This window comes from Nicotiana sylvestris, chromosome 11 (assembly GCF_000393655.2).
Source record: "Nicotiana sylvestris chromosome 11, ASM39365v2, whole genome shotgun sequence".
In the NCBI taxonomy this organism is placed as follows: Eukaryota; Viridiplantae; Streptophyta; class Magnoliopsida; order Solanales; family Solanaceae; genus Nicotiana; species Nicotiana sylvestris.
The window spans coordinates 44,883,474-44,955,562 of NC_091067.1; the positions used below are offsets into that span (position 1 = coordinate 44,883,474).

At 38.9% G+C, this 72,089-nt stretch overlaps 1 protein-coding gene and 1 pseudogene across 1 annotated transcript; one reads left to right on the forward strand and one right to left on the reverse strand.

Annotated features, from left to right (window-relative positions):
* The first annotated feature begins 38,739 nt into the window (after window positions 1–38,739).
* On the forward strand, window positions 38,740–45,048 carry LOC104243917 (uncharacterized). Its single transcript, XM_009799196.2, has 8 exons — window positions 38,740–38,802; window positions 39,035–39,369; window positions 39,464–39,702; window positions 39,779–39,982; window positions 40,143–40,235; window positions 40,317–40,432; window positions 40,534–40,964; window positions 44,976–45,048. The coding sequence occupies exons 3-8, from the start codon at window positions 39,667–39,669 to the stop codon at window positions 45,023–45,025; spliced, it is 930 nt and encodes a 309-aa protein (XP_009797498.1). The 5' UTR covers window positions 38,740–38,802; window positions 39,035–39,369; window positions 39,464–39,666; the 3' UTR covers window positions 45,026–45,048.
* Window positions 45,049–65,239: 20,191 nt separating this feature from the next.
* Window positions 65,240–70,251, reverse strand: LOC104217139 (tRNAse Z TRZ4, mitochondrial-like; annotated as a pseudogene).
* Between the last annotated feature and the right edge of the window lie 1,838 nt (window positions 70,252–72,089).

Below are 72,089 nucleotides of genomic sequence, written 5' to 3' on the forward strand. Positions count from 1 at the left end.
TTTAACATCATATGCATTTACAAAAGCCCTTGAAAGGAACTCAGAAATGCTATTGGGAAGCTATTGAGTTTTATATTTTAAATAGGCAAACAAAAGGATTGTAAAGTAGTCCTCAGATGTTACATTGTCCAGCTTAACACACCAAGCTTTTTCCCTTTTTTCTCAATTCTATTAATCAAACATCAAACAATTAAAATGTAGTTAGAAGGCAACCAAAAGGTTGTACTACAACATGAAAAGGAGCTCCTACTACAAAAAACAGAAAGTTCTAACTTGTTATGAACAACAAAACTTGATTGAAGTGCAATATTCTTATCAGCTGTGAGCGATGGTACTTGGTGTGTATTGTTGAATCTATAAAGAGCATGTATCAAACATTTATTGATCATAAATTATGCCTTCGTTGTTGGTTCCAAGTTCTCATTTTTATCAATCTCGAAAACTGATGCACCCTAAGCAAAAGCAACTACGCGTGACCATGAATTTATCATACCAACTATATGTAACCCAACCTAATGATAGAGAACCCTTTACCAAGTCATTCGCCTTTTCACGAATGAGAACAACTATAACATTTATATTTTCAATTTTGAATCCAAAGTTTTTTGCGCATTTGGGAATTCTTCAATTTAATCTAATTTGGCTTCCACAATGCCTGGACTATGTAAAACCCCTTAAGAATCTTGTTTCCCATTGTATAAAGATATATAGGTAAAAATGAAAATGAAAGAAAGAAAAATTCTAAGCATTAGAGAAAAAAAGAGAAGCTGTAACACATGAATAACACAAAAATTTGGTCAAATCTAAAGGCGAGTTACGTCTACAATAAAATAATTAAGTTTATTCAGGAAAAGTACTTCAAGTCATAAAATTTGTCAGACTTCTTCCATAGCATCACAATCTGACCAGATTTAGCAAAGAAAAAAAATAATAGCAAGACAACCAAAGTTAAAGTCATGAATCATTTTTCTTTTCCTATTCTCCCTATATAGAGGACAAACTCGAAACAAATGATAGGGTCCGCCAAGAGATGGTGGAATATTTTTGTATTGACCAGACCAACTGGGTCGCCTGCTTTTACTTGGGACAAGTTCTCTCAGATATTTTTTGAGAAGTTCCTTCCTGTTATACTGAGGGAGGACTATCGCAGGCAGTTCGAGCATCTCCAGCAGGGCAGTATGACCGTCACTCAGTATGAGACCCGTTTTGTGGATTTGGCCCGTCATGCTCTTCTTCTACTTCCTACAGAGAGAGAGAGAGAGAGAGAGAGAGAGAGAGAGAGAGATAGGAAGAGAGGGTGAGGAGGTTTATTGAGAGACCTGCTCAGCCTATCAGATTGCATATGGCTAAGGAGACTGGGAGTGAGATCTCTTTTCAGACGGTTGCCAATTTTGCCAGGAGAGTCGAGATGGTTCTAGCTCATGGGAGTGGTCAGGGGTCTGACAAGAGGACCCATCACTCCGGTGGATTCAGTGGAGCCTCATCTAGAGGTCGAGGTACTTTTGGTAGAGGCCATCCTCCCATGACGTTTCATTCAACACTCCAGACATCCCATTGTCCCTCAGGTGGTCGTGGCCCTCATATGCATTATTCCGACCAGCTAGCCTATAGTGCACCACCAGTTCCTACTAGTTCACCTCCACTCCAGAGTTTTCAGGGTGTTTACTCAGGTCGACAGGGTCAATTTTAGGTTCAGCAGTCACAACAGTCGAGATCTTGTTATACTTGTGGTGATCCGAGGCACATTGCTAGATTTTGCCCTCGTGCATAGAGAAGTTCTCAACATCTGGGTTCTCGTGCCAGGTCCCGACACTAGGTGTTTCACTGCCCGCTCAGCCAGCTATAGGTAGAGGTCAGGCAGCTAGAAGTGGTGGTCAGGCCATTAGAGTTGGAAGTCAGTCTCCTAGAGGTGGAGGCCAACTAGCTAGGGCCCGTCCTAGAGATGCAGTTCAGAGTGGTGGGCCTAGCCCCGATGTTATGCTTTTCCAGCTAGGCCTGAGGCTGAGTCTTCTGATACCCTCATCACAGGTACTATTTCAGTTTACAGTAGAGATGCTTTAGTTCTATTTGATCCGAGTTATACTTATTAGTATGTGTCATCCTATGTTGCTTCATATTTGGTTGTGCTCCGTGATTCTTTTAGTTCCCCTGTGTATGTGTCCGCACCTGTGGGAGATACTATTATAGTAGACCGCGTTTATCGTTCATGTGTGGTCACTATCAGGAGTCTTGAGACTAGTGTGGACCTCTACTTCTTGATATGGTAGACTTTGATGTTATCTTGGGTATGGATTGGCTATCACTTTATCACGCTATATTGGATTGTCACGCCAAGACGATGACTTTAGCCTTGCCGGGGTTGCCTTGATTAGAGTGGAGAGGGACTCCTGGCCATTCTACCAGCAGGGTTATATCTTATATAAAGGCTCGGCGTATCGTCGAGAAAATGGTATCTAGATTATTTTGCTTATGTCCACGATTCTAGCGCGGAGGTTCCTTCCATGGATTCTGTACCAGTTTTCCGAGAGTTTCCAGAGGTATTTCCTGCAGACCTGCCAGGGATGCCACCCGACAGGGATATCGATTTCTGTATTGACTTGGTTTCGAAAACTCATCCCATTTCTATTCCGCCATACCGTATAGTCTAGCCGGAGTTGAAAGAATTAGAAAAACAGTTGCAAGATTTTCTTGATAAGGGCTTCATTAGACCTAGTGTCTCGCCCTAGGGTGCGCCCGTGTTATTTGTGAAGTAGAAAGATGTATCGATGAGGATGTGCATTGATTACCGGTAGTTGAACAAAGTTACTATCAAGAACAAGTATCCATTGCCGAGGATTGATGACTTATTTGATCAGCTTCAGGGTGCCAAGGAGTTTTCAAAGATGGATTTGAGGTCTGGCTACCATCAGTTGAGGATTAGGGCATCTGATGTCCCTAAGACAACTTTTCGGACTCGATATGGGCATTATAAGTTTTTGGTGATGTCATTTGGGCTGACAAATGCCCCAACATCATTTATGGACTTGATGAACCGGGTTTTCAAGCCATATTTGGATTCTTTTGTGATTGCATTTATTGATGATATCTTGATCTACTCCCCGCAGTTGAGAGGAGCACGAACAACATCTTCGGATCATACTTCAGACACTAAGAGACATCCAGTTATATTTTAAGTTTTCAAAGTGCGAGTTTTGGTTGGATTTAGTCACTTTCTTGGGGCATGTTATATCAGTAGAGGGTATTCTGGTAAACTCTAAGAAGATTGAGGCAGTTCAAAACTGGCCTAGACCTACTTCAACCATGAAGATCTGGAGTTTCTTGGGTTTTGTGGGTTATTACCTCGGTTTGTGGAGGGGTTCTCATCTATAGCAGCCTCGTGGACCCAATTGACCCAAAAGAGTGCCCCGTTCAGATGGTCAGACGATTTTGAGGCGAGCTTTTAGAAGCTCAAGACTACTTTGACTATGACGTAGGTGTTGGTGTTGCCCATAGGTTCAGGATCTTATACGGTATATTGTGATGCATCTCATATTGGACTTGGTGCAGTATTGATGCAGGATGGCAAAGTAATTGCATATGCTTTGCGGCAGTTGAAGGTTCACGAGAAGAATTACCTTGTTCATGATCTTGAGCTGGCAGCCATTATTCACGCGCTGAAGATTTGGAGGCATTATCTTTACGGTGTGTCATTCGAGTTATTCACAGATCATCGGAGTTTGCAGTATTTGTTCAAGCAGAAGAAGCTCAATTTGAGGCAGATGAGGTGGTTGGAGCTATTGAAATACTATGATATCACCATCTTGTATCATCCCGAGAAGGCCAATGTGGTAGCCGATGCTTTGAGTAGAAAGTCAGCAAGTATGGGTAGCCTTGCATACATTCCAATCAGTGAGAGACCGCTTGCATTAGATGTTCAGGCTTTGGCCAATCAGTTTATGAGGTTGGATGTTTCTGAGCCCAGCCCTATCCAAAACTCACTCGTAGCCTATCCAAAACTCACCCAAGCCCTCGGGGCTCCAAACCAACTATGCTCGCAAGTCTTAAAATATCATACGAACTTTATCGCACGATCAAATCGCCAAAATAATATCTAGAACTACGAATTAAACACCAAATCGAATGACATTTTCAAGAAAGTATTAAAACTTTTTTTTCACAACCGGACGTCCGAATCACGTCAAACCAACTCCGTTTCTCACCAAATTTTACAGACAAGTCATAAATATTATATTGGACATGTACCGGGCTCCGAATGAACCCGATAACAACAAGACCAAACATCACCCAAATTCTTAAAATCATTAAATTTTAGTCTTATAATTTTCAACAAAAATTCATATCTCGAGCTAGGAACCTCAGAACTCGATTCCAAGCATAGGCCCAGGTCCCATATTTCAATACGGACCCACTATAATTGTCAAAACACGGGTCCGGGTATGTTTACTCAAAACGTTGATCGAAATCAACTAAAATTAACTTTTAAGGCAAAAATTCTTGTTTTATCAGTTTTTAGCATATAAGCCTTCCAGAAAAACACCTGGACCGCGCATGTAAATTGAGGAAGACTAAATTAAGATATTTAAGTCTTCAGAACACATAATTTAGTTCTAAAATATGAGATCGCCTATCGGGTCACCACATTCTACACCTCTAAAATAACAGTTCGTCCTCGAACACACATAGAAAAGTACCTGGACTGGTGGAAAGGTGGGGATATCTACTCTGCATATCTGACTCGGACTCCCAAGTAGTTGCCTGAACGGGCTGACCTCTCTACTGCACTCGAATTGAAGGATAATCTGTGATCTCAACTGACGAGCCTGTCGGGCTAGAGTAGCCACCGACTCCTCCTCATAAGTCAAATCCTTGTCAAACTGGAAAGTGCTGAAATCTAACACTTGGGATGGATCACCGTGATACTTTCAAAGTATGAATACATGGAACACCGGGTGAGCTGCTAATAATCCAGGTGGCAACGCAAGTCTGTAGGCCACATCTCCCGCTTGCTCAATAATCTCAAAAGGTCCGATATACCTAGGGCTCAACTTGCCCTTCTTTCTGAATCTCATCAGACCCTTCATGAGTGATATCCGGAGCAAAACTCTCTCTCCGGCCATGAATGCAAAATCACAAACTCTACGGTCGGCATAACTCTTCTGCCTGGACTAAGCTATGCGAAGTCGATCCTGAATAATCTTGACCTTATCCAAGGCATCCTATACTAAATATGTACCCAACAACCGAGCCTCCCCCAACTCAAACCATCTGACTGGCGATCGACACCGCCTACCATATAATGCCTCATAGGGAGCCATCTAAATGCTCGACTAATAACTATTGTTGTAGGCAAACTCTACTAGCCGCTAGCAGCAAGAACTGATCTCAAGAACCTCCGAAGTCTATAACACAAGCGCAGAGCATATCCTCTAATATCTGAATAGTGCGCTCGGACTGTCCGTCCGTCTGGGGATAAAATATTGTGCTCAACTCAACCTGCGTGCCCAACTCACGTTCTACTACCCTCCAGGCTCCAGAAGTGCAAGGTGAACTGCATACCTCGATCAGAAATGATAGACACGGGAACACCATGAAGATAGACGATCTCACGGATGTAAATCTCTATCAATCACTCTGAAGAATAAGTAACTGCAACTGGAATGAAATGCACTGACACAGTCAGTCTATCTACAATGACCCAAACTGCATCGAACTTCCTTTGAGTCCGTGGGATTCCAACAACGAAATTCATAGTGATACGCTCCCACTTCCACTCAGGAATCTCTAACTTCTGAAGCAAACCACCAGGTCTCCGATGTTCACACTTTACCTGCTGACAATTTAGACACCGAGACACATATACAACTATATCTTTCTTCATTCTCCTCCACCAATAATATTGTTGCAAGTCCTGATACATCTTGGCGGTGCTCGGATGAATAGAATACCGAGAATTGTAGGCCTTCTCAAGAATTAACTCATGAAGTCCATCCACATTAGGCACACAAATACGACCCTGCATCCTTAAAACTCCATCATCTCCAACAATAACCTATTTGACACCACCATGCCGCATTGCATCTCTAAGGACAAACAAATGTGGGTCGTCCTACTGTCGATCTCTAATGCGCTCAAACAAGGAAGATCGAGCAACTGTACAAGCTAAAACACGGCTAGGCTCAGAAACATCCAACCTCACGAGCTGATTGGCCAAGGCCTGATCATCTAATGCAATGGGTCTCACCAACTGGAATGTACGCAAGGTTGCCCATACTAGCTGACTTTCTACTCAAAGCGTCTGCCACCACATTTGCCTTCCCTGGATGATATAGTATGGTAATATTATAATCTTTTAATAGCTCCAACCATCTCCTCGACCTCAAATTGATATCCTTCTACTTGAACAAATACTGCAAACTCCAATGTGTTGTGAATACCTTACACGGCTCACTATAAAGTTAATGGCTCCAAATCTTCAGCGTGTGAACAATGACTGCCAACTCTAGATCATGAACAAGGTAATTCTTCTCGTGAATCTTCAGCTACCGCGAAGCATATACAATTACCTTGCCATACTGCATCAACACCGCACCAAGTCCAACCCGAGATGTATCACAATATACTGTATAAGATCCTGAACTTGTGGGCAATACCAACACCAACACCGGTGCCGTAGTCAAAACAGTCTTGAGCTTCCAGAATATCGCCTCACACTCATCTGACCATCTGAACGGGGCACCCTTCTAGGTTAACCTGGTCAACGGGGTTGCTATAGATGATAACCCCTCCACAAACTAACGTTAATAACCCGCCAAACCTAAGAAACTACTGATCTCCGTGGCTGAACTGCCTCAATCTTCTTAGGATCTACCTGAATACCCTCTACTGATACCACATGCCCAAAGAAAGTGACTGAATCCAACCAAAACTTGCACTTTGAAAATTTAGCATATAACTAGCTATCTCTCAGAGTCTAAAGTACAATCCAAAGATGCTGCTCGTGCTCCTCTCCACTACGGGAGTAGATCAAGATATCATCAACAAACACAATCACAAATGAATCCAATTAAGGCTTGAACACCCAGTTCATCAAGTCCATAAATACTGTCGGGGCATTTGTAAGCCCAAATGACATCACCAAAAACTCATAATGCCCATATCGAGTCCGAAAAACTGTCTTAGGGATACTAGATGCCCTAATCCTCAATTGATGGTAGCTCGACCTCAATTCGATCTTTGAAAACACTTTGGAACCCTAAAACTGATCAAATAAGTCATCAATCCTCGGCAATGGATACTTGTTCTTGATAGTGGCTTTGTTCAACTGCTGGTAATCAATGCACATCCTCATCAACCCATCCTTCTTTTTCACAAATAACATGGCGCACCCCAAGTCAAGACACTAGGTATAATGAAGCCCTTATCAAGCAAATCTTGCAACTGTTCTTTCAATTCTTTCAACTCTGGTGGGGCCATACGGTATGGCAGAATAGAAATGGGCTGAGTGCCCGGAACCAAATCAATACAGAAGTCGAAATCCATGTCGGGTGGCATCCCTGGTAGGTCTGCAGGAAATACCTTTGAAAACTCTCGGACAATTGGTACAAAATCCATGGAAGGAAACTCCACACTATAATTGCGGACATAATCCAAATAAGCTAGACACCCCTTCTCGACCATGCGTCGAGCCTTCATATAAGAGATAACCCTGCTGGTAGAATGGCCAAGAGTCCCTATCCACTCTAATCTAGGAAACCACGACAAGGCTAAAGTCACCATCTTAGCGTGACGATCCAATATAGCGTGATAAGGTGACAACCAATCCATACCCAAGATAACATCAAAGTCTACCATATCAAGAAGCAACGAGTCCATACTAGTCTCAAGACTCCCGATGATGACTACACACGAGCGATAGACGTTGTCTATAATAATAGCATCCCCCACAAGTGGGGACACATATACATGTGCACTCAAAGAATCACGAGGCACATCCAAATATGAAGCAAAATAAGATGACACATAGGAGTAAGTAGATCCGGGATCAAACAGAACTGAAGCATCTCTACTTTAAACTGAAATAATACGTGTGATGACGGCGTTAGAAGACTCAACCTCAGGCCTAGCTGGAAAAGCATAATATCGGGGCTGGGCCCCACTACTCTGAACTGCATCTCTAGGACGGGCCCTAATTGGATGGCCTCCACCTCTAGGAGACTGACCTCCAACTCTAATGGCCTAACCACCACCTATGTCTGCAAGACCTCTACCTCTAGCTGGCTAAGCGGGCGATGAAGCACCCGGTGCCAGGACCATGGCACAAGAACCCTAATGCTGAGAACTGCTCGATGCACGAGGGCAAAATCAAGCAATATGCCTCGGATCACCACAACTATAACAAGATCTTGACTGTTGTGACTGCTGGACCTGAAATTGACCCTGTCGACCTGAGTAACCACCCTGAAAACTCTGGAGCGGAGGTGCACTAATAGGAGATAGTGGTGTACTGTAGGCTAGCTGGTCGGAATAATGCATCTGAGGGCCACAGCCATCTGAGGCACCGTGGGATGCCTGGAGTGTTGAATGGAAATGCCTGGGAGAATGGCCTCTACCAAAAGTACCTCGGTCTCCATATGAGGCTCCATTGAATCCACCAGAGTGACGTGGCCTCTTGTCAGACCCCTGACAACTCCCCTGAGCTAAAACCATCTCGACTCGCCTAGCAACAATGACAGTCGTCTGAAAAGAAATCTCACTCCCGGTTTCCTTAGCCATCTGCAATCTGATAGGCTGAGAAAGTCCCTCAATAAACCTCCTCACCCTCTATCTCTCGATAGGAAGTAGAAGAAGAGCATGACGGGCCAAATCCACAAAATGGGTCTCGTACTAAGTAACTGTCATACTGCCCTATTGGAGACGCTCGAATTGCCTGCAATAGTCCTCACTCAGCGTAACAGGAAGGAACTTCGCAATAAATATCTTAGAGAACTGGTCACAAGTGAAAGCAGGCGATCCAACTGGTCAGGTAAACACAAAATCATTCCACCATCTCTTGGCAGACCCTGTCATCTAAAACATAGCAAAATCGACCCCATTAGTCTCTATTATCCCTATGTTCTGCATCACCTCATGGCAGCGGTCAAGATAATCCTATCGGTCCTCAGAAGGTGCCCTACTGTAATGAACTGGGAAGAGCTTGGTGAACCTTTTCAATCTCAATAAGCTCCCAGAAGACATAGTTGATCCACCATGGGCCTGTGCCACAACAACCGACTGAACCACTCTAACTGGTAAAGTTGTTGGAGTCTGGTACTGGGGAGCCATCTGCTCTGAAGTGTGAGTAGAAGGAGTATTTGATCCTCCTCCAACCTGAGAGACGGCGGGTGCTATGGGAAAGGTGCCAGTTTGGGCTACACTCTCTATGAGGCCCACCAAATGGACCAAAGCATCCTGAAATACCGAGGTGGCGATGAATCCCTTTGGGACATGAGCTGGTTCTGCTGGAACGGTCTGGGTTGGAGCCTCCTCATAAAACTCTACCTGAGGATCCACCACTGGTGGTGCTGCTCAAGCTCTAGGTTGAGCCCTGCCCCTGCCTCGGCCTCTGGCACGGCCTCGGCCTTGACCTCTGCCCCTCGTGGGAGCTTCCACTGGGCTCTGGCTACCACTCAGTTGAAGATGCGGTATATGTTCTTGCCATATGTGAGAGAACAAGAGTAGACGAGTTTGATTTGCACTGAGAGAACAAAATCGCACGAAAGAGAAGAATAAAAGTGTAATTGTTCCAAAACTCTGTAGCCTCAGGGAGATAAGTACAAACGTCTCTGTACCAATTCTCCAGATTCTACTTAGCCTGTTCGTAAATTGTGAGACTTAGGCAACCTAGTGCTCTGATACCAACTTGTCACGACTCGGAATTCCTACCGTCGGGACCATGATGGCACCTAACATTTCACTTGCTAGGGAAGCCAACGTTAGAGAATCATTAAGACAATCCTTAAACATTTTAGTGATTAATAGCAAATAAACTATATCGAGTTAAATGAAAGCGGAAATTCATAACAATCTCAATATAGTTACTACCCGGATCTGGATTCAAATTCACGAACTTCTAAGATTTAAGTACAAGTAAAGGTCTGAAAGGAAATACAACCGTTTTTGAAATGAAAGAAATAGTAAAATCAAATGTCTAGAAGGGGACTCCAAGGTCTGCGGACTCCGGCAGATCTACCTTGGGTCTCCTATCGGATGAAGCCAGCAACTAACTTTAGGATCAGCTTGGACCGGTACCAAAATCTGCACAGAAAGTACAGAGTGCAGTATCAATATAACCGACCCCATGTACTGGTAAGTGTCGAGTCTAACCTCGACGAAGTAGTGACGAGGCTAAGACAGGACACCTACAATTAAACCTGTGCAGTATAACTATATATAGACCAATAACAGCCATAAAAGAGACAAGACAAGTAATATTTGGAGGGGAACATGCTGAGGAGATCACAAGATAAAAGAACACAACAATAATAAGAACTTTGATCAACCGATATACTTTGAACAAGTAGGGACAAATAATCAAAGTAAAATAAAATGCACGGCATCACCCTTCGTGCTTTTACTCTCAACCTCACCATATGAATCAACAAAAATGGCATGGCATCACCCTTCGTGCATTAACTCTCTCATAACATGGCACGACATCACCCTTCGTGTATTAACACTCACAATATGGCACGGAATCACCCTTCGTACATTAACACTCACAAAATATGGCATGACATCACCCTTCGTGCATTAACACTCACAAAATATGGTACAACATTGCCCTTCATGCATTAACACTCACAAAATATGGCACGACATCATCCTTCGTGCACTAAAACTCACAAAGTATGGCACAACATCACCCTTCATGCATTAACACTCTCTCTCGCCAAAATAATGAACAATAACAACATGGAGATAGAAATAACAAGAACAAGTCTTACTTCAACATTTGGTTCCACAATACCAACCTCAACTTTGATTCAATACTCAATCAATACCATAATCCGTACACATGATAAGAATGATAAATGTAAGGATTAACTAGTCTAAGAATAGATAATATGATCAATGAAAGCAACAATTGCAAGAATAAGACCCACTCGCATGCTATAACCCGACAACAATGCATAGGTACTCGTCACATCACCTATATGTTGTACCCAACATCTAAACATGTAGCAAATAGACAAATAGGTCCTAATCCCTCAAGCCAAGGTTAACCATGACACTTACCTTGCTAAAATGGCCAAACTCAAAGCTCAAGCACAACGTTTTCCCTTTAAACAAGCCTCTGGACCAATAGAATCTAGCAAATTACCAATAAAACTATTCAATTAAGCATTAGGAACTACCCACGATTGCAAAGAATTCAATTTAGGCCATTTTTGAAAAAGTTAACACCCGAGTCTGCTTGGTCCAAAACCCGAAATTCGGACAAAAAATCGATTAAACATTCACCCCTAAGACCGATTATATAATTGGTTTTGGAATCCGACCTCAATTTGAGGACTAAATCCCTGATTTATCAAATCCCTAGTTTCTACCCAAAAAACCCCAATTCCACCATGAGAACCTTACATTTTAGGTTGAAATCCATCAAAATGTAGAGAAACTAGTTTAGAATCACTTACCAATGATTTGGGAAAGAAACGTTCTTTGGAAAATTGCCTTTTGTGTTTCTAGGTTTGAAAATTTAAAGAATGAATAAAAAATCCCATCTAAATCATCTTTAGTTCAGCTGCAGATATCGCATTTGCGACCCAAAGTTCGCAAATGTGAACCTGCAAATGCGACATTATCTTCACAAATGCGAAAGGGGTCCTAAGCCTGCAGTCATCGCAAATGCGAACAGGAGAGGTCGCAAATGCGACTAAAACTTTGCAATTGCAAAAGGTCCACCCCCAGCCCACTGCTAGCAATTGCGAGTCTCGCATTTGCGAGGCAGATCTCGCAAATGCGAAATTTGCAGACCTGATGCATACCAGCTATGATTTGAAGAGAAAGTGGGAGTTTTGGCGTAAAGTTCCATAATATAAATATTTGAGTTTTGAACATCAATTTTGAGTTAGAATTGAGTGAAATTAGTATGGTTGGACTAGTAATTGAATGGGTTGTCGGATTTTGTGAGTTTTGTTGGGTTCCGAGGTACGGTCCCAGGTTGGTCGTTTTGGTTAATTTCGGACTTTGATTCAAGATTTGATCTTTTATGATCGAGATTGGTTCCTTTAGCATTGTATGATGTATTTGAATTGTTATTGGTCCGTTTCGAGCTGTTTGGAAGTCGGAACGCACAAGATGGCATCTTTGGAGCATCGCTTGGCTTGCTCGGCATTGGTATTGGCTCGTTCGAGGTAAGTAACTCTTCTAAACTTAGTGCTGAGAGTATGAAACCCTGCATTACATGTTATGTGATTGGTATTGAGGTGATGCACATGCTAGGTGACGGGCATGTGCGTGCACCATGTGAATTAGGATGTTGTTGCTTCCACGTTACTGTATAGTGGCCCTAGTTTGTTGATATTTACGTTTTGACCATGTGATAAAGTAATTGAGCTGTCAATTATGCTAAATATCATGTTTAGGCTTTTGGCTGATGTTATTGGGACCCATAATGGTCGTTTCTTACTATCATCTCACTAATTTTATTGATATATCGTACTCAGTCATATTCATGCATTCATATCATATGTCAGTTTCAGTTGTTGTTATTGATACATCATATCATTGTTGTTAGGCTAGATTCATGATATTGTGAGCCCGTGAGTGAGACTGGAGAGATTGATGACTGAGTGAGGCCGAGGGCCTGAGCAAGAGTGACATTTTAGGATCGGGCTGCACGCCGCAACATATTATATCTATTATACTTTTGGGATCTGGCTGCACGTCGCAGTGATATATTGATTGTATTTATGCAAATGGATCGGGTTGCACGCCATAACAAGCCTTAGGGCTATATATATATATATATATTATGGATCAGGTTGCATGCCGTAACAATATTGGATCGGGATGCTTGCCGTAGCGATATAGCGCTTGGGCTGAAGGAGCCCCTCCGTAGTCTGCATAACCCCAGTGAGCGCAATCGACTATATATATGTGGATCAGACTGCATGGCGTAACGGTTATTGTACATCGTTGAGTGTTTGAGTGTGCTGAGCATTGAGCATAGTGAGAGAGGATGCGACGCAGTGAGATTGAATACCCTGAGAGTGTGAGTACATGATTCATCTCTGAGGTATATGGCATTTGCATGCACACATGTCATACATGCATATGGATGCATTTTTCCTCATACTATATAGCATCATGTCATTCATGACCTTTTTACACACATTGATATGGGGGCATAGAGAGGTATCTTTCACTTGTTATCTGGAAAGAAAATGAAACATCTTACTTATTGTTGAAAGGATTTTGGGAAAAATCACAGTTTTTAAACTTACTTGTATTTTGGCATTTTCGGTAAAAGATTTGAGTTTTTACTAAGATACTTGAAAACATGCCTATTTTCTGGAATTGTGAATGAGCTGAGCATTTTACTTCTGAGATACCTCTTTTATTACTTGTCTTATGTTGTTATGAACTGTCTTGGAATATTAGTATTGGACCCGACCTTGTGTTAGCTCGTCACTACTTTCAACCTAAGGTTAGACCAGTTACTTACTCAGTACATGGGGTCGGTTGTACTGATACTACACTTATGCACAATGAATGCAGATGTTGGCTGCTGAGGTTGCTGTGTTCAATGGGAGCTGAATTTGAAGATGTACATGCATTCCTGTTGTAGCTGCTGCTTGTTCATTGTAGCCGTAGAATTTATAAAACTCTGTTTATGTACTTTTTAAATAAAATATTTACTTCATATCAACTTTGTAAACTCTATTCTTTGAAGTTCATGATTTGTACTACCAGTCCTTGGGAAATATATAAGTTTCAGATAAGTTATTCATTTAATTGTTTTATGAATTTAATTAGAAATGGATAATTGTTAAATTGTCTTACCTAGCGGGATGGGTTAGGTGCTATCACGACTAGTGGATTTTGGGTCGTGACAAATTGGCATCAGAGCTCTAGGGTCATAGGTTCTACAAGTCATGAGCAAGTGTCTAGTATAGTCTTGCAGATCGGTATGATGACGTCCATACCTATCTTCGAGAGGCTACATGGCATTTAGGATATACTTCCCATCTTTCTTTCCTTATCATGCAACATCGATTTAGCTTGATGTGTAATCCTTTGAATTTCCTTCTACGCATTCGTATGCACACTTGAGCACTTGGTATCAGCTGTGCATCGATGGCCTATGATTCTAGAGATGAGGTGCAAGATGTGATTTTAGTATGTTGATGATGGGTCAGTCTGGAGGAGTTGAGGCCAGGTTTTAATTGTAGCTTGAGCACAAAGATGTTGACCGTGTGAGTACATGCTTTTGGATTTATATGTCCGATAGTATCCCTATTAGTGGATTTGTGGCTGGATGGATACGTAATGAGTATGATGTGAATGCAAGATGTGTTCATATTGATTGAATGTGATAGGAAGGGTTTGCTTGAGGTGTAGAAAGGACTATCAGGTGGTTTGTTTTTGTCTTGATGTAATGTATAGTCTAGAGTTAAGAGTGTATTGAAGGATCCTTCATGTTGTTTAATTGTGGAACTAATTAGATTCTCATGTCTTGCTGATGAGTTCAGAATCAGGAAGATTAAGTAATTGCGTAGTAGCTGTGACTGTGGAAGGGTATGGAAAGATGTCAGTTTGAGGCTAAGCAGGTGGATTATCTCCTGCGGGGTGTCCTAAGGTTGTGCGATCCCTGTGTTGTTTTATAGCGATTTCTCTTTAACCAGTGAATTATATGTATTGCAATTTGAGTTTGGATCACTTATGAGAGTTGGCTTGACTGTCATAAGGGAGAATGCGAGATTTGTGGATGATTCGAGATATTAGATGGTTTGTGTTACATGAGCTTATGAAGGATTTAGTTGAATCTCACTGCGTATTATGGCAGTAGTAGAGTATGGGCATCGTGAGTTATTGTGTATTTTGATCTATGACTTTGAGCCAAGTGGGGGAGTCTGCTATTGATAAGTTGATTGCACGACTATGTGTCGTATTATGCTTCATGGGTATATGAGAATCATGAAATGATTTGAGTTTTTATTGGTGAAAGATGTAGTGCGCATAGAGTAGGAATCTACTCGGTTGCCTAGAAGTGTGGAATACTTCTTAGGGTGTTGGTGTGCAAATGGAGCACAGGTCGTTTGGTCTGTTTGGGCAGTACAATTGAGACTTGAGTAGAGTGGATGACTCTCGAGAATGGTTCTAATGAATTCAAGATTTATATATGGCAATTGAGAATTTTGCGGATTTGTATATGGCTAGAATCTGAGAGTTACATAGGATGGTGATGAGACTCGCAATATTTCTATATCATTGTGGATTCTACATTTCATTATCAGGAAGGTAAAAGGAACCTTTAAATTCACAGAAGGTCTCTTCCGAGTGGGTATCCCGATTGTCGTACTTTTGGGGTACTTAAGAGAGCATTCAACGGCTTATGAGCCTTAAGGCGGTGTGGTTTTATGCTAGAGTCTCGTGTGGTGAGTTTTTATTGAGGATTGTGGTATTATGGCGAGGAGAAGTATCGATCTGAAGGTAATTCAGAAGGAACTCGGAGAAATAGGACAACTTAGTAGTAGGTTGGATTGACATGGTAATGGGTATGATTGGGTCTTAGGTGCTTATGATGCGGCTGGTCTCTACAGGTGTTTCATGGCAATACTCTTCGTTTTGGGTGACTTGCGTAGCTTGGTTAAGTTAGAAGGATTCAGTCCTGGCGGTTTGGTTATGTGCAAATGGGTTTCAGAGAGTTCTTGATAGTTTCTACCACGGTTAGAGATGTATATTTCCTACTGGCATGAGGAGCATGTGAGGTATAGTGATTTTCTCTTGGACGGGATCAAATGGAAAGTTCTTAGCTAATTGAGTATGTAGTTGTTTGTGACTCGGAGTGATCATGATATTCTCGTACTTTTCATATGATGGCATGGTGGATGCGATGTGTTGTGAGGGATTGAGATTTGCATATGCAAGGTTGTGGTTCAATTTTGAAGGGGAAGTCATAAATCCTTAGGCAGCATGGATGGTTTTAGATGACTAAGTAAATACTCCCTCCGTTTCAATTTATGTGAACCCATTTGACTGGGCGCGGAGTTTAATAAAAGAGAGAAGACTTTTGATCTTGTGGTGTAAAATGAGGCACATATATTTTGTATGGCTATAAATCATTGTGTAAAGGTAAATTGTTTCTAAATAAGGAAAGAGGTCATTCTTTTTGGCACGGATTAAAAAGGAAATAGGTTCATATAAATTAAAATGGAGGGAGTAATATTACTATTTGGTACTACTTGGTGAGAGTATACATTTCAGAAGGGGCAATGTATTTTGATTTATGGATACTTCATTGGTATTGCGGCACTCTCCTGGTTGATCGACTGTGATATTCAAATTTTGCTATATGGCACGGAAGAATTATAGAAGTATTCCTTGCGGGATGATTGTATATGAGAGATGTATTAGATATTCGGACGGTGGAGTTGGGATCAGATATGGTGATTCGTGTTCTCTATGGATTTGGAGACTAGGAGTTCTTAGGAGCAGATTATATCATGGTTGTGAACTGTGAAGTCGTGGCCGAAGCTAGCCAGATGATAATATGTGTTATGATTCAGTCATTGTGGACTATCAGGGGGGTTATTTATCTATTTATGGGTGACTAGAGCTAATTTAGGGGTCCATTGGTAGGCCCAATTAGGATGTGTATTTTATGCCGAGTCGGATTAGTTGGCTTCATACTACTATTACTGAGGGATGTGCCATTCAATTATTGTTGATCTTATTCGTGTTCTGAAATGATCTGTGAGTTACTTTTCTATGCTTCGAGGAGTTGTGAATTGTGGGTTATAACACATGGTGCGGTTCTATTGGGGCCTTATAACAGAATTTGAGCAAGATGAGTATTTAGGTGTTACATGATTCATTGCGCATTGGTTATGTTCTTTCAGGATTGTGTGGCATTGCGTCATTTGCTTCCCCATTGTTATGGTAATACACTTTGGGAACTTGATGTTGAATTGCGCGTGGTTATTAATTTTGAGCATGGTGGCTTGAGGTATATGCCATGGACCAATGTTTGGATGAGGTCGCACATTGCAGCAGGGTTATGTTGAGGTATGGACCTTTGTGTTACATTCGTGTGATGGTCCTATGGTGTGTGATGGATTTTTAGAATTTTGTTAGGGCAGTACTTGTTAAGCTTGCAGGACAGTTCTATCGTTTGAGTCATTTTCTATGATTTGAATACATTTGGATTGTTGCTTATTGGTGCACGGATTGCATGGGTTATGGCTTTAGATTGTATTGATGTGTCATTTCACAAGAGTGGTCATGTTGGATGAGATGAGGTCATTGGACCTGGAATGGATGCTAACAAAATTGATTCCATCATGGTTGGAAGGATAACATCGAAAGTCGACTTAGAAGGTGGCTATAGTTCCTATCGAAGGAGAGGGAGCTCCTTGACTTGTTGATTTGATGAATGGATATGCGTTTCTGTGTGTTTCTTTCATCATAGGTAGTGCACGAAGGTTTTAGAGCGGGGCTTTGTTTGGTATGAGGTTCATTACCAGTATTGGGTCGTTTTGAGCAGTTATTATGATTGAAAATTATTGCTATGAGTATTTGATTTATGCGGTATATCATGTGATTACATATTGGGTTATGGTGAATTTTGATTTATGCGGTATATCATGTGATTACATCTTGGGTTATGGTGAAGGCTTGATGTAGCTTGTTCAGATTTATACAGTGTGTAGATGCAAGATTTTTGATCTTATAGAAATTCCAGATATTGGAAATTGGATTCTAAGGCTTATGGGCAAAGCTTGGAGTAATGATATTTAGTAATGTTGTGTTGTCAGGCCTATATGGGATTAGGTGACGTAGGATCACCCCCTGGTATTTGCATGGTAAGGTTACACTGCGGTTTGATGTCTTTAAGGGCAACTCTGGGCACGTTCGAGGACGAACGTATGTTTAAGTAGGGGAGGATGTAACGACCCGACCGATCATTTTGAGAAACTGCACTTCACTCGGTAGCTTACAGGCATGAGTAGCTCCGTATGATATATTATGACTTATGTGACTCGTCAGTTTTGGTTTTCAGGCTATTCGGAATAGGTTTGGAAGAACGAATTCATTAATGAAGCTTTAAGTTGAAAAAATTGACCAAGTTTGACTTTTTGTGAATTTGACACAGGAACAGAGTTTTGATGGTTCTGTTAGGTCCGAATGGAGATTTTGGACTCGGGCGTATGCCCGGAATTGCATTTGGATGTTTCTAGAAGGTTCAACACAAGTTGGCAAAAATTAGAAACTTGAAGGTTTGGGTAGTTCATAAGTTTGACTAGAAGTTGACTTTGAAGATATCATATTCGGATTGTGGTTTCGGGTATTGAAATAGCTTCATAGTGTCATTTGGGACTTGTGTGCAAAATTTGGATTCATTCTGGGATGATTTGATATGCTTCGGCGTGCGTTATGGAAATTGAAGGTTCAAGGTTCATTAAGTTTGATTTGAGGTGCAATTCGTCGTTTCGATGTTGTTTGTGGGTTCTGAAGCCTCAAGTAGTTCCGTGTTATGTTATAGGACTTGTCGGTATATTTGTATGGGGTCACGAGTGGCTCGGATAAGTTTCGAACGAGGTTCAGATCATTTTGGTTCATGTTGCATTGATGGAGGCTGCTAGTTCTGGTGTTTCCGCATCTGCAGAAGAAGGGATGCAGATGCGAGTCCATAGATGCGGACAATTGGCTGCAAAAGCGAATGAAGGCATAGTTGGGGATCATTGCAGATGCAGAGGAGGAGTCGCACCTGCGAGTGCGCAGAAGTGGAAATTGTTCAGTAGGTGCGAGGGCCCCGTCGGTTAGTTGTGGTCACAGAAGCGAGATGTTTACCGTAGATGCGGTGGTCACAAATGAGACTATTTGTCCGCAAACATTGAAAGTGCTGTGCAGAGGATATAAAAATCGAAGGTATTGGTCTTCATTCATATTTTGAGATGTGGGACTCAGATTGAGGCGATATTTGAAGCAAGTTTCATCACAAGGATTCGGGTAAGTATTCTCTACTCGACTTTGGATATATTTCACGAATCTATCTTCATTTATGGCAATTGATTGATGAATTTTAAAGATAAATTGGGCGTTTTGGCCTAAAATTTCATAATATGAATTTTTGAGTTTTGAACATCAATTTGGAGTCGGATTGAGTGAAATTAGTATGGTTGGACTCGGAATTGAATGTGTTGCCGGATTTTGTGAGTTTTGTCGGGTTCCGAGGTGCGGGCTGGAGTTGGGCTGTTGGGCCAATTTCGGGCGTTGATTCAAGATTTGATCTTTTACAATCGGGATTGGTTCCTTTAGCATTGTTTGATGTATTTGAATTGTTGTTGGTCAGTTTCGAGCCGTTCGGAGGTCGTAACGCACGGGATGGCATCTTTGGAGCATCGCTTGGCATGCTCGGTATTGGAATTGGCTCGTTCGAGGTAAGTAACTCTTCTAAACTTAGTGCTGAGGGTATGAAACCCCGCAATACGTGTTATGCGATTGGTATTGAGGTAACGGGCGTGTGGGCATGAACCATGTGAATTGGGACGTGTTATACAGTGGCCCTAGTTTGTTGATATTTGCGTTTTCACCATGTGATAAAGTAATTGAGCTGTCAATCATGCTAAATGTCATGTTTAAGCTTCTGGCTGATGTTGTTGGGACCCATAATGGTTGTTTCTTGCTATCATCTCACTGATTTTATTGATATTTCGTACTGAATCATATTCATACATTCATATGTCTCAGTTGTTGTTATTGATACATCATATCATTGTTGTTAGGCTAGATTCATGACATTGTGAGCCAGTAAGTGAAACTGGAGAGATTGATGACTGAGTGAGGCCGAGGGCTTGAGCGAGAGTGACATTTTGGGATCGGGCTCCACGCCGTAGCATATTATATCTATTATACTTTTGGGATCGGGCTGCACCTTGCAGTGATATATTGATTATATTTATACAAATGGATCGGGTTGCATGCCACAACAAGCCTTAAGGATATATATATATATATATCGGGTTGCACCTCGCAATGAGATTGGATCGAGCTGCACACCGCAGCGATATATCGCTTGGGATGAAGGATCCCCTCCAGAGTCTGCACACCCCAGTAAGCGCAGTCGACTATATATATGTGGATCGGGCTGCACGCCGTAAATATTATTGTACAACGTTGAGTGTTTGAGTGTGCTGAGCATTGAGCATAGTGAGAGAAGATGCGAGGCAGTGAGATTGAATACCCTGAGAGTGTGAGTACATGATTCATTTCTGAGGTATATGGCATTTGCATGCACACATGTCATACATGCATATAGATGCATTTTTCCTCATGCTATATATTATCATGTCATTCATGACCTTTCTACACACATTGATATGGGGGCATAGAGAGGTATTTTTCACTTGTTATCTGGAAAGAAAATCATGAAACATATTACTTATTGCTGAAAAGATTTTGGGAAAAATCACAGTTTTCAAACTTACTCGTATCTTGGCATTTCGGTAAAAGATTTGAGTTTTCACTGAGATACTTGAAAATCATGCCTATTTTCTGGAACTGTGAACGAGCTGAGCATTTTACTTCTGAGATACCTCTTTTATTACTTGTATTATGCTATTATGAACTGTTGTGGAATATTGGTATTGGATCCGACCTTGTGTTAGCTCGTCACTACTTTCACGTAAGGTTAGACTTGTTACTTACTCAGTACATAGGGTTGGTTGTACTGATACTACACTTCTGCACAATGAATGCAGATGTTAGCTGTTGAGGTTGCTGTGTTCGATGGGAGCTGGATTTGAAGATGTACATGCATTCCTGTTGTAGCTGCTGCTTGTTCATGGTAGCAGTAGAATTTATAAAACTCTATTTATGTACTTTTCAAACAGAAGATGTATTTACTTCATATCCGCTTTGTAAACTTTATTCTTAGAAGCTCATGATTTGCACTACCAGTCCTTGGGAAATATATAAGTTTCAGATAATTTCTTCCATTTAATTATTTTATTAATTTAATTAGAAATGGATAATTGTTAAATTGGCTTACCTAGCGGATTGGGTTAGGTGCCATCACGACTAGTGGATTTTGTGTCGTAACAACAGAATAGCACCTACTCCCTTGTCAGGTGTAGAAGTGTTAGAAGAACTCTGTGAATTTAATCATATCTTTGGAGAGGGTAAAAAGAAACGACGACGGGTTAATAACAATCCGTAGAAGAAAAAGTCAATCTTTTTTGAATTGTTGTATTGGGCATATAACAAATTGAGACACAATCTTGATACAATGCACATCGAGATGAATATATGTGATAGTTTACTTGGCACTTTATTGGATATGCCTGGAAAGTCAAAAGATCATGTAAATTCTCGCTATGACTTGGAAGAGATGGGGATACTAAAAGAGCTTCAACCATTAAAAGATAAGGATAATAAAAAAGTTTATTTGGCTAGAGCTTATTTTTTCATGAAACCAGAAGAGAAAAAGTTGTTTTGCACCATTTTAAAAATGCCAAATTAGTGCAAAGCTGAAACAGAAGGATATGAAGAATGAGGAACACACAAACAACAACTTTGAAAAGAAGAAACAAGGCCCTAAGAAGAAGGTGCAAGCATGAGTTCCAAAGGAAGACAAGAGAAATGTAAGTGAAGCTAATGAAGAGAAGAATGGCAATTAGTTTGCAGAAGCCAATCATCAAGCTCAAAAACCAACAGAGAAAATGAATATAGAGGGCTTGAATCCACACTCTAAAGAGAAGCAACTGTTAAAAGGGAAGGCAACTAAAGAAATCAATGGTAGACCTGTGCAGTAGATGATTGAAGCAACCATTCTAGTAAGAAATGACTTTGAGTTATTGCAAAGTGAAGAGGATGTGATGACAAAACTCCTACCTAGTGATTTAGGTGGAGGATTTATATGTCATAAATAATGACATGGTTAGTGTGGAACATGAGGGGTTTGAATAAGAGATATAAACAAAAAAAATTAGCTAAATATCTCAAAGAGAATAAAATTAAAGTAGCAAGATTAGTGGAGAGAAGGGTGAAGGAACATAGAGCTCAGGCAATCTATAATAAAATTGCCAAAGGATGGGGATTTGAGAACAACTATAGATATGCACAAAATGGTATAATCTGGGTGATTTGGGACACTATTGCTTACAGGGTTTTCATTCTGAAGAAGGCAGCACAATTTATCCACTGTGAAGTAGTGAGCAAAAATCAACAAATGGAATGTGCTATGACAATAGTATATGGTTATAATACAGTGGAGCAGGGGAGAGAATTATGGAACCAATTGTACAGTTTGGCTCAAACAATAGCCAAACCATGGATCATCTGGGGACATTTCAATTCTATTTTGAGTCCACGAAATAGATTGAAAGGAGCAGCAATCACTAGTCATGAGATAAAAGATTTCTCAAATTGTATAAAGCAATTGATGTTGAATGAACTGCCATGGAAAGGAGACTACTCCCTCTGTTGTAGTTTATGTGAACCTATTTCCTTTTTGGTCCATTCCAAAAATAATGACCCCTTTCTAAATTTGGTAAGAATTTAGCTTAAACTTACAATTCTACCCTTAATGAGAAGCTTTTATAACCATATAAATACTCTGGGCCCCTTTTTGACTTGTTTAGGACCACAAATTCAAAAGTCGTCATTTTTTCTTAAACTTCGTGCCCAATCAAACATGCTCACATAAATTGGAACTGAGGGAGTACTATACATGGACAAATAAACAACAAAGAAGTGACAAAATATGGAGCAGGATTAATAGAGCTTTTGGAAATACAGAATGGATGCTAAAATATGGGCATTTGATGAATAAATATAAACTCCCTCATATATCTGATCATTGTCTAATGATGATCACCACAAATGTGAGGGAGCCAACGATCAAAATAGCTTTCAAATTCTTCAATATATGGGAAACTCGTAAGGATTTTCTTTAGCTAGTGGAGGAGGACTGGAAGCAAAGATACCATTCACATAAGATGAGGAATATTTGGACCAAACAGAAGGAATTAAGGGAGAATCTGAGAAGACTAAATGAAACTAAATTCAAAGGTATAATAATAAGAATTGTTCAAGCAAGAGAGTATCTTCAAGAAATACAACTCAAGCTAAGGCATCAATACTTAGATGAGTTAGCAACGGAAGAAAAGAAGATGATCTGCCAGCTAGAGAAGTGGTCAATGATAGAAGAAAGTGTCATACAATAAAAGGCTAGAGCAAGATGGATCAAACTTGGAGATGCTAACACAAGCTACTTCTCAGCTATTATAAAAGATAGAAAACAGAGGAAGCAAATGTTAGAAATAGAGTCTCAAGTGGGAGGCAAATTAACAAAAGCTAGAGACATCAAGATGGAGATAGTACATTTCTATAAGTCACTTATGGGAACAACTTTGCAGAGTGTAACAGTAGTTAACACAATAATCATGAGGAGTGGGAATGTACTGAGTCATAATCAACAACTCCAACTTTGTGAGGATGTGACAGATGAGGAGATCTATTCAGGTCTTCAAGCTATAGGAGATGACAAAGCTCCGGGAGTTGATGGGTATAATGCAGTATTTTATAAAAAAGCTTGGCTAGTTATTTAGGAAGAAATCATTGAAGCTATACAAGAGTTCTTCATAACAGGAAGAATGTATAAGGGGATTAATTGTACAATAGTAACCCTGATACCAAAGGTTGCCAACCATGCTACAATAAAGGAATATATACCAATTGCTTACTGCACTGTCTTATACAAGATTATAGCAAAGATCCTTGCTAGCAGAATTTAGAAGGTGATCACAACTATAATTACTGAAACTCAATCAGGATTCATCCCAGGAAGGAAGGTAACATACAATGTGATAATGACTCATGAGTTGGTGAAAGCTTATACAAGAAAACATATATCACCCAGAAGTATGATTAAAGGTTGATATTCAGAAGGCATATGTTACAATAGATTGGAGATTTTTGGAGCAAATGCTGATAGAATTGAACTTCCCTAAAATATTTATCAGATGGGTGATGGAATGTATCACTACTGTTAACTATTCTATAGTGATAAATAGAGAGCCAACACCACCTTTTGATGCTGCCAGAGGACTTCCTCAAGGAGACACAATGTCTCCTTTTCTATTTGTTATTGTTATGGAGTATTTGAGCAGAAGTCTCAGCACATTAAAAGAGGAGAAACAATTCAAGTATCACCCAAACTGTTCCAAGCTAAACATCACACATCTATGCTTTGCAGATGATCTTCTTATGTTTTCTAAGGGTGATAAGATATCAGTGGGACTTCTACATGGAAAGTTTAGTATATTCACAAGTGCTTCAGGGCTACAGGCTAATCATTCCAATAGTGATATATAGTATAGTGGGGTTTCAAAAGAATGCAAGTAGGAAATTCAGCAAGCAATTGGTTACAAACAAGGAGAACTACCATTCACGTATCTAAGGATCCCACTAGCTACTAGAAAACTGAAATTGGTATAATGGAAACCTTTAATAACCAAATCACAGCAAGAATTTCTTCATGGACTACCAAGAAATTATCCTATGCAGGCAGAGTACAATTGGTAAAGTCAGTACTTTTTGGTATTCAACTTGTCACGACCCCAAACCCCGGTCGTGATGGCGCCCAACACATTGCTAGGCAAGCCGGACCAACTATCAACCACAACCCATTTTCTTAATCCATTATCAGCTAACACAGTTTAATTACCAATTTAAACAAAAATATGTCTAAAACAACAAGTTAAATATGTGGAAGTCAAAGAGATAATACTACTACACAGCCCACACTGATCTGGTGTCACAAGTCTAGAACCTCTAATATAAGTTCAACAACCTATTACATAGACAGTCTAGGAAATGCGAAAAATAATAGAATAGAAGGGAACCCTGACGCCATGCAGCTACCTCGATATCCCCGGCAAATGTTGAACGACTGGAAAGCTCTCACTCAACTTCTGGAGCACCTGGATCTGCATGCAAGGTGCAGGGAGTAATGTGAGTACTCCGACCCAGTGAGTAATAAGCATAAATAACGACTGAGAATAAGAAAACATGTATACATAGGGTAATCTATAATGCAACAGTTAAACAAGTAATATGAAAGCAGTAAATCGATGAAAGTCAGAATGAGATACTTCTACAACAGATAAGCAGTTAATTGACAGACAGTTAAAGAAAGTAAACACATAGAATAGTACCAGCCCCTCGGGCTCACTCTCAGAAAAATATCAGCCCCTCGGGCTCACTCTCAGATCACAATGGGTACCGCGATCACTAGGGGTATGCAGACTCCGGAGGGGCCCCTTACGACCCAAGCGCAATATCAAGCCATCTCGTGGCATCAAATCTAGGCCATCGGCCTCATATCACTCAAGCCACCTCGTGGCGTATATATGTATCTCAGGCCCTCGACCTCATATCAGTATTAATGTATCCTCACATCTGGCCCTCGGCCGTACTAAGTTAAAAAATCATATAAGCCCATCGGGCATTAGTAAAACAGTAGTTCTCACCCCAAAACATTATTTAAAATATCATTTAAGTTTCAAAACCAAGTAAGAGTGGATGAGTTGTAAAACAGTGGAAAACAGCACGACTGAGTTTAAGTAATAAGTCAACACAGTGAGGAAATAGTGATAAAAATCCCTGAAGGGTTCAAATAGTTGGCACGAAGCCCATATATGACAATCAATCCAAATCATGATGATAACAAATAAGTTTCAGTCAAATACGCGGTAAAATCATCAATCGGGACGGACCAAGTCTCAATCTCCAGTAGTAAACGATCCCACGCTCATCATCAAGAGCGTGTCTCACCTCAATATAGCACTACGATGTGCAATCCGGGGTTTCAAACCCTCAGAACATCATTTACAATCGTTACTCACCTCGAACTAGCTAAAACTCTAGCTCGCGACGCCTTTGCCCCTCGAATTGGCCTCCACGCACGTCGAATATATCCATAATTAGAATGAATACGTCACAATATGCTAAGGGAACAAAGCCCAAGCGAAAACAATCGAAAAATATCAAAAATCCCGAAATTAGCAAAACCCGAGCCTCGGGCCCACTTCTCGAAACTCAGAAATTTTCACATCAACGGGTCCCTTATCACCCCACGAGTTCATACATATCAAAAGTTCTCAAATCCGACCTCAGATGGTCCTTCAAATCCCAATTCAAAAGTTCAAAATCTCAAGCCCTAGTTCTTCCATTTTTAGCTTAAGTTCCATGAATTTCTAGGTAAATTTAACAATAGAATCACGTTTTATGTTAAAAAATCTTACCTCCAATCAATTATCCTTGAATCCCTCTTTAATCACCTTCAAAAAGCTCTCAAAATAATCAACTATGGAGGAAAAATGATCAAAAATCGCGGATGAAATAACTTAAAAGCTTTCTGCCCAGTTCTGACATCTCTTCATCGCTATCGCGACCTAAGTCTCGCGATCGCGAAGCACAGTTTTAAATTATCCAAAATTAACCTTACGCGAATGCGACCTACCCTCCGCGAACGTAATGCTTCAGACTTTTATACCTACGTGAACGTGATCCCCCACACGCGAATGCGAAGAACAAATTCCACTGGACCTCAAATCTTTATACGCGAACGCGGACCTCCTCATGCGAACACGAAGCACAAGCTCCTAACCTTCTGCGAACGCGAGTCCTCAAACGCAAACGCGAAGGTCTAACTCCTAGCCTTCCAAATTTCTCCTACGCGATCGCGATGTACCCCACGCGATCGTGAAAGCTTAATTGTCTGCAACACTTGAACTGAAAATCTGCAACTTTTAAACTTAGAAAATGGTCTGATTGACCACCCGAACTCATCCGAGGCCCCCCGGACCTCAACCAAAAGCAGCAACACATCCTAAAACCTCATTCAAACTTGTTACAATCATCAAAATACCTCAAACAACACCAAATCCACCAATTCACATCGAATTCAAGCCTATGTTTTTCTAAAAACTTCCGAAATACGCTTTTGATCAAAAACCCAACCAAAACACGTCTGAATGACCTGAAATTTTGCACACACATCCCAAATGACATAACGAAGCTACTGTAACTCTCAGAATTCCATTCCAACCCCCAGATCAAAATCTCACCTACCAACTGGAAATCGCCAAAATCTCAACTTCGCCAATTTAAGCATAATTCTACTCCGGACCTCCAAAACCAATTGTGATTACACTCCTAAGCCATAAATCACCTACCGAAGCTAGCCAAACCATCTAAGCCAACACATAAGCCCTCTAACACATAAGTCAACATCCGGTTGACTTTTTCAACTTAAACCTTCTTAAAAGAGACTAAGTGTATCATTTCTTACCAAATCCACTTCGAACATAAACTAATCAACTCGACCACATAAAACATGGATAACGAAGCATAAAGAAGTATAAATTGGGGAAATGGAGCGGTAACTCATGAGACGACTGGCCGGGTCATCACATCCTCCCCAACTTAAACAAACGTTCGTCCTCGAACGAGTCAAGAAACATACCTGAAGCCTCCAATAGGTGAGGATATCTTCTTCGCATCTCCCGCTCGGTCTCCCAGGTAGCCTCCTCCACAGGACGACCTCTCCACTGCACTTTCACTGAAGCTATATCCTTTGACCTCAACTTTCGAACCTGACAACCCAAAATAGCTACTGGCTCCACATCATAGGTCAAATCATCATCCAACTGAACCGTGCTGAAATCCAAAACATGAGACGGATCCTTAATATACTTCCGGAGTAGAGAAACATGAAATATCGGATGCACACTCGACAAGCTAGGTGGCAAAGCAAGCTCATAAGCCACTTCCCTAATCCTCCGAAGCACCTCAAAAGGCCTAATGAACCGCGGACTCAACTTCCCTTTCTTTCCGAATATCATAACACCCTTCATGGGCGAAACCTTTAGCAAGACCTTCTCACCAACCATGTAGGACACATCTCAAACCTTCCGGTCCTCATAACTCTTCTGTCGTGACTGCGTTGTACGAAGCCTCTCCTGAATCACCTTCACCTTCTCTAAGGCATCCTGAACCAAATCTATCTCCAATAGCCTAGCCTCGTCGGGCTCAAACCAACCAACTGGAGATCTACACTGCCTCTCATACAAAGCCTCATATGGAGCCATCTGAATACTCGATTGGTAGCTATTGTTGTACGCAAACTCTGCAAGCGATAGAAACTCATCCCATGAACCTCCAAAATCAATGACACAAGCACGCAACATGTCTTCTAATATCTGAATAGTACGCTCGGACTGCCCGTCCGTCTGAGGATGAAACGTTGTGCTCAACTCCACCTGAGTACCCAACTCTCTCTGCACGGCTCTCCAAAACTGCGAAGTAAACTGAGTACCTCTATTTGATATGATGGAAACCGGAATACCATGCAACCGAACAATCTCTCGGATATAAATCCCTGCCAACTGCTCTGAAGAATAGGTAGTACACACCGGAATGAAGTGCGCGGACTTGGTCAGCCGATCCACAATCACCCAAATAGCATCGAACTTCTTCAAAGTCCGTGGAAGTCCAACAATAAAGTCCATAGTAATCCTCTCCCACTTCCACTCGGGAATAACCATCTACTGAAGCAAGCCACCCGGTCTCTGATGCTCATATTTCACTTGCTGACAATTAAGACACCGAGCTATAAATCCCACAATATCTTTCTTCATTCTTCTCCACCAATAGTGCTATCTCAAATCCCGATACATCTTCGCGGCACCCGGATGAATAGAATACCGCGAGCTATGGGCCTCCTCCAGAATCAACTCTCTAAGCCCATCCACATTGGGCACACAAATCCGGCCCTGCATCCTCAACACTCCATCATCACCCATGGTCACATCTCTGGCATCATCATGCTGAACTTTGTCCCTAAGGACAAGCAAATGCGGATCATCATACCGGCGCTCTCTGATGTGATCATATAAGGAAGACCAAGAAACCATACATGCCAATACCCGACTAGGCTCTGAAATATTCAACCTCACAAACCGATTGGCCAAAGCCTGAACATCAACTGCAATGGGTCTCTCCCCAACTGGAATTTATGCAAAACTCCCCATACTTACTGCATTTCGGCTCAAAGCATCAGCAACTATGTTGGCCTTTCCCGGATGATACAATATAGTGATATCATAATCCTTAAGCAACTACAACCATATCCGCTACCTCAAATTAAGATCCTTTTGCTTGAACAAATACTGTAGACTACGATGATCAGTGAATACCTCACAAGATACATTGTACAAGTAGTGCCTCCAAATCTTCAATGCATGAACTATGGCAGCCAACTCCAAATCATGAACAGGGTAGTTCTTCTCATGGGGCTTCAACTGACGAGAAGCATAAGTAATAACTCTACCCTCCTGCATCAATACACAACAAATCCCAACTCTCGAAGCATCACAATATACAGTATATAAACCTGAAGCCGATAGCAAAACAAACACTGGAGATGTGGTCAAGGCTGTCTTGAGCTTCTGAAAGCTCTCCTCACACTCGTCCGACCATACAAATGAAACACCCTTCTGAGTCAACTTGGTCAAGGGCGATGTGATAGATGAGAATCCCTGAACAAACCGGCGATAATAGCCTACCAACCCAAGAAAACTACGAATCTCTATGGCTGAGGACGGTCTAGGCAAACTCTGAACCGCCTCTATCTTCTTCGGATCAACCTTAATACCCTCCCTGGACACCACGTGCCCCAAGAAAGCCACTAAACTGAGCCAAAACTCACACTTGGAGAATTTTGCATAAAGTTTCTCCTCTCTCAATCTCTGCAATACAGCCCTCAAATGCTCTGTGTGCTCCTCCTGACTACACGAGTACACCAGAATATCATCAATGAATACTATAACGAACGAATCCAGATAAGGCCGAAATATACTATTCATCAAATGCATGAACGCTGCTGGGGCATTGGTCAGCCCGAAAGACATAACAAGAAACTCATAATGACCATATATGGTCCTGAAAGTAGTCTTAAGAATATCTGAATCCCTGATCTTCAACTGGTGATAATCCGAACGGAGATCAATCTTGGAGAACACTTTCGCTCCCTGAAGCTAGTCAAATAAATTATCAATGCGAGGCAAATGATACTTGTTCTTAATTGTTACCTTGTTCAATTGCCTATAATCGATGCATATTCTCATTGTGACATCCTTCTTCTTCACAAATAGAACCGACGCACCCTAGGGTGACACACTAGGCCGAATGAACCCTTATCTAGGAGTTCTTGAAGCTGCTCCTTAAATTCTTTCAACTCTGCTGGTGCCATACGATACAGAGGAATGGAAATGGGCTGAGTGCCCAGCACCAGGTCAATACCAAAATCAATATCCCTGTTCGGTGGCATGCCCGGTAGGTCTGCAGGAAATACATCGGGAAAATCCCTCACAATTGGAATAGAAGCAATACTAGGAGTCTCAGCTCCAACATTCCTCACAAATGCTAGATATGAAAGACTACCTTTCCCAACCATATGCTGGGCCTTCAAGAAAGAGATCACTCTACTAGGAACATAATCAATCATACTATGCCACTCGATCTGTGGTACACCCGGCATAGCCAAAGTCACTATCTTTGCATGCCATTCTAGAATAGCACGACACAGAGATAACCAATCCATTCCCAAAATGACATAAAAATCCACCATGCTCAATAGTAAAGGATCTACTCGGGTCTCTAGACCCCCAATAGTCACTACACATGACCGGTACACACGGTCTACAACAATAGTATCGCCCACCGGGGTAGATACATGAACAGGTAAAGCAAGAGACTCCCGGGGCGTACCTAAATAATGAGCAAAATATGAGGACACAAAAGAAAAGGTAGAACCAGGATCAAATAATACAGAGGCATCTCTGTGGCAGACTGAAACAATATCTGTAATGACAGCATCTAAAGCAATGGCATCTGGCCTACCTGGAATAGTATTGAAACAAGCCTGGCCACCGCCTGATCGACCTCCTCCTCTAGGGTGACCCCTAGCTGTCTGACCTCCACCCCTAGCTAGTTGGGAGGGTGGTGCAGTAATTGGAGCAGAAGTCGAGGGTTGACCCCTATGCTGGGACGAGCTAACAACACGACGAGGATACTGCCTCCATATATGCCCAAACTCTCTACACTCAAAACAGCTTCCAGGTACTGGAGAAGGGGACTAAAGGGAACCCATCGCACCGGACTAACTAGCAGATGCACTCGGTGCAGAAGAACCCTGAGCTGATGGGGCACGAGATGAACTCTGAGTTGGGATGGCGCTGAGTGATGACTGGCCCTACTGAGCCTTATGATAACCACGACCTGAAGATGCCCCGCGATACTCTGGACGGGCTGACTGAGCAGGCCTGAAATAATGACCTCTACCATGCTGAAACTGGCCCCTCGAAGGAGCACCACTGTAACTGCCCGGTCCTTGAGGCCTCTTGGACTCCCGCTCCTCTCGATCCTGCCGGTGAACTGTCTCAATCTCATGGGAGATATCAACAACCTCCTCGAAGGTGGCACCCGTCACCCTCTCTCTAGTCATAAGAATATGGATATGATAGTTAAGGCCATCCACAAATCTCCTCATCCTCTCACGATCTGACGGAATCATCCAGATGGCATGACGAGCCAACTTAGAAAACCTCCTCTCATACTGGGACACGGTCATATCCCCCTGCTTCAACCACTCGAACTATCTACGCAGCTCCTCTCTACAGGACTGCGGCACATACTTCTCTAAAAAGAGAGTGGAGAACTACTGCCAAGAAAGGGGTGTTGCACCGACAGGCCTACGCCTTTTAAAATCCTTCCACCAAGTGAAAGCAGCCCCCAAGAACTGAAAGGTGGTAAATGCCACACCACTAGACTCAAGAATCCCTGTTGTACGGAGCATCCGCTGACACTTATCCAGAAAACCCTGGGCATCCTTTCCCTCAGCACCACTGAATGACGGAGGTTGGAGTCTACCAAACCTCTCAAGACGACACTGCTCATCATCTGGCATAACTAGTACCATGAATTCCTGAGCTGGTGCAACCGGCTGGGCTGGAGGTTCCCCCGGCGTCTGTAGTCCCTACACTACCTGCTCAGATGTGAGAGCAGCGGGGGTCTGATTGCATCTCGCGGCCTGTGAAGTAGCTGCTGCGGTAGTGGCTGAAACTGCCTGAGCTAGGCCAGTGCAAACCGATAAGATTTGTGCCAAGGCCTCCTGAAAACCCGGGATCACGATGGGCACAGCTGGTGCCTGAACTGGTGCTATTGGAGCATCCATAGTTGGAGCCTGATCCTGAGCTGGGGCAGCTGGGGGATCAATAGGTGCTTCCCTCGCTGCTCTGCCTCTGTCTGACCACGACCGCATCCACGGACTCTAGTGGTCTCGGTGGGTGGCACTGGTGGTCGTCCACCTCGTCTGGTAGCTCGTGTCCTCACCATCTGTGAGAGAATAGAATAACAGAAGTTTAGTACTCGGATCAACAAGTTCGCACGGCAAGAATTTCAAGAATATGAAGTTTTTCCTAAAGGTTCTGCAGCCTCTCGAGGATAAATACAGACGTCTCCGTACCGATCCGCGAGACTTTACTAAATCGGATCATGACTCGTGAGACCTATGTAACCTAGACTCTGATACCAACTTGTCACGACCCCAAACCCCGGTCGTGATGGCGCCCAACACATTGCTAGGCAATCCAGACCAACTATCAACCACAACCCATTTTCTTAAAAAAAATCCATTATCAGCTAACATAGTTTAATTACCAATTTAAACAAAATTATGTCTAAAACAGCAAGTTAAATATGCGGAAGTCAAAGAGATAATACTACTACACAGCCCACACTGATCTAGTGTCACAAGTCTAGAGACTGTAATACAAGTTCAACAACTTATTACATAAACAGTCTAGGAAATGTGGAAAATAATAGAATAGAAGGGAGAAATCAGGGCTGCAGACGTCATGCAGCTACCTCGATATCCTCGGCAAATGCTGAACGACTGGAAAGCTCTCACTCAACCTCTGGAGCACCCGGATCTGCACGCAAGGTGCAGGGAGTAATGTGAGTACTCCGACCCAGTGAGTAATAAGCATAAATAACGACTGAGAATAAGAAAACACGTATACACATGGTAATCTATAATGCAACAGTTACACAAGTAATATGAAAGCAGTAAATCGATGAAAGTCAGAATGAGACACTTCTACAATAGATAAACAGTTAATTGACAGACAATTAAAGAAAGTAAACACATAGAATAGTACCAGCCCCTCGGGCTCACTCTCAGAACAATATCAGCCCCTCGGGCTCACTCTCAGATCACAATGGGCACCCGCGCTCACTGGGGGTGTGCAGACTCTAGAGGGGCCCCTTACGGTCCAAGCGCAATATCAAGTCATCTCATGGCATCAAATCTAGGCCCTCGGCCTCATATCACTCAAGCCACCTCATGGCATATATATGTATCTCAGCCCCTCGGCCTCATATCAGTATCAGTGTATCCTCACATCTGGCCCTCGGCCATACTCAGTCCAAAAATCACATAAGCCCTTTGGGCATTAGTAAAACAGTAGTTCTTAGCCCAAAACATCATTTAAAATATCATTTAAGTTTTAGAAACCAAGTAAGAGTGGCTGAGTTGTAAAATAAGGGAAAACAACACGACTGAGTTTAAGTAATAAGTCAACACAGTGAGGAAATAGTGATAAAAATCCCTGAAGGGTTCAAATAGTTGGCACGAAGCCCAAATATGACAATCAATCCAAATCATGATGATAATAAATAAGTTTTAGTCAAATAAGCGGTAAAATCATCAATCGAGACGGACCAAGTCTCAATCCCCAGTAGTAAACGACCCCACGCTCATCATCAAGTGCATGTCTCACCTCAATATAGCACTACGATTTGCAATTCGGGGTTTCAAACCCTTAGGACATCATTTACAATCATTACTCACCTCGAACCGGCTAAAACTCTAGCTCGCGACGCCTTTGCCCCTAGAATCGGCCTCCACGCGCGTTGAATCTATCCAAAATCAGAACGAATATGTCACAATATGCTAAGGAAACAAAGCCCAAGCAAAAACAATCGAAAAATATCAAAATCCCGAAATTAGCAAAGCCTGAGCCCCAGGCCCACTTGTCGAAACTCAGAAATTTTCACATCAACGGGTCCCTTATCACCCCACGAGTTCATACATATCAAAAGTTATCAAATCCGACCTCAAATGGTCCTTCAAATCCCAATTCAAAAGTTCAAAATCCCAAGCCCTAGTTCTTTCATTTTTAGCTTAAGTTCCATGAATTTCTAGGTAAATTTCACAATAGAATCACATTTTATGTTCAAAAATCTTACCTCCAATCAATTCTCCTTGAATACCTATTTAATCACCTTCAAAAAGCTCTCAAAATGATCAACTATGAAGGAAAAATGACCAAAATCGCGGATGAAATAACTTAAAAGCTTTCTGCCCAGTTCTGACATCTCTTCATCACGATCGCGACCTAAACCTCGCGATCACGAAGCACAATTTTAAATTATCCAAAATTAATCTTACACGAATGCAACTAACCCTCCGTAAACGCGATGTTTCAGACTTTTATACCTACGCGAACGTGATCCCCCACACGCGAACACGAAGAACAAATTCCACTGGACCTCAAATCCTTATGCGCGAACGCGAACCTCCTCATGCGAACGCGAAGCAAAAACTCCTAACCTTACGCGAATGCGAGCCCTCAAACACGAACGCGAAGGTCTAAATCCTGGCCTTCCAAATTCCTCCTACGCGATCGCGATGTACCCCACACGATCGCGAATGCTTAATTGCGTGCAACACCTGAACTGAAAATCTGCAACACCTGAACCAAAAGCCCCAACACGTCCTAAAACCTCATTCAAACTTGTTCCAATCATCAAAACACCTCAAGCAACACCAAATCCACCAATTCACATCGAATTCAAGCCTAAGTTTTTCAAAAAACTTTCGAAATATGCTTTCGTTCAAAAACCCAACCAAAACACGTCCGAATGACCTGAACATTTGCACACACATCCCAAATGACATAACGAAGCTACTGCAACTCTTGGAATTCCATTTTGACCCCCAGATCAAAATCTCACCTACCAACCGGAAATCGCCAAAATCTCAACTTCGCCAATTCAAGTCTAATTCTACTCCGGACCTCCAAAACCAATTCCGATCACACTCCTAAGTCATAAATCACCTCCCGAAGTTAGACGAACCATTGGAACTCACATCCAAGCCCTCTAACATATAAGTCAACATCTGGTTGACTTTTCCAACTTAAACCTTCTTAAAAGAGACTAAGTGTCTCATTTCTTATCAAATCCACTCCGAACACAAACTAATCAACTCAACCTCATAAAACACGGATAAAGAAGCAAAAAGAACCAAAAATGGGAGAAATGGAGCTGTAACTCATGAGACGACTGACCGGATCGTCACACAATCTCATTAGGCACAATTGTTCATCATTCATGTTAAGGTGATAAAAGCAATTGAAGGATACTGCAGAAGTTACATATGGTCAGGAACAAATGAAATTACCAAGAAGTCACTGGTAGCTTGGAGCAGGACGTGTATGCCAAAATCAACAGGAGGATTAAACCTCACTAATCTCAAACTGTGGAACAAAGCAACCATAATAAAGACCTGTTGGGATTTAAAGACTAAAAAAGATACTTTATGGATTAAGTAGATTCATGAGTATTACATAAAAACACAAACGATGGAGAGTATGACTATCCCCTAACAAGATAGCTGGATGGTCAAGAAAATACTCAATGCAAGAGAGGGACTGAGGTATGTACAACCAAAAAACTTGAAGAATAAAAGCATGATCAGAAGAATATATTTGAAAATGGTTGGGGAGTTGCCTAAGGTTACATGGAAAATATCCTATGTAGCAATGAAGCAAGACCAAAAGCAGTGCTTATAACATGGTTGCAACAACAAGATAGGCTATTAACTGCTACAAGATTGGAAAGCTGGGGGATTCAAGTAGAAAATAGATGTGTAATGTGCAAAGAAGTAGTAGAAACCAGAGCTCAGCTGTTTGCAGAATGTCCAGTAGGAAGACAGGTTTGGAAGAAGCTCATGTAGTGGATACAACACAACTGGATGAATATGACTACATGGATCCAAATACAACATTGGATTGAACAAAACAAAAAAGGGAAAATTACCAAAGCAAAGCTAGTGAAGATGATGTATACAGAATATGTATATGCAATTTGGATGGAAAGGAACAACAAGTTTTTTGCGCAAAAGGAGAATACATGTAAATCAATGGCTCGAGAGATCGCCTATACTTGCCATGTTCGAGCTAATAGTGATACTAGGATAATGATTCAACAATATAAATTTCCTAGGTAGTAAAAGATATTAACTGCTTTGAGTAGAAGGGAATACAGATAGGAGAGTTGAGAGAATCAGACTGAGATATAAAGTCTGACTGATTTGTAAATATTACTCTTGGTTATTAATGAAAGTTATAATTACTAAAAAATGCCAAATTACTGAAAGGATGTGCCTTAAATATATCACGACGTGTAGATGAAAATATTAGGCTACAAGAGTCATGATGCTCATTTTTATAATGCATTACTTGCTCCAGGATGCCGTTAGAAAAGTGTTGCCCAAGAATAGTTTTTTGGCCTTGATTAAGTTGGGGAACTTCTTTAGAGCCATATGTAGCAAGGTTATAAGGCAAAGAGATCTTGATAAAAATAAAAGCTGAAATCAATGAAATTGAATGTGACCTTGAAAAGATCTTTCCTCCAACTTTTTTTGATATACTGGAATATTTGCCTATCCATTTAGTAAATAAAATTAAGCTTGGGGGTCCGACTCATTTAAGTTGGATGTATTCTATTGAGAGAAATCTGTGTCGGTATAAGGCATTTGTCTGTAACCAATATCATCCAGAAGCATCAATAGCAGAGGGCTTTTTGGCCGAAGAGTGCTTGACCTTTTGTTCGAGATACCTACATGATGAGGTAAAAACAAGATTTAGTAGGTATCAAAAAGAAGATGATGCGGGGGTTGAAATAGAGGGAGATGATTTATCACCTATATTCCCTAAGATAGGCCATCCAATCAGCAGTAAGAAGAAAAATAAAGGCAAGCCATTTACCATGGATTTATAATTATGTTTTGAAGCACATCGATATGCTCTGTTCAATACTGGAGATGAACAAATGGAGATGTTTATCCATTAAGACAATTGTCATTTTTATTATAAATTTTATTAATTTATTTATGCGATATGATATTTATACTTTATTCATAAAGGCCTAATAAATGAATTTGAAATATTCATATTTATAGGGAATATAAGAGTTTAATTGATAATCATACTAGACCAAATGCATGGATTAAAGCACGAAATCATAGTCAGGAATTTGGCAACTGGTTCAAAGAAAAAGTTAAATTGTGAAGTGCTCAATCATTTACGATGGCTAGCTAAAGGGCCTAATATAGTTGCAAAAAGATATACTGGATATTTCATCAATGGATATCGATTTCATACGATGGAACAAGATAGCTGAGTGAAGACTCAGAATAATGGAGTGACTATGTCAGCAACAACTGATAGTTTTGCTAGTGCTAGAGACGCAAATCCTATCGATGGAGAGGTTATCTATTATGAATATATTCAGTATATTATTGAGATTGATTATTGGGGTTGTTTTAGTCTTGTACTATTTAGATGTTATTGGTTTTATAATAAAATAGATGAATATGGCTTAACTCATGTATACTTCAATAGATTATGTAGTGTAGATGACTATTTTGTATGGGCATCTCAAGTACATCAAGTTTTGTAAGTGGAGGATCTAATTGAGAAAGATGTTTATTATCCAAGAAAGAAAGTCCCTCTTAACTTGTATGATTTGGAGGAAAAGAATTGTGATAATGTTGCAGACACATTTTGGAGGGAGCTTGTAATGACATTGGTTCTTCAATTAGATTACATGATGTAGATGTCATATGGTCGAGAGAAGATGTACCTAGTGATATCATTGATTTGCAATCTGATGAAGAACATTTATAAGATATAAATATAGAAACATCGGAAGAGGAGGATGATATTGATGATACTGATTGGGATTGGATGGATGCTGATGATTGAACTTCTGAACTTCTTCTAAATATACAAATATGAAAACCCTCAGAAGAGTTCTCTTTTGCGTTTTCTTCTTTGTACCACCACTTTGAAAGAAAATGAAAAAGAATGTTATTTGATATTGCTTCTTTGACTGTTCTATAATTTGGTTTGAATGTAATTTTCTTTGACTATTCCATAATTTAGATCGTAAATCAATTATTTATCTTCACATCAATCTTTATTTAAAGTCTGATGAGTATGATATGCATTTGAAAAAAGAGTAGTGGTATTCCTACTTGTCCGTATAGTGCTGCTCACATTTTAGCTGACCAGAGAAAGAATATTGAGGTCGCTAAAGTTGTTGGTATAAATTGGAACAATGCTTTAGAATTTCTTATATACAGAGAAATTCATTGGTCGTAAGGGCCTCACTGACAGAAGATAGGTACATTCGTCGATACTTCTATTACAGTATTTTACCTGTATGACTTTTCTATTTCACTTTTAACAAAGGTTAAAATGCTGCTAGGATATTTCTTGTTATATTTGATCACACGATTCAACTCGAAATCAGAAGATCTTTAGTTCTGATTGTGTCTGATGTTGCTGGCTTGGCATTTGAGGCCCACCTTTTGGCTGATTGGCTCTAACTATTTTTATTTTTATCATCTTGACAGAGTTTCATAGTCATGAAACAAGAAGAACGCTAGAAACAAAAGAAAAAATAAAAACTCGACAAGCATTAGTGCTGGAACACTTGCCTCCTTGGCATACCAAAAGAAGTTAGCGCTGACCAGGAAAACAAATGTTCTAGCTAGTTGTACATGATCGAGTGAAGATCATGAGCTTCTGCCAAATTTAGCTAAAGACCATCAGATACTAACACCACAAAATTCAGGTGTAGTAGCCCATATACAAATAGAAACAACTACCCCTGCAGCAGAAACATCAGAGGAACAAATTCAATTGATTTTTACAACTGTTGATGGACAAGAACAACGTGAACAGCAAGGTAAGAATTTTCCTACAAATACTGGCATTCCTTTTCAATTATAAAGTTGAAAAACATGTAATTTTATGGTTATCTATGGTTTGTATTATTGTAGATTCTTCTCCTCAAAAAAGGAAAAGAGGTAAAACAAAGATACTAAGCGTACATGGAAGGCGTGAGCGAAAATTGATCGTAGTAATTGAGAACAATCAACCTGTTGGTCCTACTAAAGATGTTGTGACAGAATTGAACAGTTTCCTCGGCACATTGGCAAGGAATGCGACTCTTTGCCCTCTTGATATACTTGATTGGAGGAAAATGGACACAAAAGATGATCTATGGGCATATACCAAGGTTTGAAGTTTCCAATTCAATTTTTGGTTGGATATATTTAAAAAAAATTGCACTAACCCATTAAAATAATTTGTAGGAGAAATATGATATTCCTGACACTGTAAAAAAATGGACTTTGGATACAATTCAAGCTGCTTGGAGAAGACACAAGAGTACTTTGAAAAAAAATCACTTTGAGGCCTGTGAGAATGATGAAATTCGACTGCAAAAAAGGCCTGAATATATTCCAACATCTCAATTTAAGGATCTCCTCAAATATTGGGGATCTGAAAAAGTCCAGGTAAGTCTATTACTTGCAGCAACTAAAGCTTATTACTTACAAATAATGGCATGCATGCACTTATATATAAAAAATAGGATAATGAACTGGACTGTCCGACCTATGGTACAACTTAACTGAACACCTCTTTGTCTGGTCTTGTTGACTCATTTCTTTGCAGAAAATGTCCGAGATCAATATTGAGAATCGAAAAAAATTGAAGAATCCACACACGGTTGGCAAAACAAGCTTTGTTGTAATCCGTAATAATTTGGTGTGGCTCTTATTTATCAGTAAATATAATCATGCTGCCATTTTTAAGAATATTTTTTATACTCACTCTTAATGTATCCAGGAAAAAGAGAAGAATACTTCCGACCCTTTATCACTTCGAGAATTCTTTGTGGCTACAAGAACAAGAAACCTGGAAGGTCATACGAGGACTCTGATGAAGATACAACTAGTAAAATTGTGCGAATTTTCGTCTAATTGCTTTTCTGTTGAGATAAATTATTTGTTGTTATTGACTTTTTATTTACTAGAATTCTCTTTTAAAAAAAATTGCATTATAGGCTGAAATGGAAAAGATTGAAACACAACAAAGTGAAGATGGTAGCAATTATGTTAATGCATTTGCAGCCATTATGGGATGAACATCTGGGACGTCTTAGATTGTATAGACGAGGGGTTACAAGAACTTCTTTGAAAGGAAAAATGGGACATTTTGAATCCTCTTCAAATGCTACAAATGATCTGGTGCAACAAATGGAAGAGAGGATGATAAGAATGTTTGAGAAACAAAAGGAACAGTACGAGGAACAAAAGAGAATGATGCGACAAGAAATTCTAGGAGATATCTTTAAACAATTTCAGCATGCAGGAATGCCAATTGATCCTAATATTTTAGCAACCATGTGTGCTCGTTCACCAGGAGAAGCTTCTTTTGCACAACAAGTAGCTATTCAACCAATAAATAGGCCATCTTTTGATAGTAGCAATCAAGGTTAGAACTCTTTTTTTTCTAACAACCTATCTTTTATTTGTGACGAGCTCGCAACTGTTGTATGTTGTATGCTTTATGTTTCACTGTTACTTATAATTTTTAAATACCACAACAGACTACTCACTGTGCGAAACAAGAACCTAGTTGAGTTCATACTAGTATTGCGTGAAACACCATCAGTGCCTGGAATAGTGCACTTTCAGATTCTTTTTTGAGAATGAAAGTGATTGGTAAAGTTCAATTTAAGATGCTAAAATGTATCTATGCAGAACTAGTAAACTTTTATTACAATATAGACTGGTACACAACATGCTTTTGTAACTAGTATATTTGTCACGATCCCAAACTGACTCGGTCGTGATGGCGCCTATCGTGAAACTAGGCCAGCCGACATATTTCCAATTTAATTCACATTTCATTTAAAAACTTAAGTAAAGCCATTTCTCAACTAAAATTCGATAAAGATATAAAGTTAAAAATCAACAAAGCGGAAAAAAGTTATAAGCCCGACCTCGGGTGTCACTAAGTCATGAGCGATACTACAATAGTTCTGAAACAAGACAAGACCAAAACAGTCTGGAAATAACAACATGTACTAATAGGAAGATAGAGAAGGAGGAAAGCAGAACTGCAGTCACCAGGCAGTTACCTCGCTATCTCCGTGAAGTCCGCGACTGGAATAGTCAACAGCCGCTACCATGCCCTGAGATACCTGGATCTGCATACAAGGTGCAGGGGGTAACGTGAGTACACCAACTCAGTATGCAACAAGTCCAGACTATGGACTGTCAGATAGTGACGAACCAAACCTCAATAGGTAATACAATTTAACTGTACAGAAAAGTAGATATGCTTACAGTTCAAGCAAATACTCAGCAGTAAATAAATACAGTCTGAATAGTACGGAGTACAAAGCTCGGGAATCTCGAAGTACCAATGCACAAATAGTATGATCAATATTCCTTATACCTCCATTCACACGCTCAACCACTCGGTACTGTATATGGTCATCCGACCCAGGGAAGATCCATTCCGAAATATATACTCATCACTGACCACAGTCATCCAGTACCGAGGAAGACCATTCCATCCCTACGGAGAAAATCCATCTCCAGGTATAAATACTTAGGACAAGATCCATGTCCAGGGAAGATCCATCCCTCAATATCATCAACTGCGCTTACTGGGGGTGTAAAAATTCCGGAAGGGCTCCTCTTAGCCCAAGCGCTATAACAAGCCAAGGAAAGCATAATCAATATCTCGTTGTGGCGTGCATCCCGATTCCATACTATCACTCAATATCAGTCTCTTGGCCTCACTTAGTCATCACTCTCCAGTCTCATACACATGGGCTCAAAATGTCATGATACTAGCCCGAACAATCATATGATATGTCAAATAACAATAATCGAGACTGACGCATGATATAATATGCATGAACAGGACTGAGTATAGAATATCAATGAAGCAAATGCTATGATAGCAAGAAACGACCTCTCGGGTCTCAACAATATTGGCGTGAAGCCTTTAACGTGATAATTAGCATGATTATAGCTTGTTAACTTAATCACATAATTGCAATACAGTTATTAGCAAGAAAGAGTCACTAGGCAGTGTCATGGAATGATCCAGGCCGTGATTCTTACGGTGCACGCACACACTCCCGTCACTTGGCATTGCGTCACCTCGACAGTAGTCATAGAACACATAGTTCGGCGTTTTGAACCCTAAGAACCAAGTTTGGAAGTGTTACTTACCTCAAATCAAGCCAAACTCTAGCCCGCGATGCCCTTGCCTCTTGTCGGCCTCCAAATGCCTCGAATCTAACCAAAAGCAGTACATATCATTAATACACGTTAAAGGAACAAAGCTCAAGCAAAAATAATTAAATTAACTCAAAAATCCCAAAATTGGCCAAACCTGACCCCCGGGCCCACGTTTCGGAATTCGATATAAATCACATCACAAGAATCTTCATCCTCCCACGAGTCTATACATACCAATAATATTAAAATCGGACCTCAAATGGACCCTCAAATCCCCAATTTAAACTCTCCAATTTCAAACCCTAATCCCTCAATTTTAACCCTAAAATCCCACAAATTTCATGACTAATTAGTTAGAAATTACCATATAATCGAGTATTGAGTTCACAAATCTTACCTCCAAGCATTACCCCTTGAATCCCTCCTCAAATCCTCTCAAAAAGCTCCAAACCCGTCTAAAAAATGGAGGAAATAAGCTGAAAATCGCGAAGGAATGCTTATGTAGTTTCTGCCCAGGCATTTCTGCACCTGCGGCCCCAAACACGCACCTGCGCGACCACATCTGCGGTTCAACAGGTCGCACCTGTGGAAGTCACTTATCCGCCCAAAACCGCATATGCGGTCAATTACCCGCACCTACAACATCCCAGGTGCGCTCACCTCACCGCATATATGGCTCCTGCCCTTCTCAACCTTGGTTGCTTCTGCGGTCCTTTCTTCTCTTCTGTCTGCAGGTACAGTTATGACAGGAACAGCAGCTGAAGCTGCTCAAACTCAATTCCAATCTTTCCGACAATCTTTCGAAATCAACCCGAGGCCCCCGGGACCTCAACCAAAAATACGAACAAGTCACATATCACCATTCAAACTCATACCAACCCTTGGAACACTCTAAACAATATCGAAACACCAATTCACCCTCAGATTCAAGCCTAAGGATTTCCAAACTTCCAAATTCTGCAATCGATCCAAAAACCTATCAAGCCTCATCCGCATGACCTGAAACTTTGTACACACATCCCAAATGACACAACGGACCTACTACAATTTCCGAAAATTCCATTCCGACCCCGATATCAAAATTTCCACTACCAACCGGAAAATGCCAAAATTCTAATTTCTTCAGTTCAAGCCTAAATCTACCACGGACCTCCAAAATATATTCCGATCACGCTCCGAAGTCTCAAACCACCTCACGAAGCTATTTGAACCATAAAAACCAAGTTCCTAGATCATTTGCTTACAAGTCAACTTCCGGTTGACTTTTCCAACTAAAGCTTCCCAAAAAGAGACTAAGTGTCTAATTTCTCTACAAAACCACTCCGAACTCAAACCAACGAACGTGATACGATGAAATGTAGCTGAACAACACATAAAGAAGCAGAAATGGGGAAAACAGAGCGGTAACTCATGAAACGACAGGCCGGGTCGTTATAATATTCTCCTTGGATTTCAAGGCGACTCTTCTGTACAATAGGATAGAAGTTTTATGAGTTTAGGTGCTTTTGGTGATAACAAATTTGGAAAGATCTGCAACGATTGGTAATACATGAATCCGTCATTTGTCTTTCCAGAAATGAATTAAAAGCACATTAAGAAGCAGCATTTTACTAAAATAGTCCATGCGTCATGCAATTTTGTTCAAATATCAGGTAGTTTAGTTATCTAAATCAGTGCAGTTATTAAATTTTCTTCTTTGGTAAAAGTTGGTCTATTTAATTCATTACCTTTATTCGGCATTTGTCATGTTGTTGGCATTAGCTGCTACAACTCTATTCTTTCCTTAGGTAGATTTAATTTCATGTACACCTTGATTTATAGCTTCATTTAAGATTGCAGTAATTGTAAGATTTTGTACTTTTATACTGCTTGATATAAAATTGCAGTCATCACAAACATGCACAACTTTGGTTTTAGTCACATAAACTTGTTAGCAATTTTACTTCAATATATGGTTTTCAAATCTATTCATGTGGTCATATGGACTCTGAGAAACACACTTCTGTTTTATCTGTGCACTCTTATTCATTGCTTGGTGTAACATTTTGCACACTTACACTTCTAATACTTTTTTATAACTTGATTTTCTAAGGTGGCAATGTCAATTTCCTATTTTGTTGTGTCGTCTAAGTACTTATATTATTTTACTGGTGTTAATATATAGTACAATAATTGTAGTATTGAGAAGGAAATATTTTTCCTTTTTCCTATCCTCTGATTATTGTTGTTTTTGTTGAATGTATAGGTGAACCAAATGATCAAGGGGGAGATGAAAGCAGTGAAGACCTTACCTAATAGTATTGGTTGTACAATCTTCAGACAATTTAGGAATGTTTTTATTTTTGAATTTTGCAAACTTATATATACCAACTCTTGAATTATTAAATACTTTTTATCGTATATTTTGCTTTATAAATGGATAATCGTAGTTGTATATTTTGAATGATGAACCTATTTTCATTTCATCCATTATATATTAATTTTAGTGTATTATATATTTATCCAATTGCGATAGGTGATCAATAACAACTGCGAATAGCTCCCAACAGCCATTGCAGTAGTTCCTTATAACCATTGCAGTAGCTTGTAATAATCGTTTCAATAGATAAAACAAAACAGTATCAGCAAATGTTGTAATATCTATAGCAACAATTCTTAGCCGTTGCAATACACATATAGCGGCAGTTATAGACCGTTGCCCTAACTCACTACTAATCGTCGTAATTGATCATAGTAAAAGCCTCGCAATAGAAGCTCCTAAGGCAACGGTCAGGTAACCGTTGCCTTAAACCGTTGCAATATCCCTATAGCGACACTTGATCCCAAAACAGACCCTAAACCGTGACTAGGTGTATCGCAACGGTTATCCATCCTATGGCAACGGAATGTGTGTCGTTGCCATAGGCCTATTTTCTAGTAGTGAAAATTTCACCAGAACATTCTACCATGGACTAAAAGATGCTGACAAGACAAGAAACTCTTCGTCCTGAAGGTGACGTGTTCGACTCATAGGGCATCTTAATTTTGTATAGACTCACTCTAATTATGTACGAGACCATTTCATAAAATGATTTTTCACCAAAACATTCTGCAATGGAGAAAATCATGGCTAAACAAAAAAAAAGTACTATCACGCTTGTTTTATTTGTTGTTGTTGTTTCCTGTATAGTACTTCTTATCTGGTATAAATATGGAATAATGGAAGAGCAAGTTTTAACTTTTCCACTCTTAGATATATATTATCCTCTTTATCAGCTACCTACCGCAGTAACATATGTAAATATAAATGATATAACTGAAACAAAAATTAATTCGAGCCCACAATTCACAGTGTTTCCTTAAGGAATTTAATCCCCTCCTAGTACCCAAGGTTATGGATTATTTCCTCCCAGGATAAAACAAATTACACATTGGTGTAGCGGTACTTCAAACTCCAGTATTTCAGCGAACGCAAAGTTCGGCAGCAAATCACACTTACAGTTGCTTTGTTTGTAGTTTTAAAACAATGCAGAACAAGGGAGGAGAACTCAGAAGTCGAATGGAAATTCTGAGAGGAAGGAATGCAATGTATAGCCGATGTTGAATTCTTAATGAAGAGGATATCAGATTGCAATTCGTTTTTCCAGTGTATACATAGTGTATACAGAGTGTAGTTTGAGTGTATACATAGTGTATATCAATTATATACAGAGTGTATATCAATTGTATACTGAGTGTTTCGAGTGTTTTTTTCCGGTGTGTTCTTCTTTCTCTACAACTTCTGCTCTATTTATAGCAGTCATCTGAGAGAAATTTGCCCCCTCCATGGTGGAACAAGCATTAGGATATCATGGAGGAAGCACTTACATGGTGGAATGAACACTTGCTTGGTGGGAGGAGCACTTGGCCATGGTGGGAGGTGCACTAGGCATCTTGTTGCTTTCTTGGTGCAACACAATACACGGATTGGAAAACATCCGTTACAAACACGGATTATATCACGTTAATATTCACTATTAACAAATAAATTTGGTCCAAATAATTAATCAATCGATCGATCATTTGATCAAATCCAAATCCAAATCCAAATCTCATTTCCCATTCACTCTCATTTTAAGACTATTTCATCTTAAACAAAAACTCAACAATCCAAAACTCAACAATCCCCCACATGAATGGGGAATGGCTATATCACGGAAGTATGCATGAAAAACTTGTGTGATTTGCAAGCAAGAATTAATTGCATCTGGATAAGTAGGTTTCCCTTTGAACTTTCCGTAGTGAACTTATGTCGGATATACTCGGTCAATCGGTAGATTTGATATCTTTGAACCGTCGAACTTTAGTGTATACCTAGACAACCATAAGTCACACAATCAATCCCTTAACCGTCTTTGGTTCTCATTGTTGTGTTCGTTTCAGCCATGAACACTGCCTGGTTTCATAAGTGCGTAGAGAATTGGCCTTGCAAAATTCTCCTTGAAGCGGCTAACACTTCACACTTACATAGGTGATTCCTAAACGTGGCATCCCGTAGATACACTATTTGATATACCCTGTATCAAATTTAGAAATCATTAAAAAGCCTTAATGTTTTATCCTTGGTACTGAACATTGTCTCATCACGAGAATGGACTAAAAAAATTTGTTGACAATGTTGAACCGTCATTAATGACTTTGTTTGATCTCCTTGAACCTAGATCTTGGGATCTCCAGTCTTCTAGGTAGAGTTTCCGCCACAATGACTTGTTCTCGGCCATAGTCTCATTCCCCTCGATGATTTCTCAACTACCTCTCTAGTTAGACCTTTTGTAAGTGGATCCGACATATTATCACTTGACTTTACATAGTCAATCATAATAATTCCTCTAGAGAGAAGTTGCCTAACGGTTTTATGTATTCGTCGTATATGATGAGATTTACCGTTATACATAACGCTCTCAGCCCTTCCAATTGCCGCTTGGCTATCACAGTGTATGCATATTGGTGCCAACGGTTTGGGCCAAAATGGAATGTCTTCCAAGAAATTCCGGAGCCATTCAGCTTCTTCACCGGCTTTATCTAAGGCTATGAACTCAGCCTCCATTGTAGAGCGGGCAATACATGTTTGTTTGGACGACTTCCAAGATACCGCTCCTCCACCAATAGTGAATACATATCCACTTGTGGACTTCGAATCAGTTGAACCGGTGATCCAATTTGCATCACAATATCCTTCAATCACCGCAGGATATTTACTGTAGTGCAAATCAAAGTTTTGGGTATGTTCTAAGTATCCCAAAACTCGTTTCATTGTCATCCAATGAGATTGACTTGGATTGTTCGTGTATCGACTTAGTTTACTTATAACACAAGCTATATCTGGTCGTGTACAATTCATGATGTACATTAAGCATCCCAACACACGAGCATAATCCAATTGTGATATGTTTTGGCCTTTATTCTTTGCTAGTGCAAGATTTACGTCAATTGGAGTCTTTGCAACTTTAAAGCCCAAGTGCTTGAATTTTTCAAGTACTGTCTTAATATAATGAGATTGTGACAATGCCAGACCTTGAGGAGTCTTTTGGATCTTAATCCCCAGAATTAAATCCGCAATTCCCAAGTCCTTCATATCAAACTTGCTAGTTAGCATACGCTTAGTAGCATTTATGTTGGCAATGTTATTACTCATTATCAGCATATCATCCACATATAGGCAAACAATGACTATGTGATTTGGAACATTTTTAATGTACATTCATTTATCTTAAAACCATTTGACAACATTGTTTGGTCAAATTTCGCATGTCATTGTTTGGGTGCTTGTTTTAGTCCGTAAAGGGACTTAACAAGTCTACATACCTTATTTTCTTTACCTGGAACCACAAACCCTTCAGGTTGTTCCATGTAAATTTCTTCCTCCAACTCTCCATTTAAGAAGGCCGTTTTAACATCCATTTGATGAATTTCAAGACCATACACTGCAGCTAATGCTACTAACATCCGTATGGACGTAATCCTTGTAACTGGGGAGTATGTATCAAAGTAGTCAAGACCTTCTCGTTGTCTATACCCTTTGACAACAAGTCTTGCCTTAAATTTATCAATAGTGCCATCATCTTTCATTTTTCTCTTAAAAATCCATTTAGAACCCAAAGGTTTATTTCCAGGAGGAAGATCAACCAATTCTCATGTATGGTTGTTCAATATGGATTCTATTTCACTATTGACTGCCTCTTTCCAGAACAATGATTCCGAAGAAGACATAGCTTCTTTAAATGTTCGAGGCTCATTTTCCAATAAGAAAGTCACAAAATCTGGTCCAAACGAAGTAGACGTTCTTTGACGTTTACTACGTCTTGGATCCCCCTGATTAAATGTACTTTCTTTTGTTTCTTCCCGAGGTCATTTAGATCCTTCACCAATTGACTCGCATTCCTTTTTATACGGATATATATTTTCAAAGAATTCAGCATTATCTGATTTTATAACCGTATTATTATGAATGTCAGGATTTTCTGATTTATGAACCAGAAATCGATATGCTTTACTATTAGTCGCATATCCTATGAAAACACAATCAACTGTTTTCGGTCCTATTTTTACCCTTTTGGATTTAGGAACTTGCACTTTTGCCAAACACCCCCACACTCTAAAATAATTCAAGTTGGGCTTCCTTCCTTTCCATTTTTCATATGGAATGGATTGTGTTTTGCTATGGGGTACTCGATTTAGTATTCGGCTGGCCTAAAACTAGAATTCATATGGAAGCTATTTTACAAATGTATGCATACATTTGTAAAATCCTAAAACTAGAATTTGATTGAATACTAACAGAAGAAGGGAGGAGCTTGACCTGGGGAAAGAATATTTTATTTCACTCGGGGGTCGTTTGGTACTTTTACATGCAAGTTAAGGCATGATCTATTTATGCGGTGATTAATTAAGAGAAAATCTCACTTTATACCCATTAATTTTAAACTATTTACGTTTTAATGTCCAGACCCAAATTATTTACTACTTCTACCCATGGGGCCCAAACTATTTACCCGGTTATAATGAAATAGAAGTGGAAGAAACCTGGAAAGCAGAACAACGCCGAATATGTATTGGGGAAGGAAGTTAGCACGAGAGGGTTGGTGCTTAGAGCTGTAAATGGAGTTCCATTCTTCCTCTATTTTCTTCTTCTTCTCTAAACCCATTAGTTTTCTAGAGTTAACACTTGAATTCGTTTCCATTTCTATTATGGGGTTTAATTCTAAAATGATTTTCTCTTATTGTAGTATTCTGGGGTTCATCATCAATGGCAATTCACACTTGTTTCTCACTAATACCTTCTTCTTTCCCTTCACCCAAACTCGTTTTTGGAGATTTATTGCACAAAAATTCAAATCCACCATTGAAAGACCTTGAATCTTGAAACTCATAACTTGGTTTGTTTGAGTTTTTAATTATTTTGATCTGATCCGATCCGATCCTATATGGGTTTGTTTGGAAAGTTGATTGGAGATTATAGCTAAAGTTTTAGTCAATTTGGTGGAGATGTTGTAGTAGATTTTAGAAGTTTGGGTTGAAATATAGCTGAACAAGAGAAGAAGACGAATTTGTATTGTATACTCAAATAGTATACAAATATACCATTTTGGTATATAATTCATTCCAACTATATACTCTATTAGTATAGCTATATACTATATTGGTATCATATGCTAGTTGAATTATTTTTAGTTGTATTATCTGTATTTATTAGTACAATATTTGATTTTCTTTTAATAATAGCAATATAGTTCAATATCTTGAAATACTTTATTACATTAATATGTGGTACACTATTTTTTTATTTTTCTCTTTATGCATGTGTGTTATGTAATAGTAGTATAGTCATATAGTTGCCGGAAATTAACCAGTAATTGTATACCATGTTGGTATAGTTATATGCCATATTGGTATCATATGGTAGTTTGAACATTTTTTTTGATTGTTTTGGCTGCATTTTTAAGTGAATTCTATTCTGAAATTATTTATATGAACGTGATTTGCAGTGCTGGAAATTTTTTGTGCTAATGGATATAGATTATGTGTATTATGTAATAATTTTTATAATTATAGGCAATTGTTGCAACAACCCATACAAGTATATACCCTGTTAATATATGGAATGAGCAAGTTGCTTTGCGAATATTTAGCTTGCAATGCGAGCATGTAATTTTCTCATACTTTTATTGTATCCTTTAATGTTTTGGTACAGTAGTATAGTCACAGATAGTTGTAGCAATATTCTAGAGCAATCATATACTCTGTTGGTATACATGTATACCATATTGGTATCATGTGGTACTAGAAGTCTTTTTTGCTACTTATATTTTTATTGCATTTTTCAATATTTTATTATCATTTCTATTTTCTATTCTAACTAGTATATATAGAGATTTAGTGGTCGTAGATTATATTGTTTTGCTCCATCACTGGTTGGTGTTACTGCTAATGGTAGAGTATGTACTAATATTTGTAGGGAAGGAGATCAAGGTTTGCATGGCAATCACGTGGAATTAAAAAAGGAACAAGAAATAAAGAAAAAAAAATAGAAAAAAAATAAAGAAGGAGTCAAATTTGAGTGTGAAATAAGTTATGGTAGAAATAACAATAATACGATTTGGGCAAAAATAAATGAATAAAAGCGAAAAAATAGGAAGAAAATGAGAAAAAAGAAAAGGAGAAAAGAAAAGAAAAAGGGAAAAAAGAAAATAAAAAAGAATTGGAGAATAAAGAAAAAATTCCCTACAAAAACTACTATGGATAGGAAATGTAATTAGTTTATGGGTAGAAAAATAAATGAGTAGACAAGGGTAAATAATTTTATTTTTGTGGGTAACTGTGTCAAAACCCCATTAATTAAGGGGTTATTATGGAGAAAACTACCCTCTATAGCCTCTCAAAATTTTAATAGCTCATGTTTTGTCCTACTTACAAAAAATGGCCCTTCGGCCCAAACGTATTGAATATAGTAGCCGAAAGGAATAAGCATGACAACACAAGCGCTTGTAGCTCAATGGATAAAGCGCATGTTTCCTAAGCTGAAGGTCGCAGGTTCGACCCCTACCTAGCGTGATAGAGCAACCCTTTTTTGCCCTTTTAAATGTACTTCTAGATCTGATAAGTATTAGCTAACAATTGAATGAAATATGTAATGCAGGTCATATACGAAATGTCTATTTTTGTATATTTTTTGTATAATAACAGTCTATTTTTGTATATTTTTTGTATAATAACAGACTATTTTTGTATATTTTTTGCATAGTGATAGTCTATTTTGTATATTTTTTGTATAGTAACAGTCTATTTTGTATAGTGATCGTCTATTTTGTATATTTTTTGTATAGTGAGAGCTAATTGTATATAAATTGTATAGTTGCAGTCTATTTAGTATATTTTTATATAGTGATAGTCTATTTTGTATAATGACAGTCTATTTAGTATATTTTTTGTATAATGACATTCTATTGTTGTATATATTTTGTATAGTGACACTCTATTTGTATATAAATTGTATAGTGACCGTCTATTTATATATAAATTGTATAGTGACAGTCTATTTTGTATAATTTTTGTATAATATCAGTCTATTTTGTAGATATTTCAATTTTTTCATAGTCATCTCCTCTGTTCTTCCTCTCATTGAGAAACCAGCCACCGGCGTCCATGGCCTCACAGTTGCCAAAAATGGTAACAAGATCGCCGTAGTTTTAAATTTTTAGCCAAAGATCTTCAAAATATTATCTACATATTTACAGAAACTATAAGAGAAAATCAGAGAAAGAAGACAAAGTTGTCTCTCTCGTTGCCTATACACTACTCCTTTCGCTTTCCTCTTCTTCCCTATAGGTTGCTGCAACTGAAATATGTTGATGTACAGGAACATTTGCAAGAAATATGTCACGATGAATACTTAAAGCTCGGGCTCCCTTCTCAACTGGACCAGCAGAATATGAAGACATTTTCAGCATCTTATCACTCTCGAGGAACTCCAATGCCTGATGTTGCATATACACCTTGAGATCTGCACACTCCTCGATTGATGGCAAAAGCAGAGCACTAAATCGAGGATCTCTTCCTATCACTTTGCACAACCTCTTGATCGCTCTCCATACCTATGGCCTTCATGACAATCATGATGGGGACCTTGGTTTTGAACATATTCAACTCCAAGGACACCTTTTCTTTCTCCATTATTACAATTGTTTTGCTTTTTGTTTTTTCTGTGCTGCTGGTAACATTGCAAGGGAATTCGATCAGTGAAGTTTCCGGCTAGAACTTGTCATTATTTTTAGGCTATGACTTGTATGGGTCAATTTGTGGGCTACCGGATGATATTTATTTTGCCCGATGGGCTATAAATGAAGTTCTCTCGTTATTATGTACGTGGTGATAAGGGCGGATCCAACACCTTAGTTACGAGTTTAATTGAACCCATAACTTCTATTCATGACACGGATTTTAAATATAAAATTCACTAAAATTGCTGAAAATTTTGAGCTATGAACCTAAAACTCATAATGTGATGGGTTTCAATGGTTGAAATTGAAATCTTGAAGCTTAGAATTAAAATTCTAGATCTATTTTTACGTAGTAATTAATACTGAGAGAATTGTTTTGCGCTAATTAACAACGAAAGGTTATTGTTAATATCTATAAGGATATTTTTATATTTTAAATAGTTTAGTTCCTTTATTGCGATATATTTATTATTAGGTAACACTCTATTGTGTATAAAGTAATTCAATGAGCCCCGCACAAATATGGATATATGTAATGACCCGGTCAGTCGTTTTCAGTACTAGCTTTAATTTTAGTATTTCGAGACCTCCTATAGTTTCATTTGATGTATATTGATTTTCATGCGTGGTCCATGTCATTTTTCGAAAATCTTTTTCGCAATTTTTTTAAGAAAATGTGATTTTTGAGTTTAAAAGAGACTAGAGTTGACCACGGTCAATATTTTTAGTAAACGACCTCGAATCGGTGTTTTGATTCTGGTAGGTTCGTATGATGTTTTTGGAATTATACGCATATTTGGTTGGAGTCTCCGGTGACCCGAGCGCATTTCAGCGCATTATGTGAAAAATTAAAAATTTTGACTTTAAAATTGAAAATCTTGAGTTTTAATGATAAATTCTTGTTATTTGATGTTAATTTGTTGATTTAAGTGAGCGAGCAAGTTCGTTGGATGTTATTACGCTTGTGTGCATGTTTGATTTGGAGTCCGAGGGGCTCAGGTGAGTTTTGGATGCTTAGCATACTGATTTTTGTCTTAGAAAGAATGTTGGTACATCATGTCAGCAGGTCTCGCATTTGCGAGAACCTGTCTGGTGGGGGCTGGGTTAGCTTTGCTTTTGCGAAGTTAAGTCCTCAAATACAATGGTGGTGATATTCGCATTTGCGAGTTTTTGGGTCGCATTTGCAACTCTGAGGAAAATGGGGTAGACTCGCATTTGCGAGTTTATAGTTCGCATTTGCAGACAGCCGTGCGTTCACATTTGCAATAATTTCATCACATTTGACATTATAGCAGGCTCAGAGACTGTTTCGCTTTTGCGATCATCGTAATTGCCAAATATATTTCGCAATTACGATATCTGCAGCTGGGTAAAAGAGGGAAAAGGCAAAACTTAACTCATTTTACACCACTTTCCAGCCCTAAACTCCATAGAGGCAATTTTGGAATAGGATTTCCTTTCCAAATTTATTGGTAAGCATCTTTAACATGTGTGCAATCAATTTCAAGTACTTTTTTTTTATGAATTTTAACATCAAATCTAAGAAATTCATGGTGAAAATTAAGGGTTTAGGGTAAAATTTGGAAAATCTAAAAAATGGAGATTAGACCTCAAATTAAGGTCAGATTTCAAAATAAATTGCATAACCGGACTCGGGAATGAATGGGTAATCAGGTTTTGGCTTGAGTCTCGAGTTTAGACCAAGCGAGCCCAAGGTTGACTTTTGTTGAGTTTTGAGATCTTGGCCAAGATTGAACCTTTATTGATCGGGGATGTTTCCTTTAGCATTATTTGACTTCTTAGATGTTAATTGACTACGTTTTGATCGTTTTGAGGATATTTCTATGGAAGACGGTATTAGATTGTGAAAATTGTCCCGAAATAAGGCAATTATCTTGTCTAACGTTGTTGGAGAAATTTTTCCTACTAATTGATATAGTTTGCTACATGCGGAGTGATATATATATGAGCTGACGAGCGTATATGCACGTGCCATGGTTAATCATGCTCGGGGTAAATTATGCGATTATTTGTGCCTTGTAGGATTATGTGACCTTCATGATTCATGTCTTATGTGACTTCTAGATTACTATGATTATGAAATAAATGCTAGAAAACATAATTTAGCTTATTATAACTTGATTAAAATTTGACGGACTTTGCAAAATTATTGATGTGCTAAATTCGGTCGTCATTATACTTAATTATAAATACACCGCTACGATATTTATTCTTGAGATATTGGATTCTATACTTGAGTTGAAGATCATTTTTGAGACTTGTTGAGATACTTGAACAATAAGGTTCTTGAGGTTTGTTAAATTGTTAGTGGCTTGAAAGTTGTGATTGATGTTAATTTGGAATATTCGTTTAATCACTCTCCTTGATGTTATCCATGCTTCCTACCTTGCTTGTTATTGATATACATGTGTTTGGTGAGGAAGAGTGTAAAGCAGGAAAGATGATGTCGTGCCATTTCATATACATTATCATGGAAGGAAGATAGTAAAACACGAAGGGTGATGTCGTGCCATATAAGAGTAAAAACACAAAGGGTGATATCGTGCCATGTGAGGAAAACACGAAGGGTGATGCTATGCCATTTCATTTATATTATCATATGTTCATGGCACGAAGGGTGTTTCCATGCAGGCGAGGATGAGAGAAATGCATTATACTGTGATATCTTTTCCTTATGTATACATTCATGCCTTTATCTTGAGTTGTTATTGTTGCACCTATGTTTTCGATATGACTTGTCGTTGTTATTCTGTCTTCATCCTTACCTCAATTGTTGTCGTATTCATGCCTTCTATCTGTTCAACTTGTAAATATCATGCTTTCCTTTTTGCTTGTTATATCAACATCTAAGCTTTCTATCACGTTAGTTATTCATGCCTTCTAATTGTTTAGCTTATAAAGATCATGCTTTCCCTCTTATTTGTTATATATACATCTAAGCCTTCTACCATGTTAGTTAATGAAATTTATGTTCTTCTATCTTAATTGTTTTCATTAATTCTATGCCTTCTACCTAGTCTGTTGCCATTGTCCATATGTATTCCCTTATTCGTTATTGTTGTATGTGTAATTCCCATTTTGTCATTACAATTATTGGTATTTCTTTTACCTAGTTGGTACTGTTATATGTATATTTGGTGAGAATGAGATAAATGCACGAAGCGTGTTTTCGTGCCATTTGATTTGATATCTTGAGTACATTTCTCACACTATAAAAGTTATGAATTTATTGTCCTGGTTTGTTGGTTATCGCTTTAAGGAAAGGATTGGTCATGATATTGAGGAATATTGATCGTGATTTCTTCTAGTAATCATTTACTACTTCGCATATTTGTTTCTTGTACTTTTTTTTGTTATGTTCTAGTATTGTTATTTTCTGCATATTTGTTCATTGTTCTACTTTAGAAAGGTTTCATCGAGTACGATTTTGGGTAAGGGGTCGGTGGATGCATGATGTAACATGCCTTATGGAGTACATAGAGGTCTTGGGGAGGATTCAGTTTTGATGTTCGTTGCGGATGCAGAGTGCAAGGAAACGCAATCCTTAGTAGCTTCTTTTGGTTATTCAGGTGCGGGCATAGTGCGGTTTATTCTGTGTCTATTGGTTGTGTAGTGGGGATTTAAAGCAAAGTGGGTGGTTATCGAAAAGGTTCTGATGAGTTCAAGGTTCGTGCCTAGAATTTGAGGATTTTTGGATTTGTGTGTGGTTCGAGCTCAAGATCGGCAGCGAATGGTGCTTGGATTCGCGGTGCTTTTATATCAAGAATGATTCTACATGACAACATTAGAGCGATGCAAGAAACTACTTCGGAGTCACAGAAGGTTCCTTCAGAGCGAGCATATCGGATTGCATTACTTTCGGATTGGTAGTCTGTGTGGTTCAGTTGAGTTAGAGGAGATCGGTTCTGATGACTTGATTATGTGTTAATCAATTCCGAAGAATTCATCATGGTTATGGCCACGGCCCAGAGTTGATGTTTTCTACAGATATAAAAGATATATTGCGTGTGGTGATGTTCTTTTGGTTGAGTTAAATAGAAGGTTCTCGGCTGATGAGGTGTTCGACTTGCTTGTGGTTCAGAGTTGATTATAGAATTTTCGTATTTTCACGGGTTAGCATGTAAGTGGTGGTGCGCCGTGTGGGGTTGAAAGTGGCGAGTTCAAGGTTGCAGCTTAGTTTCAAAGGGAAGGATATGAGTTCTTGATGACATGGACGATTTCAGATGTTTAAGAGAATGCTGGCACTATTTGATATCGCCGGAGGAAATAGCGCATTTTAGCATGCACATTGTATTTTGATTTGTGGGTGCTTGACTAATGTTGCGATGGTCGCCTAGCTTTGGGCTGTTGTGGTTCAAGTTTTTATTGTGTGTCGCAAAGGATCTATGTGGGTATATTCCGTAAGATGATGGAGTATGAGTGACGCATTAGCCATTTGAGTAGCGTAGTTGAGATCGGATATGGAGATTTTGGTATTCATGAGGTTCAGAGACCGGATGTTCTCATGCACAGACTATTCCTAGATTGCGAATTGTGAAGACATGTTGAGGATCAGATAATTGATGGTATGTGTTATGGAAATGTCGCTATGGACTTTTTGAAGGTTATCTACCTGTTTGGGAATGATCAGAATTTGGTTTGGGGATTATTTGTGAGCCTAATGAGAACGTGTATTCTGTATCGGATCGGATTTGATTGCTCTTGCACAACTGTTAACATAGGTACATCATCGGGAGGAATGGATGTTATTCGCGCCTCGGTATATGTTATATTTTTCTCTCTTATGTTATGACGGGTTGTGAGGGTTACAAGATTATTCTCATGTATGTTGCATTTCCGTTTATGCCTAATGTTGTTATGGGTGAGATGGTCCTCGCAATGTTGGTTTGCTTATTTGTGGCAAAATGGATAAAAGAAAACAGTTAACTACCCATATTATCCATTAAAAATGGGTTGGATAATGAATTTTTTAAAAACAGGTTGAATATGGATAAGAACCATATTATCCATTTAGAATATGGATAACCAATGAATAACTCATGGGTTTAACTATTACCTTTGTAAAGCCTCAAATTGGATATTCGTCAAGTTTGGGAGACTATGAATTCTTCCAAAAGTGATCATATTCAATAAGGAGATTTTTTCTTTCATATACCATATATGAAACCTTATTACCAAAAATGTGTATAGTTTCTAATTTACCCACCCTGTCCACATTTTATCTACAGTTATTAAATCATTAAATACTAATTAATAGTAGTTGAATCTTCCTAATTTGTCGAGCTAAAATTGAGGAACAAATATTCTAAAAAGATTTGGCGTAAATCAGATCAAGTCATATTCTTCCAGATATTCCTATTTAGGCACGCTACAATTATAGAAGTAAATATTCTTCCAGATATTTTCCACTATTGATAGCCATTAAAAAGCTTGAAAGCTTTGAATTCAAATTTGGGTTTTCAAAAATTATTATTTGTTTGGATTGGGTATTGTTGAAAATAATCGGGAATATGGTTTGGAGTTTATATCTCAATTTTGAGGGGTTTTGGTGAAGATTAGACTTGGTTTTGACTGAATTTCAGATTGAAGAAGAAGACATATTGTATAAATTGTAGATAAATTATATTCTGATTGTAGATGCTTTATTTTCTGTTTTCACAAATAAAAAATGGCTAAAACTTCTACAAATCTTCTGAAAATACGCAATTATGTCAAAAATCACAATTATGATACAATTGGATGGGAATTGGGATATAAAACTTCAATGTACCCAGTTTGTAGATATTTTGTAGCTAAATTGTAGATTATTTGTATTCTAATTGTAGGTGCGTTGTTTTCTGTTTTCACAAATCAAAAACAACTAAAACTTCTACAATTCTTCTGCAAAAAATGCAATTATGTCAAAAATGCCAATTATGCTACAATTGAAATGGGAATTGGAATATTAAAATTCAATGTATCCAGTTTGTAGATATTTTGTAGATAAATTATAGATTATTTGTATTCTGATTGTAGATGCATTGTTTTCTGTTTTCACAAATCCAAAATGACTAAAACTTCTACAAAATCTTCTGCAAAAAATAGTCTACAATTTATCTATAATTGTTGCAATATAATGTATGTCACGTCTTCTTCTTCTTCTTCGAGTTTCAATCTGAAATTCAGCCAAAACCAAGTCTAAATCTTCACCAAAACCCCTCAAAATTGAGATATAAACTCCAAAACATATTCCCAATTATTTACAACAACATACAATCAAAACAAATAATGATTTTTGAAAATCCAAATTTGAATTCAAAGCTTCAAAGCTTTTTAATGGTTGTCAATGGTGGAATTGCTGCTCTCTTGTCTCTTTGAAGGTTTGTTCTTCTTCATTGAGAAAATTTAAAGTTGAAGGTAAATGTGTGTATGAACTTTGAAGATTTGACTTCAATTTTGATAAACTTTGTTGTTCTTCATTGATGAACTTCAACTGGAGTAAAATGGGAAACCAGCTTTGTTGAAGGGTTTCTTCAATTTTCTGTGAATTTAGAGGGAGAATTTGGTTTCAGAAGATAGAAAATGGTAAAAAGAACGTGGGTATGGGTAAAACGTGGGTGGGACTGAGGGGTTAGGAGAGAGAAACGTGCAGATTCCTTTAATTAAGGAGTAAAAAATATACAATTAATTATACCCTTAATTAATTATGGTATAGAATTGGTAATTTGGTATACTAAGTGTAATTAAGTCAAACCTTAAACATTGAGGGTAATAAGGTTTCCTATGTGGCATAGGAATGTAAAAATCTCTTCAATAAGTCATGGATAATATGGATACTAGTTAACCCATTTTTTTATCCATATGAAACATGGGTCAGGTTGGATAATTTATCCGTTTTTACACTACCCGGTTTCGATCCGACCCATATACGACCCAACCCACCCATTTGCCCTCGCTATGTGACGGTTAAACTCTGATCCGAAACTCTCCAAGAACCTTCCAATTGAAAATCACGTATTTATAGTTGTACAAAAGACAAACCCATTTCTGAAAATATCCATTTTTTAGAGCTGGTTATACGAACTGATCCACACTTGACCGAGTTTAAATAAATCAGTAATCCACGGCGGTTTGGAAAGGATATTTTTAAGATTTTATCCATTTTATCAACATCTAATCAAGTATACTAACATGTGAAAGATAACTTTTATGTCGGTAACTCAGAAGCTGTGTCTCAATATTTTACTTTAAGTTCACTCCCTGGTTCTTTACAGCAATTTTAAGTAGGGAAGAACCTGAGGAAGCAGTGGCAAATCTGCTAGGTTTACACTCATTAGGTCAAAAGCGATACAAGTTCTTTGCATGTTCACTTCATCAAGTGCAAGTACTTTTGGGTATCTTTGGCTGAAGTGAGTCAATATTATGCGGTATGTGATAGGACCAAACTTATTGTTGTATGTGAAAGTAGACAAAACAAAAGAAAGAAAAATCAAAAAGAGATGAAAATATGATGTAAGCGCTTACATCGACATTCTTGTGATGTAAGCGCTTACCTCGACATTCTTATGATGTAAGTGCTTACATCGGCATTCTTATGATGTAAGTGCTTACCTCGGCAGAGCATTCAAATGCCTATAAATAGGGGTCTACATTTTCATTTGTAGATCATCCAAAAACTTCTTCTTTCTCTCTTCAATTAATAAAGAGTTATTCTTTGTGTGGCCGTGAAGTAGGCAAAAATTGCCGAACCACGTAAATCTTGTCTTGTCTTGTGCAATTTATTATTTTTCTCTCTTAAATATTCTTTTCCTTCTATTAGCTTGATACGCTTTCCAACAATTGGTATCAGAGCACAGATAGTGTAATTCTGATAGAAAAGTAGAGTATTGGTGCATGTACTATTCACAAGAAAAGTGCGACACTATTGATCATTGTTATTATTCACAAACACTATTCACATAAATTGTTTTTGTGAAAAATGACATCGGAAGAAGGGAAGGTTAAGATTGACAAGTTCAATGGCAAAGATTTTGGATTCTGGAAAATGCAAATAGATGACTATTTATACCAGAAAAAATTACATACCTCTGACCGAGGTGAAACCAGAGACTGTCCAAAGCGGATTGGGATCTATTAGATCGACAAGCTCTTGGTGTGATTCGTTTGATGCTAACACGAAATGTGGTGTTTAACATCATTAACGAGAAGACCACTGCAGGCCTGATGAAGGCGTTATCAAATATGTACGAGAAGCCATCTGTTTCAAATAAAGTCTATTTGATGCGTCGATTGTTCAACTTAAAGATGACAGAAGGTGGATCAGTTACGGAACATATCAATGAGTTTAATACAATATTAACTTAGTTGAGTTCTATTAATATAACAATTGATGACGAAATCAGGGCGTTGATTCTACTATCATCTCTACCGGAGAGTTGGTCTGCAACAGTAACTGCAGTTAGCAGTTCATCAGGAAGTACCAAACTCAAATTGAATGATATTAGAGACTTGGTTCTAAGCGAAGATATTCGCCGAAGAGAATCAAGTGATTCCCCAGGATCTGCTTTTAGTACCGAAAGCAGGGGAGAATCAACCAAAGAGGACAGAGTTATAGTCGTGGCAGATCAAAGTCAAGGAGAAGAGGACAATCCAAAAATCGCAAGGACATTACTTGTTGGAATTGCGATAAAAAGGGTCACTACAGTAGCCAGTGTAGAGAACCAAAGAAGAAGAAGGAAGAAAATTCAGCAAATGTAATTGCTGAACAAGTCGGTGATGTACTAATTTGTTGTGTAGACAGTCCAGTCGAATCTTGAATTTTGGACTCAGGTGCATCCTTTCACTCTACATCATGCAAAGAATTATTGCATAATTATATTGCTGGAAAATTTGGGAAAGTTTATCTAGCAAACGGCGAACCTCTCGACATTGCCGGAAAAGGTGAAGTTCATATAAAGACTTCACAAGGCACGCTATGGAAATTGCAAAATGTACGACATGTTCCTGGCCTCAAGAAAAATCTGATATCTATGGGTCAGATTGACGATGAAGGATATACAATAACATTCGGCAACGGATCGTGGAAGATAACCAAAGGGAATTTGGTTGTGGTACGAGGCTTCAAAAGGGGAACACTGTATGCAACTACAATAGAAAGAGATACTATAGCAACAGTTGATCATGGTCGTGATACAACATTGTGGCACCGGAGGCTCGGGCACATGAGTGAGAAGGGAATGAAGCTTTTGGCATCCAAAGAAAAGTTTCCAAACCTAAAACATGTTGAATTAGGTTTGTGCGAAGATTGCATTTACGGGAAACAAAAGAGAGTTAGTTTCTCAAAGGTGGGAAGGACGCCAAAGAAAGAGAAGCTGGAACTAGTGCATACAGATGTGTAGGGACCAGCTCCTGTAACTTCTCTAGGAGGCTCACGCTATTATGTCACCTTCATTGATTATTCCACAAGAAATGTATGGGTTTATTTTCTGAAAAATAAATCTGATGTGGTTGTTACCTTAAAAAGATGGAAAGTTGAAGTTGAAAATCAGACAAATCTAAAGTTAAAATGTCTGAAGTCTGACAATGGAGGAGAGTATAATAGCCAAGAGTTCAAAGCATTTTGCTCGAAGAATGGGATCAGAATGATCAAGACAGTTCCTGGAACACCGGAACAAAATGGTGTTGCTGAGAGGATGAACAGAACCCTAAATGAACGAGCCAGAAGTATGAGAATACATTCTGGATTGCCGATGTATTTTTGGGCCGAGGCTGTTAACACAGCAGCTTACCTCATAAATAGGGGACCCTCTGTACCACTGAATTTTGAAATTCCTGAGGAGGTATGGACAGTAAAGAAGGTAACTCTCTCACATCTGAAAATTTTTGGTTGTGTTGCTTATGTGCATGTAAACTCTAATGATAGAGATAAGCTTGATCCTAAAGCCAAAAAATGTTTCTTTATTGGCTATGGTGATGATAATTTTGGTTATCGGTTTTGGGATGATCAGAATAGAAAGATCCTAAGACACAGGAATGTCACATTTAATGAAAATGTGATGTACAAGGACAAGCTTGAAGTAGAACCAACCAACACCAGCAAACAGACAATGTCTGAAACAGTTGAGTTAGAAGAAATCTCAGAAAATGAAGTGGCTAAAGGGATTACAACTGATTCTGAAATTGAAGATAAAGAACCAGAAGCCGAATTTAAAAAAGAACTAGAAGCCGAACCTGGATCAGAACCAGAACTGGAACCAGAGATAGAATCAAATGCAGAACCAATTCTGGAATCAGAACCTGAATCAAATTCGGATTCTGTTACTCATGAACCTACATTGAGGAGATCTAAAAGAGTCACGAATGCTCCAGATAGGTTAACTCTCTCTCTTCACTATTTACTTCTTACTGATGCTGGAGAACCAGAGCATTTTGTTGAAGCAATGCAGGTGATAGACTCTGATAAGTGGAAGCTAGCCATGAAAGAAGAGATGAATTCTCTTCAAAAGAATAAAACATGGATACTTACGGAGTTACCAAAAGGAAAGAAGGCATTGCAAAATAAGTGGGTGTACAGAGTCAAGGAAGAGCATGATGGTAAGAATAGATACAAAGCACGATTAGTAGTAAGTCTTTCAGCAGAAGGAAGGAATTGACTACATCGAGATCTTCTCTCCTGTAGTCAAATTAACTACTATCAGGTTGGTGCTAAGTATCGTAGCCGCAGAAAATTTGCCTTTGGAGCAGCTAGATGTTAAAACTGCTTTCTTGCATGGTGACCTTGAAGAAGACATCTACATGAAGCAACCTGAAGGTTTTCAAGTTTCTAGTAAAGAAAACCTTGTGTGTGAGTTGAAGAAGAGTTTGTATGGTTTGAAACAAGCTCCCCGACAATGGTACAAGAAATTTGATGGATTCATGTATAAAAATGGTTTCACACGATATGAGATGGACCATTGCTGTTATATCAAAAATCATGATAAATCCTATATCATTTTACTGTTGTATGTTGATAATATGCTAATTGCAGGATCTATCATAAATGAGATCAATTTGGTTAAGCAACAACTAGCGGAGGAGTTTGAAATGAAATACTTAGGACCAGCTAAGCAAATGCTTGGGATGAGGATTAGCAGAAACAGGTCAGAAGGAACCTTAAAATTGTCTCAAGAAAAGTACATACAGAAGGTACTAAGCAGGTTCAGTCTTCATGATGCAAAGACCAGAAGCACTCCACTCGGAAGCCATCTAAATCTGTCAAAGGACCAATCACCTAAGACAGATGAAGAAAGGAAGTACATGTCCAAAGTTCCGTATGCTTCAACAGTAGGAAGTTTGATGTATGCTATGGTTTGAACTAGACCTGACATAGCTCATGTTGTTGGAATTGTCAGTAGATACATGTCAGATCCAGGAAAGGAGCATTGGGAAGGTGTAAAATGGATATTGCGATATCTCAAAGGCACCTCAGGTATGGCACTTTGTTTTAAAAAAAGCAATATTATCTTACAAGGTCTTGCTGATGCAAATTTAGTCGGCGATCTGGATAGTCGAAAAAGTACCATGGGCTACGTGTTCACCTTGGGTGGTACTGCTGTTAGTTGGATGTCCACACTTCAGAAAATTGTTGCTCTATCTGCCACTGAAGCAGAGTACATGGCAATCTCAGAAGATGGAAAAGAGATGATTTGGCTCAAGAATTTTCTTAAAGAGCTAGGTAAAGAGCAGGACAATTGTGAGCATTTCAGCGATAGCCAAAGTGCAATTCATCTTGCCAAAAATCCAGTGTTTCATGCGAGAACGAAGCATATCCAGTTGAGGTATCATCATATCTGAGAGTTGATAAACGAAGGAACTCTTTCCCTGCAGAAGATACCAGGATCAAAGAACCCGTCAGATATGTTGACCAAAGTTGTCGGTGTTGACAAACTGAGGCTGTGCACTGCCTCAGCTAGCCTTCAAGACTGATAGAGTGAAGGCGCCACCAAAGAATAGCAAATCTTTCTTTATTTTCTTTCTTGATGTAACATAGTTTTGAGGGGGAGATTGATAGGACCAAACCTATTGTTGTATGTGAAAGTAGACAAAACAAAAGAAAGAAAAATCAAAAAAAGATGAAAATATGATGTAAGTGCTTACATCGACATTCTTGTGATGTAAGCACTTACCTCGACATTCTTATGATGTAAGCGCTTACATCGGCAGGGCATTCAAATGCCTATAAATAGGGGTCTACATTTTCATTTGTAGATCATCCAAAAACTTCTTCTTTCTCTCTTCAATTAATAAAGAGCTATTCTTTGTGGGCCGTGGAGTAGGCAAAAATTGTCGAACCATGTAAATCTTGTCTTGTCTTGTGCAATTTATTGCTTTTCTCTCTTAAATGTTCTTTTCCTTCTATTAGCTTGACACACTTCCCAACAGTATGCACCAGCAGAACGTCCACTTCTATAGCTTCCTTAATTGTGCTGTGATTTCTTGTTATAGACTCCTCCAACAGGCCATCCTCGAAGGTCACCTGCAGATAATATACTAGTATGTCAATCGTCAATTGGTAGAATTTATGCACTTTGCTTAACAAAGGATAATTTACTGTACCAAAATGATACTAAAACTAAAATCTAAGCCATGAGTTACTATCTGAATAGCCAACTTGTTTTTGACACAAGGGAAAGTTGGAACATAACTGATCCCTAACGTGACCTGCCCGATGAATTAAAAAAATCTGCACAAGTTTGCACTGACCTCATGTATAAGAATCGTTGCTCCAAGAGATGCTTCTATAACTTCTGAGCATGGCCTCGTGTCACCAGAGTACACAACCTTCCAACCTGGTACTACTTTTCCGCAATTCATTCTTTCTGCTGATTCTAAGATGATACCAAATGCCTTAGGACAGTGTACAATAGGGAAGCTGATGAATCTCACTAGCCCTGCTTCACTTAGAACTTTCTTGAAATGCTTCAGCAATTTTATGTCATCAACTGGAGTGCTTGGCTTCATTATTTTTGAACAGCGCAGCAGAGAACTGTCTTCAGAAAGAGAAGTCAACACAGAATGATCTCTACATTCATCATTCATGCCCTCAGAACTCATTTGATGATCCTTGTCAAAAATAGAGTCAGCTTCCACATAATCCCACTTAGCTACTGTAGTGCTCCTACAGTCGAGGAACAGCATGTCTAGGTCTTCTAGTTTTTTATAATCCTTGAGAAACTCCCCAACCTGCTCTGGCCCAATAACCAGCATGGGTTCATGGGGTACTCCCTTCAACAAATCGCGTCTCAAAGCAAGTATTCGTGCCAAACCTGTGTGGTGATCAGCATGGATATGAGAAATCCAAATGCATTTAAGATTTCTAACTGCACTGTCTGCACCATTGATGCCATATGTGTCAATGTTATTAAATAAATTAATTCATGCGGTTGAAAGAAGGTATGGAGTGAAAAACAAAATAGAAAAATGATAAAAGAGGTTCTGAACAATACAGCATAAATCCTAAGAGTCCAATGCTATTACCTCCTCTTGAGTTGCGCCAGGGTTCCTTCTCCACAATCAAGGAGTAAGCCCCCTTTAGAGGAAAGATTAAAATAGATGGAACTGACATTTCGATATTTTGAAGGTATAGAAGAACTGGTGCCCAGAAAAACAATCTCCAGATCATCTCTCTGGACATTTTCCAGACACCTAGGGGCAGCATGTCTAGCCAACGATGGATCTCCAGTCATGACTTCACTGTCCTGCCTGGTGAACAATTCCGCCTCATCTTCTTTAGGTTTGTGCCAAAATGTGCTTATGTTCTTTGCAGCATCAGCAATCTCAGGAATCTCTGAAAGTAACTCTTTAACGAACACTGAGGAGGTCATCCTATTTTGAACACTTGATCTGTCCAATCCCAGACGTCTAGGAGGACGTAAGGTGAACTGTTCAACAGGTCAGACAAGAAAAGTTCATTACAAGAATGGCCATGCAAGGGTATACTTTTGCTCCTTTTGAAAAGTAAATATGGTTTCCAGCACATTATAGTGCTGATGATTTATAATACTGTTACCTTTCCTAGAAAAATTTAATCCTGGAGTCAACAATACCTTTAAGAGATTTTCAGCAGATATGCCACAAACCTTCGAGATAGAACCCTGCAACGACAAGCATCATATCACCTGTTTTCCTCGGGTATTTAAGAGTTCTCACAAGTGACTATCAACTTTTAGAGCTTCAAACAAACCTCCACTAGTACCTTGAAATTTGGTGCTGCAACATCATCATTCTGAACAGAAAAAAGACTAGGAGCAGGAAAAAGTTGCGGACACAAATAATGCAGTCTTGTGGCTATTCTCGCACTAGATTCTAGAATTGGAGTTGTTTCATGCTTCCTGTGACAGAATGACTAAGAACCAGTGTTGATATGTAGAAATCTGAAATAATCATGAAGAGAAGTTACGGACCTTGTAGTTCTTGCCATAATATGTTGGGCAGAACCAAATTTTCTCATCAATTTCTCATAAATTGGACTGCTGACAACAGTAGCAGGGCTCAAATGAATGATGCAGTTCACAACCTTGGTGGTCTCTTGGGAGTTACTTTGGGAATCTGAATAATAGGCATTAAGAGCTTGTGCAGACAGTAACTCTTGTGCATGAGGTTCTATTGGACAGTCAACAATCAGTACAATGGGACCAGGAATAGGTGGGCCTATTACATCATCTGGATGGACCTGAATGAGGCAAAATGAAAGTCAGCTGCAATTTAATAACGAGGCACAAGAACTGCAGAAAAGAAGTGTATAATGTAGTTCTAATGAGTGTAGCACTGACCTCCATATCCAGAAGATCTGACTTCATACTGATACCATTTTGCAGTTGTCCAAGCTTTCTCCCCTTTTTGAGTCCGCAAGCTTTAGCCTTTCTGGGGTCAAACTCCCCTCTGATGTCATATAGGCTACAAATATATACAATGGAGGTATCATTTGAACTAAAATGAGATCCATCCAAATGAGTCGGTGTTAGGAGAATAGCTGATATACTAACTGCCTTGACTTGCCTTTAGCTTGCAGCTCCTCCGCATGTAGTGAGGAAACTAGTGCAGCTCCATTTCCATGAACCATAACATTGTCACTTCGTGGGATGATATGTGCTTTGACCATGGTAGCATGAGGGACAAAATTCTTCATTGCGTTAACCAATAAATCAAGATTTGGAGGACCCCATATGTCAACCTTAAAAAACCAATAGAGATATTTTTTTAGTAAATAATAGCACCACTGTCGCTTTCATTTTAATGATAAGTATCATATGAAAATAGGAGAGGTAAGCACTGCACTGGTACTCACATGCTTAGTACTCTCAGGACTTCCATTTTTTATGTCAGCCAAAGTCAATAGCAAACCTGAGACGCAGTGGATTAGGGATCATGAGGAAAATGATTTCACGAGAGATTTGATTCTTGGGAACTGTGATAAATTGTACTCCCTCCGTTTCAATTTAGATGACGTAGTTTAACTTGGCACAAAGTTTAAGAATAAAAATAAGACTTTTAAAACATGTTGTGCTAAAAGCTTGAGGGGCAAAATCTTAGTGGGGCCATAATATTTGTGCGGCTATAAAAGCTCTTGTTAAGGGTAAAGTGGGTAGAATGAAAAGTTTAAAGTTAAATTGTTTCTAAATATAGAAATGTGTCATTCTTTTGAGAACGAATTAATAAGGAAAGTGTGTCATCTAAAGTGAAACAGAGGGAGTACCATATAGAAAATCAATTTAATTCTCTAAGAAAACTAAAGGGACAAAACAAGTTTGTGGGAGTAAGCAAGCTGAAGAGATAATGAAAACAATGCACAGGATAATAACCTGAACATAGGCTTCGGTATTTTGTGGACTAGTGCTGCCACAAACATCCTGGCGAACATTATTTTCAGGCCTAGACATTCTGGACCTGTGCAGAAGCTATCGCTGCAAAAATTGACGGACAGGACCGTAGCGGCAGCCGGCAGAGGGCGGCAAACTGGCAATAATTTAAGCTATTCGGAACTCAGTGAGGAAAAAGAAAACCTATTCTGAATCAGTGAGAAGAAAGAATGAAAAAAAAAAAGTTACTTTTACCCGTCTATCCTACATTATAAATTTATTTACTCACCTATGTACCCCTCACAAATAGGTATCATTAATTATATTTTCATATATTTTTTCAATTTTTACAATTTGTTTTGTAAAATCTTTTCAGTATCTACTTAGTTTAGAAAAACATATTTTGCAATTTTTTTATGTTTTACAATAAGAAAATTCTTTAAAAAACTGAAAAATGAAAACATGGTTCGGGTTATGGGTTTTTTATAAAACGGGTTGGGTAAAAAAAAGAAATGGGTCATTTTAATCTGGTGCTGCCACATGGCACTCCATCCAAAATAGGGGTATTTTTGTTTCAAAGTATGTCGGTAGATGTATAGATAGCCCAATAGTATAACAAGGGGTACATGTAAACAATATTTGAAAGTAGAGGGATATATTTGGCCCTTTGCCGAATATAATTAGCTCATTGAGTTGTACTTGAGAAAAAAACTTATTTCTTCTTCTATTAAATATTTCTTTTTTATTTCTTCTTCATTAGCACCTTTTTTCACTAAAAATCATACCTTCATTATTTTTTGTGCTTAAATCTCCGACAGATCTTGATGTTCTTCTGCGTTTTTGTATTTAATCAGACGAGACTAAATGGCGGAGAAAGAGTTAGAAATTTCATGAGTAGCACAATAATGAATGACCAATAGAAACTATACAAAATCCATTTGAGGGCATTTAGCCCCAGGCTTGATACACAAAAAGAGTCTTATACCTATTAAACGAGGACCACACGTTAGGATATTCAGGTCAATATTTTTTTTTAATTAAAGATATATAGGTTAGTGAAATTTGGGATTTCATGTTTTGAAATTTTTTCCAAAGATAACATGCTGATGAGCAATCCAAAGTGAAAGTACAATTCAAGTTTACCAGTTCTTGGTTATGGGTCCTATGCATCAACATTTCTCACTAGGATGACAAAAGGTTAAAACTTGAAAGGGGAAAAAGGTTGCTGGAGATTATGACTGACAAGTTCTACGTAGAAACTGAAACTTTTAGTTTACTGTCCTCACACCCCCCTCCCCCGAAGTCCCAGCAAACAAGTTTGTGAGAGTAAGCAAGCTGAAGAGATAATGAAAACAGTGCACAAGATAATAACTTGAACATAGGCTTCGGTAATTTGGCGACTAGTGCTGCCACAAACATCCTGGCGAACATTATTTTCAGGCCTAGACATTCTGGACCTGTGCAAAAGCTATCGCTGCAGAAATTGACGAACAGGATCGTAGCGGCAGCCGGCAGAGGGCGGCAAACTGGCAATAATTTAAGCTATTCGGAACTGAGTGAGGAAAAAGAAAACCTATTCTGAATCAGTGAGAAGAAAGAATGAAAAAAAAAAGTTACTTTTACCCGTCTATCCTACATTATAAATTTATTTACCCACCTATTTACCCCCTCACAAATAGGTATGATTAATTATATTTTCATATATTTTTTCAGTTTTTACAATTTGTTTTGCAAAATCTTTTCAGTATCTACTTATTTTAAAAATATATATTTTGCAATTTTTGTTTTTATGTTTTACAAAAAGAAAATTCTTTAAAAAACTGAAAAATAAAAATATGGCTCGGGTTATGGTTTTTTTGTAAAACAGGTTGGGTAAAAAAAAAGAAATGGGTCATTTTAATCTGGTGCTGCCACGTGGCACTCCATCCAAAACAGGGGTATTTTTTTTCAAAGTATGACGGTAGGTGTATAAATAGCCCAATAGTATAACAAGGGGTACATGTAAACAATATTTGAAAGTAGAGGGGTATATTTGGCCCTTTGCCGAATATAAATAGTGTCACGCCTCCTTTTTACCTACACCCGGAAGGGTATAGGAAGTTTTTCCAATTTAAGTGACAATCCAAACGTGATTATATTATTAAAAGATTCAGAGTCGTCACTTGGGAGATTTATGGTGTTCCAAGTCACCTGTTTAAAATCCCGAATCGAGGAAAGATTGACTCTTTATTACAGTCCACGTACCAAAAATCTGAGTAAGGAATTCTGTTAATCCGGGAGAAGGTGTTAGGTGTCACACCTCCTTTTTGCGCGCCCGCCCCGAAGGATAAAAGCGCGAGGGGAGTTTTTCCAATTTAAGTGACAATATTCGAAATGGGATTATTTATTTTAATTCAGAGTCGCCACTTGGGAAAGGTTTGGCTTTTGGTGTCCCAAGTCACCGGTTTATCTTGAATCCCAAATCGAGGAAATTTTTGACTTTTCCAAATGAAGTCTGCGAACCAGAAATTCTAAGTAAGGAATTCTGTTGACCCGAGGGAAGGTGTTAGGCACCCTCGAATCCCGTGGTTCTAGCACGGTCGCTTAAATTGTTATAATGGCTAAATATCTGATTTAAATACATGTTGTGACTTATGTGCTTTTATTAAGTTTAAACCGCTTTTATTATTATCATTTATTTTTATAGAATTGCAACGTCGTGAAAATGCATCTCGAACCACGTCACAATCAATGCACCCGTGGTCGTCGACACATTTTGACTCCGTTGAGATTCGGATTTGGGTCACATCAATGTGCACCCGTGTTTAAGAAGGCTAAATTATTAAAGGTGCTCCTAAAGCAACTAGTGTATTGTTACTTTTGGGAAAGACCATGAAGTTTACTAAAGGGGCCTGCCCTGAATTCTAAATATTTATTATGTTTAGTTACTGAGGGCCCCGCAATTTAAATTTTTATTTGGCGAGGCTCGTCTCATTATTTTAGAAAAAAAAGGATATCCTGAAGCGTCTACATTTCTATTACATTTGTCTCTAATAAAAAAAAAGAGGATTACGTGTTAATTACATACTTGACTCGCTTCGGATCCTTACTTGATTATTTGATCTTATGAGGCGTGAATTATTTTGTGCCTTATTTCATGGAGGAGCATGTTGTTAAATTGTCAAGGGAAATTAATATACAAGATTAATAGAACTGTTAAAAGCTTATAATAAATGTTCCTCAGATCTAAGTTTGAAACTCGTTTATTTAAACCAAATCAGTGGAATTAACTTATCGGAAACTATTACT

What these genes read in the sequence shown, in the direction of transcription:
- LOC104243917 (XM_009799196.2), top strand. Translation starts at nt 39,667, where the DNA reads ATGGACACAAAAGATGATCTATGGGCATATACCAAG. An exon ending in GGGGATCTGAAAAAGTCCAG is followed by an intron (nt 39,983 to 40,142) that starts GTAAGTCTATTA and finishes ATTTCTTTGCAG; the next exon opens with AAAATGTCCGAGATCAATAT. An exon ending in AAGATACAACTAGTAAAATT is followed by an intron (nt 40,433 to 40,533) that starts GTGCGAATTTTC and finishes ATTGCATTATAG; the next exon opens with GCTGAAATGGAAAAGATTGA.